Raw genomic sequence first — 60,948 nt, forward strand, 5'->3', positions numbered from 1 at the left:
TAGAATCAGAAATAGAGTCTTTTTGAATGCCATGCAATTCATTTTAAAATACTCTATATATTTCATATTCAACCAGTTTTAACAGAAGAAAAGCAGCAGCATATAGTTTTGCAAATGTGCCCATTTTAGGTCATGTGAGGAACATTTACTGATTATCAGTGATGGGAATAATGGCTCTATAAATAAACTGTGTTACTAACGGTGATACTATTTTTAGTAACTAGTAATCAAATGAATTACTCCATTACTTCCGTTACACGCTGTTGCCATTACTAAAATGTGAGTTATTATAATTGAAAACACTGAAGTGCTTTTCATGCGAGCAGCGTTTTTCTCAACCATTTGACCTCTCTGGCTCTGGGGTGGGTGTGTGTGTTCGGGGCTGGGATGGGACTAGTCATTGGAGAATAACCGTTTTCAAGGTATACTGTGTTTTGGAGTATACTGTGTTTTGGAGTTTTAAAATCGCCAAAATTTTCTGTTATACAGTTCCTACGGTATATCTAAGAATTGTTTTTTAACCTTTCTTTTTTGTTTGTTTTTCAGTACAGCATATCCAAAAATGTCCAGATATCCAAAGATGCCATTTTAAATTGTAAAAAAAAGTGCTATGGAAATTAATGAAGCCTGACATGTTTACTGTTCTAAAATATTTTAAATGTTTATCAAAATATAATATATAGGATGTACTTAATCCGCCATTTTATTATGATCACCGCTTTACTCCCATTCATTAATTCTCTCGTGGTGCATCATGAGTTAGTGTAGCATCCATCAGATGCACACTTCAGAATCTCACCGGAAGTAGTAGGTCATCCGGGTACTTCTTCCATACTGTTTATCGATTTCTATTCACCTTTATTTGTATAGCGCTTATACAATGTAGATTGTGTCAAAGCAGCTTCACATAAAAGGTCACAGTAAATAGGAACAGTGTAGTTCAGTTTGTAGTGTTTAAGTTCAGTTCAGTTGAGCTCAGTTCAGTGTGGTTTAATAATCACTACTGAGAGTCCAAATACTGAAGAGCAAATCCAACGATGCGCAGCTCTATAGATCCTGAACCATGCAAGCCAGTGGCGACAGCGGAGAGGGAAAAAAAACTTCACTAATTGGCGGAAGTGAAGAAAAAAAAAAAAAAACCTTAAGAGAAGCCAGGCTCAGTTGGGCACAATCATTTTAATTTCTTCGCTGGCCAAACGTCTTGTGCAGAGCTGCAGTCTCAGTGGCTTGAATTTGGACATATTACTCAGCTTACATACTATTTTTAGATAGTATAGAAGTATGAAATTTTGGATTCAAAGTCATTGTGTTCAAAGTGGGAAAAAAAGTTTTAGTTTTTTACCCAAACATTTAAAAAGAAAATAATTTAGAGCAGTAATTACAATACCAAGATACAGTCATATTTTTATTCAAGGTTTTCATACCGTTAGAATCTTATACCGGCCCATGTCTAGATGGGACACATAACCAACCAGTGATGATGATTGGTGTGTCTGTGAATGTGGTGTAACTGAAAACGTGATCATTGGCTTAGATAGAGTACATTTCAATGTTTGCCAATCAGTGGCAGAGAAGTGTGGGTGTTCACACAAGCACACGCACAGTCAGTCGCACACACCAACCACCAAGAGTAAGAACAATGGCAAATCCAACAAGTTCAAAGGTAGCTATTGCACACTGGAAATTTAAGCACTAGTTTTCCCTCATTGAGGTGAAAGAATAGAATGTATTGTGCGAATTATGCCCAGGAAAAAAAAAGTATCTCTGTGTCGGTGACAAGTAATTCTAATCTAATGAAGCAACTCACGTCGTCACATGCTACCACAAAATTAGTGGCTACGTAGGTGATAACATATCATGACAACATTAAAATATTGTAGATTAGTGTACAAAGTTTTATATATTTTTTAAAAGTCATTTGGCAAATTAGATTTTTTTAAAGTAGCTCATTTTATCTTTCACTAGCAGGTTGAGGGTGGCTAAGCATATTTCACCCTAGGCCTAATCAATATATTAACTTATCACACAGCATAGGAACATGATCTCAATCTTTTTTGATGATGCAAAGTATATCGCCCATACATAAAAACCAATTCTATTAACACTTTAGCTGATTGTGCAACACCTCTATCTCTACTGGAGGTGTCAGTACGGTTAAAAAACACTATAGTATTACTATTTTCATGTGGGTGTCTGACAACTGAAAATTGATCTGATAGCAGAAATCGCACCTCTGTTATTTTTTACCTTGCACTTTTTTGTTAACATTTAATATTATTTACTTAGGATATGCATTTTCACATGCTGATTCCAATGCCTGGTTATCAAATAGTTAAAAAGACTATAAATTACATATTTTTAAGAATAAAATAAATATTTGTTTCCTTTGGAATAGTGTACTTGCATTGTGATGATATTATATTACATCCTCATAATGACAATAATATTGGCATAATGGCAATATATTTTGGTTCAAAATACCACACAACTAAAAATAAATATCATGCCAGGCCTATTTCACCCAAGTCATCAAACTGACATCTTCAGAGAAGCACTTCCAATCAGATTAAACCAATCAGAGTCTCATCTCCCATTTCTTTTAAGAGTCAATTGCGTCACGTCATAGCACAGGTTGGACTTTATGAGTGGAACTAAATGCTTCACTAGTGAGAAAACAGTTAAACTCTTTAATTTACTCTTTTACTTTCGTTGATAAGTTAACTGCACTCTAGTGAAGACATCCATTAGCCTACATATTTAATTTTGTTTGTTATGCTCAAAGATAGTTTTTATTAAAACTAATTTAAATATGCATATAGTAAATATTACTGCTAATAATAAAAAACATTACACAAAAGCAAATTGTCATGAAAAAATTGAAAACAGATTTGCTATTTAAACAATGTAGTGCAAAACAGGAAAATTAGGCTTGCGTTGATCTGAAAATAGCAACAAATTGCGCCAAACACATCTTGCGCCTTATTGCGCCGGGTGTATGATAGGGTCCTAAGATTACCAATGTGTGCTAGTAGAAAAAAACTTTATAAATTTTGATTTCATTCAGACTTTAACAACCTATTATCCATCACGGCCTTCGTTTCGAATGACTAAAGGTGAATGATTTTCTGGATGAACTATTCCTTCATGATAACAGTGCTGTTTTTGCTAAAAGAAAATACTTATGGAGTGAAAGCTGTTACCTTTAAAAGAAGAAGTTGCAAGGAGGAACTACCAAAAAAAACTGAATATTTTTGTCTTGTACTATGAAATGAAGTAATCCAGGCTGAGGTCAGTGACAATGACCTTTCGGATAAGGACTACGAGGACAACAGAAAAGGACATTTGTGTGGTGAAGTCCTTTTGTCCAGCATTATCTATCAGGCAGTGTGAATAGCTTAATGTCGTTCTTGCGAACGCTGTCTACATATTTCAAGTATCCTTTCTTTTCAGATCCATTCCTCCTGTGTGTATTTATTTGTGAACGGCAGGCAGCAGAAGATAAAGGAAGAAGCCTGCTATAAACAAAAAAAGCAGAGAGGTGATGTGTTCCTACAAATGAAGCAATCGCATCAGTTTTCAGTCTGAGGCTCGTTTGCTCTCATACTCTTGACCTCTGTTGGAATAACACTGTGAATAAACAAACAGGACTCTACATTCACAGCTAGCTTTTTGTAAGTTATTAGATATGCCGGTTTCTTTCATATTACAACATTGGTTTTTGTTTGAGAGTGTGGGTATTTTTTCTTCGCTTTTTTCTTCCCCGGCATTACACGGACAATTGAGTAGTGATCCCATCAGGGTCTCCTGTATTAAAGCATTCATTACAGCTTGTGGGAACATCTCAAGGTGTTAAGCTTACGCTCAACAATACAATAGTTTGTGTATTTCTGTCAAATGTCTATGAAATATCAACCTATTTTATCCGAATAAACAATGCTTTTGTTTGATTTTTATTGCTAGTGTGTGTCACAGGAGAAATTGAACAAGTAACTGTCATCATAAACTAAAATAAAATGAAGTTGCTTTAGATTCATTATAGGGGTTTGTGCACAACAAACTCTTTCAGTTCCAGGGCTGTTTTTACTCAAGATGCTATCAAATGAGACACTTAAAGGGCACCTATGGTAAAAAAATCTACTTTTCAAGCTCTTTGGACAGACATATGTGCATGTTTGGTGTATAGACTGTCATATTGGGGTGATACAAGCACACCTAGTGCTTTTTTTTTTTTTCAATTTAACAACATAAAAAACGGTGGACCAATTGGAGCTGTTTTCAAATCGACCGCTACCTGACGTAGGAGAGCGGTCGCCCCGCCCACCAATATTGATTGACAGGCACGTCATCATATCCTCAGTTTGTTGATTCACGTTCGCCATTTTCAGCGTGAGTCGAAGCAATATCACTAAAGGAACACCCTAGCTCTATTTTTAGATGCAAGGCTCATTTGGCTCAACACAAGATCAATATTCTCCACATTATCGCTCTAATCGGAATTATTGGTTGTATTTTTAGGTAGGTTTGCAAACATGTGTACTTCTCATTGAGTCTACCTTATACTTCAGCCGTTTGCATTTCTCGCGATCCCAGAAGCTCCCTGTGATCTTAACTAGCATGCAGGTGCCGCGGACCGCTGCAGAAACCTATGTTTAGAATTCTAAAATGCGTGGCGCGACGATTCGGGACATGTTCTGCCACAGAGAGTGTCTGGTGTGCCGTGTCGCGGCTTCGAGCGGCGCATCCGGTGCCTCAGTCAAGGTTAATTCAGTGTGCGTGGTTATTAGTTTCTGTGTACAAGCTCGGCACTTGAAACTAGCACACAGTTGGCTGTAAAACTGTACAAAGACACAAATGATTTTGTACTCTCTGCTTGGTCTGTGTCACAGTCGTACATGTACGATCTTCTCTCTCCTTCTCCATCTGCCTGTCAGACTGTTGCAAACGCAGAGCGGGTGAGCTCATGGCCCCGCCCCCTTGTTACGTTGGCGGGAAGCCGAAACTAATCTACATGTGATGCAACACACCCATAAATCAGCGAACTGTGGCCACGCCCCCAACATGACACTTTTTAACACATTATAATAAAAAAATCTGAACTGTGTTTTGAACTGAACCTAAACTGGCACACTCAGAAGAACCATAATATTAATATTAAATCATAAAAAAAGAGGTAAACCATGTTCCCTTTAAGGTAAGTAAAAGCAATGGCAATCATACAAGAGCAAATTCCAAGAAAATGTCAACCTTATCATGAAAAAATTAAGTTTTTACCAGAATAACAAAACCAATTAAAATTTGCTCATTAAAGGTTTATGAAACAGCAAGACACATTTTTGAGATGTTGACAGTCATATGTGTCTCACGCTGCTAAAAACACTATTAGGACACATATATTTAACCAAAAAGTGAAAATTGGTTGTTTTTGTGTTATTTGAAGCTAATTCGTTCTTCCGGTTTGAAAATAAATTTTGAAGCTGCGTCACAGCGATGAGATCCTTGTGTAAATTCCCGCATGGAGTCTGGATGTCTGTACCGGTGGGTACAGCGTGACGTCTTTGAGCTTTTAGCATTAATTCATGAGAAAGACTTGGTTCGAACTAATCAGCGCGCTCTATTGTGAATGACGTGCAACTTCATTAATATGCATGATAGTTTTGAAGACTGTTTTTACCTGTTACAATGTTCAGAAGGCAGAAAGACGCCATGTTGTGTTGTCAACGGTAATTTAAACAAGTAGAAAAAGAACTGTTTAGAGACATGGGTCGTCAGTGTTGTGTTTATAAATGTGCCGCAATGAAGGTTAATTTCCCCGCTATGAGAGCGCAGCTGGATTACAGTGGTCTGCTTACATGCGACATAAATATGTTTGTAAGGAACATTTTGTACCAGAGAGCTTTTCGAATCTGGAAATGGTGAAATCTGGATTTGCCGCTCATCTCCTTTTAAAAAGATGCGGCTCCAGCTGGTGTTGATTGTCCGGTCTCTACAGATTTGATAAGTGTGTGATCAGTGTGCTTTGTTTATGTTTATTCAGATGGCAAAGTTAGTTCGTATCGTCAGCAGTACTCTTACAGTTTTTAAAGACAGACCTTAGTCAAAATGATTTAGTTACTAAGTTTATAGTACGTTAATATCACTACAATATTATGGACTGGAAGACCCGCTGTAAATGCTGCTCTCTGAATGTAAACATTTAAACACCTTAATCAAACTATTATTGTCGTGTAGGATTTTCGCAGCATTTTTTGACAGGATAGTCTATACACACACACGGCTGTGTTTCGGCTGTGAGAAATGCAGAAGGTTTTTTTTCTCCCATAAAGCGTGCGGTTTCAAATTCCATTAAAACAAAACTCTTCCAGCAGTTCATACTCGTATTCGATATCTCATTTGTCACAGGGGCATGCATGATATGTTCTGAATGAAAGTGAAAGTGCCAAACTGCAGTTAAAGTTGACAAAGTAAGAATGAAACACCCAAAATTACATGAAACTCAAAATTACAGGAAAAGTGGATAGCGTGGTGTTGAATTATGTGCTGTAAGGTGTAAAACGGGATAATTCAAAAAGCAACTCATGTAAACACCTTAATCATATTATTGTCCTATTCACAGGCAAATAATAGAAGGCAAATAATTCCATTACTGATGTCCATGTACACGTAGTCACTGTCTATCTCTGCGTCTGTGTTGCTGGTGTGAAAATCAGCTGTAGTTCACCTAATGAAACGCTCTTGTTCATGCAAACCCTTCCTTCATTTGCCACTCGACACTCCCACCTAAACAAAGCTGGACTCACCCACTTTCCTGACTTTTTTCAAACTAGAGGTGTGAAAACACCCTGCTGAGACAGGTGGGGTTTCATGGCCTTTTATATTTATTGTAATGATGTGCTCTCATGGAATTTTTTAAGGAAATTGCTTTTTTTACGCACGAAATATGCCAATGGTAAATTTCATTTTCGTCCAATCACATTTCATGCTTTCAAAAAAGAGGTTATGTTAACAGCAAGCATTCTGCTGTAGGATTGGGGTCTGTAGTATAAATAATTGCACTCACTTTTTCATAAAGTCACTGCCTTTTTAATTTATGGGCTACATATTTAAGACATCATGAAGCTTCAGTCATGTGTCACATTCATATCCTGTGTGATAAATACTATCACAAATAAAATGAAACTTTATATACAAAGCCAAAATATGTCCATGCTAATTATGAACAACTCATCTAAGGTCTTAGCCCTAAATAACCATAATTTTTGCGTTACGGACATGATCATTTTGAGCTCCCTTTAATGCAAGCAAATGACTAGAGCACACTTGTTCCTTATGACGCTGCGTTACAATTACAGACTTACATAATATCCATATGTTATATCAGGAACTGTACATTTCAGTCAAACATAAACCACTACAGTAACATTTCAGAAATATGTTTAATAAAGAGAACATAATGCTTTACATATTGCCATAATCTTGGAGCATAATCTTGGTGTTTTGGCACTGAAGCATATAAATATAAAACACATGTATTGACTGATATATATATATATATATATATATATTTTTTTTTTTTTTTTTTTTTTTTTTTTTTGATGCCTGAACTCCATGGTTAAGGGGTAAGAAAAACACAAGCAGATGTTTCAATATACTAGTGACATATACATTCTCTCAGTATATATGTTTCTTTTTTTTTTACTGCAAATGCCACATCTATTTGGAATCAACCAAAACATTTTAGTTTTTAGTATTCTTTTCACTAACATTGGGACATTGAAATCAAATAAACAAAGAATTGACGAAGTTAGGTGATTATACCTTAACTTACATGTATTACGTTAAACTTATATTTAGGACATTTAGGACAAAGCCTATTAAATATAAATGTATCCCTTATAAAGTCTATTAACTATCATTTTATGATTCAGTTTTAGGCTAGAAGGTAAATTTTCGCCACTTCTGAGTATAATCTATTAATCTGAGAAAGCGTTTCAAGTCTTACCTGTGCCGTTCTGGTGACAGGAAAACATCAACAAAATAGGTAGGCGTCAGACAGATGTCAACAAAAATGTTAACAGTTTTTCTTTAGGTCTATTGTTGATTGTTAAGTGTAAACGTTTTGTTTTACAGGAAATACAGTCGATAACTGAAGCACTATTTGAATGGAATTACAAAAAGCGCGGTGGTACCACGAGAATACCACAGACGCCATGACAGTTTTGTTGTTGGCTATTTGAATAGCGCGGCGACAGCTCTCATTGTTTATTGGGTTAAAACTGACTTCGGTACGTGGGGACAGACCAATCAGAATCAAGCATTTCAGTCGTCATGGCGGTAAGGCGTTATGCTATGGTAGGTTATCAATAATGTTTGTGTGTTGTCTTTAAAAAGAAAAGAACTAACTGAAACCAAAACGATTTGGCTTACATTGATAACCATTAGTGATGTAAATTAACAAAACATGCACACACATCTCTCTACATTTATTAGGTAAGCTATGGGTTTAAGCAAAAAATATTAATTATTTGTTTTATTCTGTGGCCTAATAATCTTATAACATTTCAAATTAAATATATGAAGAAAATGACAATCGGTCAGAATTATGAATGTCTTTGTTTTGTTTACAAATTGCAAAATCTTTATGAAATAATGCTTTTTATAGCTTTTCTAAAGTTAAAACAATCGACTGGTGAATCATTTATATATACAATCTTTATACATTATATATACAATCTTTGTGAATCATTTATAAAGACAGTCTTTGCATGGTCTAATATCTATTAAATTAAAGACTACCACATTTTTTTCATTTAAAGATATTTACTAAACCATATAGGCAATTCCAATGTTTAACAACAATAAAAACAACTACATTGATATTAATTTAAAAAGCAGTCAGATACAGTACCAAAATAATCATACAGTAGGCTATACATAAATATATTTTATGAAACTTCAGCCAAAACTACTTACTGAGGAACAAATAATAGATTAAACAATGAATAAACAACGCAACTGTCATTTACAAACCCCGCTAAAAAATCATTTGTTTTGTTTAACCCCTGCACAAACCTCAGAGCCAACCACAAAATCCAGAAGAACTGGCTGAGGTAAGGTGAATTTTGAATAAAGCGAACACAAATTATTATTACAAACCACATATTTTAAGTTACAGTGCATCTGGAAAGTATTCATAGCGCTTCACTTTTTCCACATTTTCTTATGTTACAGCCTTATTTCAAAATGAATTAATCTTCATTTATTTTGCTCAAAATTCTACACACAATACCCCATAATGACAATGTTGCAAATTTATTAAAAATAAAAAACCTGAAAAATCACATGTACAGAAGTATTCATAGCCTTTGCTGTGAAGCTCTAAATTGAGCTCAGGTTCATTCTGTTTCCACTGATCATTCTTGAGATGTTTCAGCAGCTTAATTGGAGTTCACCTGTGGTAAATTCAGTTGATTGGAGATGATTTTAAAAGGCATACATCTGTCTATATAAGCTCCCACGGTTGACAGTGCATGTCAAAGCACAAACCAAGCATGAAGACAAAGGAATTGTGTGTAGACCTCTGAGACAGGATTGTCTTGAGGCACAAGGCTGGGGAAGGTTACAAAAAAAATTCTGCTGCTCTGAAAGTTCCAATGAGCACAGTGGCCTCCTTCATCCGTAAGTGGAACATATTTGAACCACCAGGACTCTTCCTAGAGCTGGCCGGCCATCTAAGCTGAGTGATCGGGGGAGAAGGGCCTTAGTCAGGGAGGTGATCAATAACCCGATGGTCACTCTGTCTGAGCTCCAGCATTCTTCTGTGGAGAGAGGAGAACCTTACAGAAGGACAACCATCTGTCCAGCAATCCACCAATCAGGCTTGTATGGTAGAGAGGCCAGACGGAAGCCGCTCCCCGCCTTTTTTTGCTAAAAGGCATCTGAAGGACTCTCAGACCATTAGAAACTAAATCCTCTGGTCTGATGAGACTAAAACTGAACTCTTTGGAGTGAATGCCAAGCGTTACGTTTGGAGAAAACCAGGCACCGCTCATTACCAGGCTAATACCATCACTACAGTGAAGCATGGTGGTGGCAGCATCATGCTGTGGGGATGTTTTTCAGTAGCAGGAACTGGAAGACTGAATGACTGAATAAAAACCTGCTTCAGGGTGCTCTTGACCTCGGACTGGGGCGACGGTTCATCTTTTAGCAGGACAATGACCCAAAGCACACCGCCAAAATATCAATGGAGTGGCCCAGCCAGAGCCCAGATCTAAAACCTATTGAACATCGCTGGAGAGATCTGAAAATGGCTGGACACCGTCGCTTCCCATCCAGCCTGATAGAGCTTGAGAGGTACTGCAAAGAGGAATGGGCAAAAAATCTTAAAGACAGGTGTGCCAAGCTTGTGGCATCATATTCAAAGAGACTTAAGGCTGTAATTGCTGCCAAAGGTGCATCACCAAAGTATTGAGCAAAGGCTGTGAATACTGCAGTACATGTGATTATTCAGGTTTTTTATTTGTAATAAATTTGCAACAATTTCAAAAAATCTTTTTTCACATTGTCATTATGGGGGATTATGTGTAGAATTTTGAGGAAATAAATGAATTTAACCAATTTTGGAATAAGACCTTAACATAAACAAATGTGGAAAAAGTGAAGCGCTATCAATACTTTCCGGATGCACTGTAAAACAACTATATTCTTGCTGAAAAATCATGTATGTCTACATTAGCTGTAGTTCTAGTGCTTAATAGTTAATAAATGCTGCATGCTGAGTGTTCCCATGCTAATACTGGTAGAACATTGCATGACTAGAAACACCTTTTAGTCAATCAGATTTAAGGACCAGAAAAAATGTGTATTTGTGTATATATGTGTATATATGTATATGTGTATATATATATATATATATATATATATATATATATATATATATATATATATATATATATATATATATATGTATATATACACACACACACCACGCACACACACAATATATGTATATATATTTTTTTTAATTTGTGTATATATATATATATATATATATATATATATATATATATACACACACACACACACACACATATATATACATATATATATATATATATATATATATATACATATACACAATACTATTAATACTAATAAATACTATTACATAGCACAAAAGCCATATCTACACAGTATATTCTATGCATTAACTAAAATTCCCAAGCCATTAAAATATTCCTTAATGTACATCAAATTGTAGCATTTTTTCAATTAATGTTATTATACAGTTAGCATATTAATGTGGAACAGGGCAAAAAAAAAGTCAGCTTTAATAATATTTCACACAATAGACCATTATAATGCCAAATATTAAACAGCACAAAGAAAAACCCAATGCTTGATTGCAAAAACAACAACAAAAAAAATGAGTGTCTTTTACCGGGCTTTTCTGAAGTGGTGTAACACATCTTACATTGACTGGAACTGATTGCTTCCCTTTCTAATGTGGTCATGGTGTGTTTCAGTTTTACTCCTCACAGACCAAAGCGGAACAAAATTCACCTCCACAGACATCTGTGCTAATAAACAGGTGACACTTTCACAATATTATTATGAAAAAAAATGACACAACCATGACCCCTCATTCAAATGCAACACGTATGAAAATGTGCAGGAAGTTCCTCTTTTTCTCTCTCACGTCTTTTGTGGCTTTAATCGAAACTGTAGGCGGTGTAAAACAGACTAAGATGCCATTACTTCAGATTGCTATTTTCATAATATGAACGAGCAGCGTGTCAAAGATCATGTTATTAGTGATGTTTCACAGCGCTGTAGATCACTTCATCCTGGTCAGGAGGATGGCTCTAAGAATGATTTAATAAAACACAAGACAGAGTGAGATGAATTTCAATGAACCACTAATTTAAAAGCACTGAGCTCACTGCACATTATGCATTTCCATGAGATCACCTGCTTGAGTATAAGTAGATTATAATATTGCTGCCTTAAGGAAATATCTTTATATGCATTAGTTGCATCAGCAATGCACTTACACTCACCGGCCACTTTATTAGGTACACCTGTCTAACTGCTTGCTAACGCAAATCTTTAATCAACCAATCACATAGCAGCAAGTCAATGCATTTAGGCATGTAGACATGGTCAAGACAATCTGCTGCAGTTGAAAACGAGCATCAGAATGGGGAAGAAAGGTGATTTAAGGGACTTTGAACGTGGCATGGTTGTTGGTGCCAGACAGGCTGAGTATTTCAGAAACTGCTGATCTACTGGGATTTTCATGCACAACCATTTCTAGGGTTTACAGAGAATGGTCAGAAAAAGAGAAAATATCCAGTGAGCACCAGTTCTGTGAACGCAAATGCCTTGTTGAGGCCAGAGGTGAGAGGAGAATGACCAGACTGGTTCCAACTGATAGAAAGTCAACAGTAACTCAAATAACCACTCGTTACAAACGAGGTATGCAGAAGAGCATCTCTGAACGCACAACACGTCCAACCTTGAGGCGGATGGGCTACAGCAGCAGAAGACCACACCAGGTGCCACTCCTGTCAGCTAAGAACAGGAAACTGAGGCTACAATTCACACAGGCTCACCAAAATTGCACAATAGAAGATTGGTAAAACGTTGCCTGGTCTGATGAGTCTCCATTTCTGCTGCGTCATTTGGATGATAGGGTCAGATTTGGCATCAACAACATGAAAGCATAGATTCATCCTGACTTGTATCAACGGTTCAGGCTGCTGGTGGTGGTGTAATGGTGTGGAGGATATTTTCTTGGCACACTTTGGGCCCATTAGTACCAATTGAGCATCGTATCAACGCCACAGCCAACCTGAGTATTGTTGCTGACCTTGTCCATCCCTTTATGACCACAATGTACCCATATTTTGATGGCTACTTCCAGCAGGATAACACACCTTGTCATAAAGCGTGAATCATCTCAGACTGATTTCTTGAACATGACAGAGTTCACTGTACTCAAACGGCCTCCACAGTCATCAGACCTCAATCCAATAGAGCACCTTTGGGATGTGGTGGAACGGGAGATTCGCATCATGGATGTGCAGCCGACAAATCTGCAGCAACTGCATGATGCTATCATGTCAATATGGACCAAAATCTCTGAGGAATTTTCCAGTACCTCGTTGAATCAATGCTTTGAAGGATTAAGGCAGTTTTGAAGGCAAAAGTGGGTCCAACCCACTAGTAAGGTGTCCCTAATAAAGTGGCCGGTGAGTGTATGTAATAGCACTTACAATGGAGTTTTGTTCATCATTCTTTGCTTTCTTGAAGACCACCATGTCATATGTCAATGTACCTTCTGTAGGCGCCTAAAAAGAGAAAAATAAAACTTGAAAAGAATGATTAGAAAAGTACAAGTACTGTACGTTTGCCTGATATTGTGTATATGTTAAAGCCTAAAACACATACCACTGAACAGGCGTCTGGCTTTTGTGAGGACAAATCTTAAAAGAGGAAGAATCATATTAAATAGGAAGAATTACTATAACCAGATGCAAAATGCTCCTAACTGCAAAATAATACACAAATGAGCTAAGTGATATTCATGGGGACTAACATATGAGTTTTCACTAAAGTAATGTAATGCGACGGTGCAATAAATCCTGTGAAATTGGATTTGAGGCATTAGCAGTGGAATAGTGCTTAGAATTGAATATATAAGAGTTGGAACTGACTGTGTTTTTGTATAATCCTCCAGATTACCAAAACCAGCATCAGTAGCAGAAGTAGCGGCACCGCAATAGAGAGGAGAAAAACCCAGATCTTGGGCTCCTTTACATTCTTCTGGTTTTCTGTACCATTTGAGGAGTTTTCACCTAGGGAGTTGCTACTAAAAATAAAATTAGATAATGGCTTAAAATGTCACCTAGACCAAATGTAAACAGTAAAAGTGACTTTAAAATGGAAAAATCTTCAAACCAAATCTAATATCTTATACTCTAATATTCTTTGTCATCTGATTTGTTGATTTAGGTTTAGTAGATTAACTTACGAAAAGGGATCAGCATTATCAGAGCTTTTATCACTTTTAGCTGAAATTGGAAGACAAAACAATTGGTTAAACAAGACAAAACAAGTTATTTTTATTTATAAACAAATACTGTTTACCAAACACATACTGCCAAATGTTTAGGACATGCACCCAAATCATTGAATTTATGTGTTCCAGTAACTTTCGTGGCTACAGGTTTATTTCCCAACCCATGCTCATTCTGATTATGTATCCCATCTGAAGAGAGCAAAATACGTCTCAGGAGGTGCGTTTTTTTTTGCAGGTTTTGTTTTTTGCAAATCCTCTAGAGGCCACTGTGCTTTTTTTAGATCTCAAATTTCTCTTACAAGTGCCATTCGCGTCTGCTGTTCTCGCTTAAATCCACCAGAGGCCGCTGTCGACTGACTAACTGACCAACTGGCTGATCCCCCTCCTTCTTCCCTAAACCCAGCCAATAGTGTTTTCAAAGGCAATCCAGAAAAAGAAAAGCCCTTACGGCAGCTTGATTTTTACCACATTTTCAGATTTTACCACATTTTCACCCTGTTATGTACTAGTTTATTTTATTTTTTAGCTTTTGATTTGTCTTACCTGCTTTCTGGAACCATTCTTTACCAGACTCGAACCCTGTCATCCTGGTCAACTCCGCTCTGCGTCTCAAGTCGGCCGAGGTACATATTGAGCTACCGGACAAACTGGTAACAGCGAAAAAGCCGTCCATACGGAGGTAAGCGGTCATCTTAGAATGCCATCATACCATTCCATATCGTTCATTTTAAAGATGAAATGCAGCCATACGTACATCTGGCTACATAATTCGCAGTCTCCAGAAATGTATATAGGGCTGTGTTTTCAGAATGAGCCTATAATGGTATTACCCATTACAAATATTGGTAACACTTTACAACAGTACATAATGATTTGCTAATATTTAACATTACTTTATGATGAACTAATGATGATTTAATGCATGCGGTAATCATGACCCAACTTTAACTACAACATGAGTCACATGAGTTCATGTGTGCATAACGGCTACCTTAATTACTTGTTAGTAGTGCATGTTGTTTGTTAATTCGTGTATTAATTATTACATTAGTTAATGCTTAATTTAACCATCATGAACTTATGAGCTGTTAATCTATAATTATATCATGGCTTAATGTATTAAATAACATTTAAGTGCGAGCTAAATGTCCCCAAAATAAACTCATTAGCTGTTAATGTATAATTATGTCATGACTTTACTTGGAGGGGCACATCATCATTAACCCATTCTTAACAACTCATGAACTCCTTATGCACGTCCGTCTAGTGCGTTTACACTGAATAACAATAGAAAAGTGTTCTGTCAACATCAACATGAACAGTTTAACCACAGGAGTTCATGAGTAGTTAAGGATGAGTTAATGGTGATGTTCCCCTCAAAGTAAAGTCATGACATAATTATACATTAACAGCTCGTGAGTTCATGTTGGTGAGATTTAGCTTAAACTTAAATGTTAATTAATACTTTAATTAACAAGTACTAACAAGTAACTAAGGAAGCCTTTATTCACACATGAACTTAAGGATTTATGTTGTTGTTAAAGTTAGTTCATGATTAGTGCGCACCTTAATCATTAATTCATAATAAAGTCATGCTTAGTTCACATATTAATACATCATTATTCATGTACTGTTATTATAAAGTGTTACCCAAATATTTGTAGTAGAACAGGTTGTTCACAGGAGCTCACTACTAAATATTCCACGGTTAACTTTTAGAGCTACTTTAACAAAGAGGAAGTGGTAAGCCACGTAAAATCATAACGTGGGGTTAGTGCACGCTGAGGTGCACACCAAGACAGTTTTTGCCAACACAGGCTCATTTTGAGAGCGTAGCCCTACAGTATATACATTTCTGGAGATCACAAAACATGTAGCCGAAGGTACAAATGGCTGCATTTCATCTCTTTTTTTAAACTCTTTTTTTCACTTTCATTGAAAAAACCTTCATACATCACATACAGTAAAGCCTAAATCCTTACAAGGAGATATACCATATATCAAAAGTGCTCACAGTGAATTTAACTTACTACAAAAAGGAACTCAAAATCCTACCACTCACCCCACCCATCCAACAGTGATCAAAATATTTGTGGAAGGTTTATAAAAAATAAAATACAAGGCATACATGAATGACATATACAATCATATATGGATATGCATGGGATAACAATTAAAAATTGAAGCAAGGTGTACATGGACACCAAAAGAGACATTATGAAACAATTATAAGATAATTATAAAATAAATAATTAAATAGGATAAATTAACATACAATAGTCTTGTAAAAGTCTATCAGTTTATCTGCAAAAATAATATGAATGGTTCCCAAATCTTCTTAAAAATGGACAATTTGTCATTTAGTGTGAATCTCAGTTATATTTCAGTTATATATAGAATCTCAACATATTTCCAAGTTCTCTAGCTCGCATTTCAAGGATGGGGACAGCATCAGATTTCCACATTTGTAAAATGAGATTTTTTACAATACACATACAAAATACAATTGCTTGTGTTTGATTTCTACTGCAAGAACTGTCATCTGCTCCTAACAGACCAATACTTGGATCAGGTTTCCGATTCGTTGAATACACTTCAGAAAGAAATTTAAATATATTATTCCAGAGTGGTTGTAGTTAACTGCATGACCACAAAGAATGAAATAGAGTTCCTGTTGACACATTGCTTTTATTACAACTTGAAGAGATTGTATTAAATATTTTGTGATGTTTTGATTTAGAGTAATGGAGCCTATGAATGACCTTGGATCAGATGATGTCTTGCATTTCATCTTTAAAACGAATGTTACGTGGCGGTATGATGCAGTCCTTTTTCATGCTTACCAGCTGACCGCTTACCTCCGTGTGGACGGCTTTCCCACTATTACCAGTTTGTCCAGTTAGCTCGACATGTACGTCGGCGGACTTGAGAGGCAGAGGAGTGGACCATGACGACAGGGTTTGAGTCCGGTGGAGAACGGTTCCAGAAAGCAGGTAAGACAAAAACAAAAAGGCAAAAAATTAAATAAATTAGTAAATAACAGGGTGAGAATGTGGTAAAATCTGAAAACGTGGTAAAAAAAAAAATAAATCAGGCGAGGGCTTTCCTTTTTTAGATTGCTTTTTAAAACTGTTGGGTTTTGGGAAGGAGGAGGGTGGGTCAGTCGATCGGTCAGTCAGTCATTCATTCAGTTGATCAATCAGTCAGTAAGTCAACAGCGGCCTCTGGTGGATTTACGCATGAAGAGCAGGCATGAATGGCACTTGCAAGAGAAATTTGAGATCTGAAAAAGTGTACACAGCATCCTCTGGTGGATTGGGTGAAGACAAAAACTGCAAAAAAACATAGCTCTAGGGACGTATTTGCCCTCTCCAGAAATGTATATAGTGGTACGTTTTCAGAATGAGCCTGGGTTGGTTTTCGCTCATGCTTTTGGCAACATTTAACACCTTGTGACTAGTCAAAAGGCGTCAATGGGATCGTGCTCACCAACATGCAAAGCAGCAGACATAGAGTTTCAGCATAATTTTTAAAGAAACATCTCATGCTCGTTTTTGCTCATTCAACTGCTCCACCGATGAGATTGGCACTTTTGCTCACATACCTGGAGCTGCTGAAGTTACACTAAACACAATTTGGAGGCGCTCAACCGCAAAACGATCGAGACAAGCGCAGCTTCACTTTCATTCAATGAAGAAAGTGATGCACTGAGGCAAGATGAATGTGGAGCTGCTTTTTCAATTGGTGTCTGAACACAAAAAGCTGTATGATAAATGCGACAGCAACTACAATAATGTTGGCAGGAGGGAGTTATTAGAGAGAGCAGCAAATAGGATTCGATGGTAAGTTTCATTTGACGTTTCTTTCATGACTAGCAAGTTCATCTAACATCAGAAGGTGATTTTGTGCATTCACTCTGCTCAAATCGCCTGGGTTTGTATGCTGAAAAACATCTGATGATAAGAGCAAAAGCAACCTGGTGTTCAATATTTATGTGGCCTTCAGATTAGCTCAAGAACAGTGAGTAGAGAGCTTCAGGAATGGGTTTCTAAAAGCAGTCAAGCCACACATCACTAAGTACAATGCAAAGAGTGGGATGCAGTGGTGTAAAACACACCAACACTGACTCTAGAACAGTGGCGATGGGTTTTCTGGAGTGACCAATCATACTTCTCTATCTGGCAGTCTAATATGAGTCTGGGTTTGGCAGTTGTCAGAAGAAAGTACTTACAGGCTGCATTGTGCAAAGTGTACATTTTAATGAAGGGTGGATTATGGTATGAAGGTTTTTTTTTTCAAGATTTGAGTTTAGACCCTTTGTTTCATAGAAGGGAACTTAATGCTCAAGCATACCAAAACATTTTGGACAATTTTATGCTTCAGGCTTTGAGGGAACAGTTTTAAAAGGGGATTGCCGGTTCAACATGACTGCACACCAGTGCTCAAAGCAAGGTCTCATGGATGAAGAGTTTGGTGTGGAGGAACTGGACTGGCCTGCACAGATTACTGAACTCAACCCGAATGAACACCTTTGGGTTGAATTGGAGACTGATGTTTTGCTGTGAGAGACTACAAAGACTAGTGATGTCTTGAGAAAAGCTAGAGAAAGTAGTGACCTCATATGTCTGCAGACGTACTGAAGTCATTCGAAGAAAGGGCCCATTCACTTTTTTTTTCTTTTTACTTCTGTAACATTCAGAAATTTTATTTATAATCTTTGTTGTGTTACAGACTTCATGCTGTTTTTTTATATTAATCAGTGTTTTCTATTAAATAAGTGTTGAACTGCCTCTGCTGTTTCATAAAAAACTGTTCCTAGCAATATAATACCACTAGCATTGCCACAGACATTCTTTCAAATTTTGAAGCATTGAAATAAATCAACTATCATTTAATATTGATATACAGTGTGTACACATACAGTATGCCAGTGTATTTGGTGTAAATGGGCATCACATATCTTTTCTATTTGGCTTTATATATATTCACTCACTTTCCTTTAGCTCACTCCCTTCTATATCAAATTATACAAAATATTCATGTTATCTACATAATATAATATAGTATAATATAATATAGTATAATATAATATAGAATAATATAATACAGAATAATATAATATAGAATAATATAATATATAGAATAATATAATATAATATAATATAGAATAATATAATATAATATAGAATAATATAATATAATATAGAATAATATAATATATAGAATAATATAATATAATATAATATAGAATAATATAATATAATATAGAATAGAATAATATAATATAACATAATTTAATATAGAATAATATAATATAATATAATATAATATAATATAATATAGAATAATATAATATAATATAGAATAATATAATATAGAATAATAAAGAATAATATAATATAATATAGTATAATATAATATAGTATAATATAATATAGAATAATATAATATAATATAATATAATATAGAATAATATAATATAATATAATATGGAATAATATAATATAATATAGAATAATATAATATAGAATAATAAAGAATAATATAATATAATATAGAATAATATAATATAATATAATATAAATATAGAATAATATAGAATAATATAATATAATTTAGTATAATATGATATAGAATAATATAATATAGAATAATATAATATAGAATAATATAATATAATATAATATAATATAATATATAGAATAATATAATATAGAATAATATAATATAGAATAATATTATATAAATAATATAATATAATATATAGAATAATATAATATAGAATAATATAATATAATATAATATAATATAATATAATATAATATAATATAATATAATATAATATAATATAATATAATATACACACAAACCTAAACATATTATATACTTAAATGTATAATTCATTGTTTATTATCATACAATATTTATGTGTATAGTTTTATAAAGATAGGACACCATTTTAAAATAGATGCATTACATCTTGTCAGAAGGTAACTACAAATAACTTACATGTATTTATGGTTTTATTTTCTCTCTGATGTACTGTAAGTTGAACAGGAACCTGCAGATCTCCAACAGAGCAGTAATACCATCCAGAATCAGAGAGTCTCAGTCCAGTCATCAGCACAGTGAAGGAGCTTTCACCATCATCACTGATCTGCACTGATGGATTCTGGGATGTGTAAGTCTTCTCCTTTGTGAAACAGCTCCGATCTTCAATTCTGCACCAGCGTTTGGGTTTAAACTTATATCCTGAACTGTAGAAACACCGAACACTGACATTGTCACTTTCATGTCCAGATACACTGCTGTTTATTACAGACACATCAGGAGCTGAAACACACAAAACTTTAAATGAAATATTTTGCTACATCTAAAGTGTCGTTTACACATCATAAAATAAATGCACCCCAGAAAACTTTACCTTTTTGAACAGTTAAATACAAATATTTACTGTCATCTACAAGGTTGTCAATCTCCACAGCACACCAGTAATATCCAGAGTCTGAGGATGCTGAGTTGTTGAGTATCACAGTAAAAATATGGTGATCTGGATAATCAGTTATTGTCCATTTCCCTGTATAGTTTGCACGGGCTACAATTGAGCAACTAAACCATTGATTCCCATTACACCAGTATTTTTTGTTTAGTTTATACTTATTGTCATACAGACAGGGGATTGTAATAGTTTCTCCTTCTATTACAGGCACACGATCTAAAGTCTTCATGCTTAGAGTTCCTGTAAACACACAAACACATGCTTATCAAACACTCCATTTCAGTTACAGCACTAGGACAAAATACATGGCTAAATACAAATACACTAGGACAAAATCAGTAGGTACATAAATAAATAAAGATTATACCTCAAAGAATAGTTTTGGATTAATCTGTTCAATGCATATTACCTTTAATATGTGAAGTTTTAAAAGCTAATTTTGAGAGGAGCACATGATGTGATTAATCCAACACAATCTCGTAACTTTTTGCTTTAGTGGCTAATTCGTATGAATTCGTACGATCTAATTCGTACATTTTCATACGATTTGCTCATCCCCCAATGACGGTTGGGTTTAGGGGTGGGGTTAGGTGCCAAGCCTCCTTTTTAAAATCATACTGATAAAATCGTACTGATACTGAACTCGTACGAATTCGTACGAATTAAGCTACGGTCACACTGGGCTTTGTGTGTGCGAAATTCTGTCGTACGGCGCTGCGAAAAGGGGCGGGATTAAACAAGATGATTAGACATTTAAAAAAGTGAGCGATTGCTCCATGTTTTAAATTTCTGTCCAGGGAGGTCGTGATTTGATCCTCGATTGGTCTCACGCAGTCAAGTGATGCGATTTCACTGGGCTTTTCTTCCCATAAACTTCCATTCATACGCACGCGAAAGCGTCAGACCGGAAACGCAAGGTCATGCGTCGAGTTTTGCATGTTGCTGCGGTGCAAAGTTCAAGCTTGGTGAACTCTGACCTGCGAATTTTCATCACTTGACTGTGTGAGACCAATCGAGGATCAAAACAGGACCTCTCTGGATCGCTCGCTCGTTTTTTTTTAATGTCTAATCATCTTGTTTAATCCCGCCCCTTTTCGCAGCGCCGCACGATAGAATTTCGCACACACAAAGCCCAGTGTGACCGTAGCTTCAAGCTTGGTGAACTCTGACCTGCGAAATCGCATCACTTGACTGCGTGAGATCATCGAGGATCAAAACACGACCTCTCAGGACAGAAATTTAAAACATGGAGCAATCGCTCGCTTTTTTTAATGTCTAATCATCTTGTTTAATCCCGCCCCTTTTCGCAGCGCCACACGACAGAATTTTGCACACACAAAGCCTGGTGTGACCGTAGCTTTAGCCACTAAACTGACAAACGTAAAATACTTACATTTTCTCGTGAGATCAGGCTGGATTAATCACGTCTGGTCTCTCATCCGTAATCAGAGATAATCAAATCAGTTTGATCCAAGCCTACAATAAATAGACTGATTTCACATTTCTGCCTATACTAATAAAGAAGACTCCAGATCCATATCTGTTTTTACATTATTGTGACGGTTGGGGTAGGGGTAGATGTTAATGTACGGAGACCCGGAAGGGACGTGGTGGTGGGGGAAAAAATTGGTGGAAGAAAAAATAAACTGAGTGATAGGAAAACATATTTTTAAGGTTTTTGCGTTCCCTTGCAAAGATGTTTTGCGTCCCCTCGCAAAACTGTTTCTCCACAAACACTTCCTGTTCACTTAATTCATGTAAACCCTCCTGTTTTTGCCAAAATTCTCCCGTATTTTATCATTCTATCCCACTTTCTTTACATTAAAGCTGTGCATCGATCGTGGCCTTTCATATGCAACCTCTTAACCAGTGAATGCATGTAAGGCTGACAGACGCGCTCCATACAATAAACTGATCCCAGATCAGCTTCTGTACACGCCATTTAAAGTGACACCTCTGTTATCAAACAAGTGAGCAGCAAATGAATCTCTCGTTTTGTTTAGTTTGATAACAGAGGTGTCACTGTAACAATGCACAGATCTATAATGAAAACACTCCATTACTTTAGAAACTGTTTGTGCTCATTTAAGAGAAAAGTAGCTGTTTAAAATAAAACATGCAGGACGGAGATGTTTACATATCATTCAGTGTATTTGTGTTTAAACATACACCCGAATCCAAAAGTGTCCTGTACTTTAGCTCTTCTGTAAATGGGGTGTTCTGAAGCTGAAGACAGCCGCCGACTTGCTGCGCCGGTGTGTGTACCCTGATAGAAAACTATGTTTAGAATTCTGAAATGTATGGCACTGCGTAGCGCTGCGTGGCGCGACGCGCTGCCGAGCGGCGCTTCTGGTGTGCGACCTGCTTAAGTCTTTACATGCAAAATTGCTGAACAAGTTGTCATAATATTTCCAATAGACTTTTTTCTAAATCTTTCTACAATTAGTAAATTTCTCCCAGGTGAATCTTGGCTTTGTCTAATGAAGTTGCATCATAAAGGAGATTCCTATGTTCACATTTCTACTTTTGTTTTCTCTTTGTGCTATGCAGTGCTGTCTTTTCCTTTCTGTATCAGAATGACTAGATCTGTCAACAAATTAAAGTACAAAGAGCAACAAATAATAATAAAAAAATGCCACAGTTTACATCAGAACACTTCTCTAGAACACAGTTATATTGACAACATGACTAAGTAACCTTAAGTCTTATCCATACACAATGACACAAAGATTTGTCATTCTGACGGCACTGACATGTTCATTGACACCGAAATTTAGTTTTGTGAGATGAACTAAAGATTTTAAGCAGGAGACTGGCTTTTGCAGGTAATTCATGGTGTTTTGCTGATTGTACACGTTGTTTTGAGAAATGCACTTACTGATATGCAAATTTCAATTCTGATCTGAGAAATGTACAAAAGCGACTGAGAAAAACTAATATTTGTTTTGGAAGTTACGACTACCTTCAGAATTAATGTTTTTAAAATAATACAATTGAATTTCACCTTAATATTAATGATAAAAATGTAATTTGAATGTACAGTCCAAGATCATTCAAAAAAAGAATTGTCAAAACTTAATATTAAACACTTATTATAAAAATAGATTAACTAAGAAGGACAGGTTAGTTTTTTAGCATGCTAGTATGGCAAATGAAACAATACATTTGTGTAAACAACACTGTGTTCAGCATATTTCAATTAATAGCATATTTTTAACACGTTTCACAGGATACATTTAGTCAATTCAGTCATCAGGAATCAGTGTCGCAATGTTGTGGTTAGCTACCAAAACCTTTAACAAAATGCTATAAAATGATTTCTTAAACAATGTGAACATCTGCTAGTCACACAAACCATATGCAGGATATAAAATGAACAATACTAAAAATGAAATATGTTTATGCACCCTTAAAAATAAAGCTTTCAAAAGGGAGGTTTCACAGCAATCACACAAGCTACTTTTGATTCCTCAAACGTTTTAGTAATAATAAAATCACTAAATAATCACCTTTCATAAGTTTAACGCATTATTATTAATAAATGAGTGCTTGTTAACATTAGTTCATGCACTGTGAGTTAACAAAAACTAACAATGAACAACTTCCTTTTCATTAACTAGCTTTAACCTAGATGAATATATGTTACATGTTACAATTAAATCCATTAATTAAGTGATGAACCATTATTCTTAAGGGTTAGCCCTTTATTTATTTAATTAGCATTTTAGATAGATAGATAGATAGATAGATAGATAGATAGATAGATAGATAGATAGATAGATAGATAGATAGATAGATAGATAGATAGATAGATAGATAGATAGATAGATAAAAACAGTTGATAGATAGATAGATAGATAGATAGATAGATAGATAGATAGATAGATAGATAGATAGATAGATAGATAGATAGATAGATAGATAGATAGATAGATAGATAGATAGATAGATAAAAACAGTTGATAGATAGATAGATAGATAGATAGATAGATAGATAGATAGATAGATAGATAGATAGATAGATAGATAGATAGATAGATAGATAGATAGATAGATAGATAGATAGATAGATAGATAGATAAAAACAGTTGATAGATAGATAGATAGATAGATAGATAGATAGATAGATAGATAGATAGATAGATAGATAGATAGATAGATAGATAGATAGATAGATAGATAGATAGATACTGTAGATAGATAGATAGATAGATAGATAGATAGATAGATAGATAGATAGATAGATAGATAGATAGATAGATAGATAGATAGATAGATAGATAGATAGATAAAAACAGTTGATAGATAGATAGATAGATAGATAGATAGATAGATAGATAGATAGATAGATAGATAGATAGATAGATAGATAGATAGATAGATAGATAGATAGATAGATAGATAGATAGATAGATAGATAGATAAAACCAGTTGATAGATAGAAAGATAGATAGATAGATAGATAGATAGATAGATAGATAGATAGATAGATAGATAGATAGATAGATAGATAGATAGATAGATAGATAGATAGATAGATAGATAAAAACAGTTGATAGATAGATAGATAGATAGATAGATAGATAGATAGATAGATAGATAGATAGATAGATAGATAGATAGATAGATAGATAGATAGATAGATAGATAGATAGATAGATAGATAGATAGATAGATAGATAGATAGATAGATAGATAGATAGATAGATAGATAGATAGATAGATAGATAGATAGATAGATAGATAGATAGATAGATAGATAGATAGATAGATAGATAGATAGATAGATAGATAGATAGATAGATAGATAGATAGATAGATAGATAGATAGATAGATAGATAGATAGATAGATAGATAGATAGATAGATAGATTCTTACCTGCAGTGCAAAGTAAAACAGCGATGAGAAGACAAGGATGAGCCATGTGATGGTCGGACGGTAAAAGAGGGAACCTGAAATGAACATTTCACTTCCTTTATCTGAGATTAATCAAACAGAAATGAGCCCTTCCTCTTTCTGTACTTATGTCATGAAAGCTAAAGTTAGCAAACAGACATCCTGCACACACACTTGCTATAATATTGCACATTCTGCTTATCTCCGGATGATCAACACTCAAAACACCACTTTTAAACTGTGCTCAAATATACTGCACATGGGATTTTTGCTCTAATCTATCAAATAGCAAAAATATGAAGCTCACACTGAACAGTTTTGTAAGCAGTAACCTGTTTACCGAACACGCAAACTTGCTACGGGGCCCCCTAGTGGCTACAAATGTTTAACTGCCTTTGATAACGTGGCCCAAATATCTATATAGAGTGAAGCAGTCATGATGGGCATATATTTATGCAAAAATTTATGGAAAAAACTAAAAGTAGTTTACATAAAAAGTTACACATTAAGCTCCAATTATGTCTTTTAAACCGCATTTATACCATCTGCGGTCTGTACCAGTATGTTTTATGTTGCATTATTTCAAGTCAGAAAGCTTTTTCACTTCATATTTTAAAATTCTACAATATATTTGAAACAAATCACCAAATACCCAAAATAATGTTTGTTCGTTTGGTGTTGGTGTCGTCTCGTATCTCATTTGGGGTGTGTGTCAATTCTTTTACCTTGCACTCAAAAAGTGCTCTGGGTTTGTCGCAGTATTGGAGATGAGTCGTCTGCAAAAGTTTTATTAATTTGGACGCCCTCATTCGTTCGTTAGCAAGAACTTTGGCGCAGATAGTAACACTGTGGCTGGGTCAGGGGCTCTTTGCTTCGAGACAGTGGAATAAAACCATAGTTCAGGTAACTATCTTTATATTCCCTGCATTTCATTTCAGTAATGCTAGCGCTGTGACCCGAAATGTTTGGAGCTTCCTCACCTGGGTCCAGTATGCTTGGGTCATTACTATTAGCTACTGAAGGTGAATCAGTGAGACTTTTTTGTGGAGGACACTTAGGCTACAAATTTGTCCAGTTTTTTTTGGTCAGCCAGGGGATAAAATGAACTAAGGCAACATGCTCACTCTCCTAATTGTCCACTGCTAAAATTTTAAAATAAGATGTGACCTCCCACAGAGCTTGCTGAGCCACCCTTGTGAGCTGGGACATCCCTGTTGAGAACTGCTGCCTTACAGATCTTTCAGTCTCTGCTAATGAGCTGCTGATCTGAATCGGGTGTGTTTGGTTAGGGATACATGTAAATTGTGCAGAGTTGGTGGTCCTCCAGGAACGTGGTTGAGAAACAGTGTACAGAATGATTGAAATTCTGTTGTTGCCTCTAATATGAAACCACTGTAGATTCAGCCTACACTCAAAAAAAAGTATGTTTGCTGTTTGTTCAAACTACTTATTTAAAATCAGCTGAAATAAAAAAAATTTCAGGGGGGAAGGGGAGGGGGCTCAGGGACTGATGTTTATAAAGTGTTTAATCTTTAAAATAAATCATTGTAATAGCTGAATAAAAGAAACAAACAATACTCATTACACATATCCTTGAAATTATGTTAAACAAATGCTCATAATAAGCCAGTAAACCGATAAATACACATTTACAGTCGAATAACACTGACAATATTTAATGCAGATAAAGCATTTATGATTTAATGAAATACAACAACGTCATAGGCGGACCGTGTGTAAGGCTGGGGAAGAATTAGCCTCCCCCTGGCCAGAGACCACGGAGATAGCAGCAAAGAAAAAAACTGCATTGAAAACATGTAACGGGTGTAAGGCAGAATATGATGTTGATGATTAACAGAACACTTTAGTTTTTGTAAGTTTTTGTAAATTTAAAGCCCCCTACACACAAAAATGGAACTGTCCAACTCCGCACTTTGCCCTAATGAGCGCTGTTTATTACTGGAGTTGACAGCAACTCTGAAAACGAAACCAAAAGTGCTGGCCAGCGGACTTTTCTGATATGCTGGTCAATGACGTAAGTAATAAAATGACAAATGAATATTACGAGAGAGGTATTATAATATATTATTCTGGTTTCATTTGTTTTCCACATTAAATGAAATGCCTTATTTTGGTAGTTTGGAAGTCGATCGGAGTACTCGTTTTACATTTCAAAGGTCTGAAAAATATAACAGGACATTATATGTTGATCTTATTTACAGTGTTGGGGGAAAGGTAATAGGCAGTCATTACAATCTAAAGTCACTAAAAAAATTAGCTAAATGTGTTACTTAATTACTTATCAGTTTTAAGGAAAGTAATGTGAAAGTATGTGTTATTTATTTATATTCGTTTAAAGAGTAGTTTTAGGCTTATTACACTGCTTATTTGCAGTTCTCCAGCATAAACTTAATTTTTATTAAATGAGCATGATTCAGTATACTTGTACTTTACTTTATTTCATCAAATGTAGGCCTACAGATTATTTGGTTGCATTCGAAACTTCCTTTTGAAACTACATTCTTCACCCGTCATCATTACTGATCTGTTTGTCCTACCTACTGGCGGATAATGATTTTGCATTTTCTACAGGGGTGGCTACGCAGCATAATTTCACGAAGTCAAGATTTTAATAATGTTTTAATTTGTATTTTAAAATAATATAAATTAATTTAAACAAACAATTAATCATGCAAGTTAATGGCTACTGGATCACCATTACTCCGCAATGGTTGCCTCTAATTTAATTGCAATAACTTTACCACAGCCTGTGATGATGCAAATAAACACCTAGTTTATGTTGTCATATTTTCATGTTTTTTTGTTGTTGTTGTTTCTAGTTCAATAAAAAAAATTCAGTATCCGAATCACAGTTTTAAAATGCTTATATTTTAGGGGTGGGCGGTACACCGGTGTCATAGTCATCACCGGTGTGACATTGCGCCACGACATGGATTTTCTAATACCGTCAATACCGTAATAAATTAATTATGCGCCTTGAACGGCTGCATTTACATCAATAATAGCTAATTCTAAATAATTAGGCATTCAATTTTCTTCAAACGTTCAGTTGTGGTCTGAATACATGTCCTTATACTACAGGGCTCGAAACTGCAACCATTTTGGTCGCATGAGCACCCGAAATTTAATCTATGCGCCCTCATAATATATTTGGGAGCATTTGCGTGTCTGAATATAATGGTTGTAGTGCAATCTGATTTGATTTTCTCTAAAAACTTGCTGAATCGCTCTACCCTGCTGCTGTATTGGTTTGTATTAGCTGTCAGTCACTCAACGCTTCCCGCTGTCAGATAACAGGGAGCTTTTGTTACTGCAGGAAATGTAAACGGCTGAAGAGTGAAAAGTGCACAGGTTTGCAAACCTCACCTAAAGTTATAATAATAATAATGGCGCAGATGACAGCGATCATGACATGAGGTAAATGTTGATCCGCCAGCTGAGATCAATCGAGTGTTTTCGGAGAAAGTGCCTGAATCTCGATGCGTTGCATTCACCGCGTGTTCAGCGCAAATGTCCGCTAAATATAAAATCTAACACTATACACATCATCGCCAAAGAAACTCACCTTTACTAAGTTTACACTGAAACTACGGCTCATAACAAAGAGCGGAATTGCACTGGTGGACATCACGAGAATCCTGCTCTGTCTGCTCATAAATTGGTGCGGCTGACTCGTCCGCTTTATTCCACCAACACAGAGAAATGAAGATCAGCTCATAACGAGACTGAGCATTTACAATGACCCAAACCAAAACTTTTAAAGAGTGATAGAAGTGAGACTTTCTTTTGTCCGTTCTTCCTTGAAATGTATATTTGCTATTGAAAGTAATGCCATGATATTATACTGTCACCGTTCAAAAGATGAAAAATACCGTGATATTAATTTTAGGTCATATCGCCCACCCCTAGTTATATTTATATATTTATTGCTGAATTACAAGTTCAGTTTTCGATTGGCTTCGTGACAAAGTGAATGATTTCGGATTCTTGACACATTTTTGCAATTTATTTATTTATTTTTGCAAAAGGGTTGGATGCTCAAAAATGTCAATTGTTAAATCAATTACTATATTACCAGAAGTCATTTGTTGAATATAATAGACGGTTGTTAATAGGCGTAGCTTTTGTTGAAACCTCTTCTTGGTCAGTCGCAAATCTTTTTAAATGCATTAAAGGGCAGCACATATCTTAGCCTTACGCTGGAGTTTGTTCACCCTTCGCCAATGAACAACGTCCTACTAGACTGCAAAATAAACAGCTTTAACAATAATTTAATTTTAGTACAATAGTCTTTTGTACAAAACTAACAAATAATGTGGACAACACTGATATTCAAAATCCTTATATATGCGCTAACAATTAAACACTAACCAAAAGACCATCAACAAACCATAATCTGTCAAGTTAAACAAAGTCTTTCAAATTTCGCTGATTAAAGTATAAACAATAGCTTGTGCCCTTCATCAGTCAGGAGCTAAAAGTGGGGAAAACCTTTTTGACTGCTTTTGAATTCGTTCGAGATCACCTTAAAGTTCAGATTTTTCCTTCTGTAGCACTAATCACTTCACCAAAGACTTCTTCAATGTTTACACTCCAATGCCTACCACCCTCTACTGGATGGAGGTAGAAGTGTCAGCAAATGAACGATTTAAAGGGCACCTATTGTACCCCCATTTCAAGATTTAAGAGAAGTCTTTTGTGTCTCCAGAATGTGTAAATTTCAGCCCAAAACACCCATTACATTATTATACCTTTCAGATGTGTGTAGTTTTCAGTTCTGAGCATCCTGTAGCTGTTTTTGTGGCCTGTGACTTTAATGCTAGTTCTCCCCACCCACCGTTCCCACGTGCCTGTCCGAGTGTGCCTCAGTCTCTGCCTCGGGTGCGTCAGATTAACAGCACAATGACAGATATGAAGGAAGCAGATCTTACGTAACATTGGTGAGAAATACTAGTAAGTACTTTTCCAATGATTATTTGATGTATTTGTTGTAGAGTTAATTCAAGACGTTTGTTGGGTCACACACAATGTCATTACAAAGTTCAGGCCCAACACACAGACACAGCAGACACAAACACACGGTGCACGCTTTATCTTTGCATGCAAATGTGACAGGATACACATTAATATCCACTGCTGTGTGAATATCCGTTATGTTAATGTACAAAACAAACCTGATGTAACGTCCACAAACTGGGATTGAAGCGTCTTCCTTTATAATTGTGCTGACATACGGCTGTGGTGATAAAGATAGTAAAATCGCTGTAATTCCAACCCAATCTCACGGCAATTCATAACTTTTTGATTTAGTGGCTAATTCGTACGAATTCATACGATCTAATTCGTACAATATAGTACAATTTGCTCATCCTCCAATGACGGTTGGGTTTAGGGGTGGGGTTAGGTGCCACGCCTCCTTTTTAAAATCGTACAATTTCGTACGAGTGAACTCGTACGAATTCGTACGAATTAGCCACTAAACTGTCAAAACGTAAAATACTTATGTTTTCTCGTGAGATCAGGCTGGTAATTCATTACAAACATGCACTGTTTTACAAAAAAAAAACTGTGTTAAACTTGTAAAATTCACTCCCCTGCTGAAAAATCCATCTTAAACCAGCCTAGGCTTGGTTTAGCTGGTTTTAGTTGGTTGACCAGCCTGGTTTTAGAGGGGTTTTGGCCATTTCCAGGCTGGTTTCCAGCCATTTCCAGCCATGTCTTAGCTGGTCAGGCAGGAAAATGACCAGCTAAAACCAGCTTGACTAGTCTGGGTTAAGCTGGACATAGCTGGTTTTGGCTGGGCTCCCAGCCTGGCTAGGCTGGTCAAGCTGGTTTTAGCTGGTCATCTCCCAGCCTGACCAGCTAAGACCAGGCTTGAAATGGCTGGAAACCAGCCTAAAAATGACCAAACACCCTCTAAACCCAGCCTGATCGACCAGCTAAAACCAGCCAACCAGCCTAGGCTGGTTTAAGCAGTTTTTTTCAGTAAGGACTCTTGATCACATTTGATGATGATGATTGATGATCACAGAGAGCTGAACAGATCTTTTAATCCAGGTTGCTTTGCGCACGTCTTGACTTGTTGATATGATTATACGCATTACTACTGAGACATGTTAATACGCAGCTGTCAATCAATTTGGATTGTGTATTTCAATCAATTTGAAAATGGATATTGAATCTGCCAGTTTACTAGTTAAAAAATTGGAATCAGAATAATTTATGTAAAAACATGATCGGTGCATCACTACTTTACAATATTTTCTTTTGTGTTTAATAGATGAAAGAAGCTCAGATGGGTTTTCTAACAGTGAAGGTAGAGTAAATCATGGCATAATTTTAATATTTGGTGAACTATCCCTTTAAGAGTTTTACTGAAGCATAAGTCTATAGATTTTGGGATTTGTTAGGCAATGGACAAAAGACTCTTGCTAACTGTTAACCAAAGATGTTCAATACACTGGTAATGATTTCTGTAAATTACACAGTATTTAACTGTAATTTGAACTGTATTTTACCATGGGACAGCTATGCAGTATGTTACTGTATTTTAAAAGTGCACCGTGAAAATAACTGTATATTTTACAGTAAATATATACATACAATTCTGTGAACACATATAGAGTACAGCAAGATAAATGGTGCTGTAAATGTAAGTACAGTATTTTTGCTGTAATTGATTTACAGCTTGGTGAACTGCTGTCAGTGGAAAATTGTTAATGGTGTATTTTCTAGCTAAAAGGATTCTGTATCATTTTGAATAAGTGTTTTTGGATACTATATAGGGTTTTGGTATCTTTTTTTTTATTAATATGCATGACCCTGCAGCATTTGATTGGCCACAATGTTTCCTACTAAGATTACAACAAAATTGTCATACCCTGAAGAGGCATGTATCTTTTGTTAGTTTAAGGTGTACATTGTGAAATTTGTCATGCATGTTTGTAATGAGGCAACAAACACATGTAAACTACAGAACATGAGTGTTTATGCATTGCGTCATATCACTCAGCTCTTACAGTGATTTTTCTTGAGAGATCTGTTTATGAGGAGGTTAATAATAATTCCTGCCTTTGTTTTTATATATCTTAAACATAGAAATTACAACTCTTAGCACATCTCTCTCGGTCCCTTTTGTCGAGTATAGTTGTGATTTAGCCTAAATTTCATCCTCAACGTAACTCAGGAGCAAACTCTGGTGGCATAAATATATCTTACTCACTCATATAAACCTCTCTAACACTTCAGTAAAAAATCTGTCAATAATAAGAATCTACCTAAATTGATTTTAATATATTTGGACTAATTAAGTATGATTATTTTAGCACATGTGTATTTCAGAAGACATCATGCTGTATGTATGTGTGTGAGTGTGTGAGAAAGAGAGTGAGAGAGCAGGCCGTGACACAAGTAGAGCTAATTAATATGCACAACCATGCCAAATATGATCAATACAACACTTTTTTTAATCTAGGGGTAATTCCTGTGCTTAAAAGTGATCATATCCAGCCATTTCTGGATACATTTTGAACTAACCTAAGCCACATATTATACAGAAACAAAAAAATGACCATATTGAATGAATGAACTATGTTTGGCGCCTTTATTTATAAAGTCAACAGTTGTGTGATTCCTGATGTTTTGAAATGTGTTCAGATTTTATAGGTTGTCTTAGTCTATTCCAGCCTTTAGAGCAATTTTCTAAGTTGTCACACTGTGATTGCTGCAGAGATTAATAAAGAGAGCCTGATGTATCTGCAGCAGTATCATTATTTACTACTTGAGAAACAAGAAAGAAACTAAACAGGACAAACACATCGCCCTTTACAAAAAGACACTTCATTTCTGTTGAGCTTTTTCTATTGAAATACCAGCACAATCGCACGGCAATTCGTAACTTTTTGATTTAGTGGCTAATTCGTACAAATTAGTACGATTTGCTCATCCCCCAATGACAGTTGGGTTTAGGGGTGGGGTTAGGTGCCACGCCTCCTTTTTAAAATCATACAATTTCATACGACTAAACTCGTACAAATTCATACGTATTAGCCACTAAACTGACAAAACGTAAAATACTTACGTTTTCTCGTGAGATCAGGCTGGATATACAGATATTTTAAGCTCAGTCTATTGGTTAAACATGATGCAACTCAAGAGTTCACACTTAGCTGATGATTGATTATAAGCAAGTTTGGCATGCTGTCACGGGAGAGAGCCCTGAGCCCAAAAGGTCTCTGAGCCCTGGGCTCCCTCCCATTTGCTGGGCGAAAGAGGAGCTTTGAGCTCAGGTTGATCTCGACAACTTCCCCTTTGATAAGAGATGATGACTAAAATGATTGTTAGGAAGAGATATGCAGCTGGATCAGAGTTTTACTGTAGTGCTGAATTTAGATTGATCAATTCACTTGTAGAGCATGTTTTTTTTTTTGTAATGTGGGAGGAAACCGGAGAACCTGGGGAAAACCCACGCGATCACGGGAAGAACATGCAAACTGCACACAGAAACGACAGCCGGCCTGATAAAGGACTAGATCCGGTGACGTTCTTGCTCTAAGGCAAGGGAATGAAGGGAAAGGTGGAGAAGTAGGGGTGGAAGGGGGGTCGAATCAAAGATGACTGTAGTGAGAAACCCTGGCTCTTTATAATGGGTTAGGAATCGTCTGATTGGTGGATAACACATAGCTAATGCAAGACCAGTCGTGTTCAATCATAAGCACGTGATCCTCTCGAAATTAGTTTATAAATAAACTTCACAAAGTGTAAAGCTTTTAATCAAACACCATTATTTTCTTCTACTTCTGGGACAAACAGAAAGACCCTGTGTGCCACCTGAAACAAAGTACAAGTGCAAACCATCAGCAGACAAATATGAGAACTAAATATGTTTCTGTATCGCTTATATTTATACATCTTAAGCACCTGAAGCGTTTCAAGTTTTGATGTTGCTAAAGCATCTTGATAATGAAAACACTCACATGTTCTCCTCAATCACAGATTGGCTGGCAACGTACATTTCTGTCAAAAGTTAAAAAATAACAAGCTTGTTAGATTTTGACTTTAATATGGAAGCAAAACCTTTAGAATTATTGACAGAGAATTACCTGCTTTTGTCTTTGTTACAGTGAGCTGAACAGGAACCTGCAGATCTCCAACAGAGCAGTAATACCATCCAGAATCAGAGAGTCTCAGTCCAGTCATCAGCACAGTGAAGGAGCTTTCACCATCATCACTGATCTGCACTGGTGGATTCTGGGAAGTGTCAGTCTTCTCCTCTGCGAAACACTTCTGATCTTTCATTCTGCACCACTGTTTGGTTTCATTCTGATATGCAGAACTGTAGAAACACTGGACTCTGACATTACCACCTTCATGTCCAAACACACTGCTGTTCATCACAGACACATCAGGAGCTGAAACACAGATACATTCTGAATTATGCAATTTTGTTACATCAAAACTTCTGAGAGTTAAGAAGCCACACACAAATGAATACCGCTAATAAGCCTTCTTTACCTTCTTGTACTGTTAAATACAAAGATTTTCTGTCACTCTCTGAAGCACACCAGTAATATCCAGAGTTGGAGGACTTTGCTTTGTTGAGTGTCACAGTAAAACTATTGTCAGCTGGAAAATCAGTTATTGTCCACTTGCCAGTATGGTTTGCACGTGCTATAGTTTTGCAGGTAAGCCAAGCTTTCCCTTTACACCAGTTCTTTGAGTGTAGTTCATCCTTATTTTCATACAGACAGGGGATTGTTATGGTTCCTCCATTACTCACAGTAACACGATCTAAAGTCTTCATGCACAGAGTTCCTGAAAACAACACAAACAAATATTTAAACATTACTCATAGGTAGAGTGGGAGAAATAAGTATTCAACATGTCGCCTCTTTTCTCAGAAACACATTTCTGAAGGTACTGCTGGCTTAAAAGGTTAATAACAACCAAATAAACCCATACTGTATATGCAAAGAAAACAAAACTAATTCGTTTACAATTTAAGTTCTGTGTAATAAAATGAAATGACACAGGGAAAATGTATTGAAAGGCAGCGAAAACCCAGACAGCAGCTGAAATCTCTCAGTAGTTCTTCAGCAACCCTCTGCCCTTCATCATTGTAAATGAATATCAGCTGCTTCAGTCCAACATCTAGATTAGGAGGATGATGAAGATGAAACCAGAGTGGACATTTCAGCAAGACAATGATACAAATACAGCTAAGGAAACTCTCAAATGCTTTCAGAGAAAGAAAATAAAGCTGTAGAATGGCCCAGCCAATCACCTGACTTGAATCCAATAGAAAATACAAAATAAAGATCAGATTTTAAGGCGAGCCGCACATAACCATCAAGATTTTGACACTCTGTTGAAGTCTGTGTGAAAAACTCACACCTGAGCAACGCATGTGACTTCATTCTCCACATGAGAGGTGTCTTTAAGTTACCATCACTAAAAAACCTTTCATATAAAGTCTTATTTATATTTCAGTAGTTCAGTACTTTCTCCTTGTGTCATTTCATTGTTATTACACAACTCATTTATCAGATTTTATTTTTTGTTTTATTTGTTTGTATTGTTTAGGTTTTCAGCAAAATCTGGTTCAATTCTTCAGAAATATTATTCCCAGAAAAAAACATGACATGTTCAATAGAAAACATTTTGAAAAAATAATTGACGCTTTTATTACCTCTCTGTTGGACTATTGTAACTAGATTTTAGGATCAATCAGACAACTCTATACCGCCTACAGTTAGTTCAAAAAGCTGCTGCACAGCTTTTAATGAGTACCAAAGTATATGACCCCATCACACCAGTCTTTTAGACACAGACACATCAGACACAGTCACACTATTTCTTTGCACTGGTTGCCTGTGCACTATTGTGCATCATTTTAAAATTCTTCTCTTGGTTTTTAAATCACTAAATGGCTTGGCACCTTCTTATCTGTCAGATCTGTTGACTGAACATCAGCCTGGTTGGTCTCTTCAGCCATCAAACCAGAGATTATTTTGCATTCCTAAATTAAGGCTGAAATGCCGGGGCGATCGTGCCTTCGCAGTAGCTGGTCCTAGATTGTGGAATGCTCTGCCCCTTTGTATTAGATCTATATCATCTCTGTCTGTTTTTATATCTAGCTTGAAAACGCACCTCTTTGACATTTGGCATTTGATCAGTGAGAATTGTTTTTTATAGCTGTAAGTTTATATCTTTCTCTTTGTGATTTGTCTTGAGCAGCACATTGGTCAACCTTTGGTTGTGTTTAATAGTGCTATATAAATAAAATTGACATTAATATAATTATTTCCCCCACTGTATGTTTATAGGTATCTTTACTCTTTTCTTGTTAAAATATTCTATTACTATATTGTTTAAAGTGCTTAAAAAATGGGTGTAGTTTGTTTCAAAATGAATATGAACATATCTAAAAAGATGGTATCTTTCTTGAAAGTCAGCATGCTGATTATGAAACTTTTTTCCCCAGTTAAAAATTTATGTCGCAATTTTGTGGTACTGAAAAAGGAAAGAAAGAAAGATAAAAAGGTGTCTGTTAAAATATGAAATTAAATATATTTCCTTTATGTACTAATTATATGTAAAGTTGAAATCAGAATTATTAGCTCCCCTGTTTATTTTTTTCCCCAATTTCTGTTTAACGGAGAGAAGATTTTTTCAACACATTTCTAAACATAATAGTTTTAATAACTCATTTCTAATAACTGATTTATTTTATCTTTGCCATGATGACAGTAAATAATATTTGACTAGATATTTTTCAAGACACTTCTATACAGCTTAAAGTGACATTTAAAGGCTTAACTAGGTTAATTAGGTTAACTAGGCAGGTTAGGGTAATTATTCAAGTTATTGTATAATGATGGTTTGTTCTGTAGACTCTCGGGGAAAAAATTGCTTAAAAGGGCTAATAATTTTGTCCCTAAAATGGTTTTAAAAAAATAAAAACTGCTTTTATTCTAGCCGAAATAAAACAAATAAGACTTTCTCCAGAAGAAAAAATATTATCAGACATACTGTGAAAATTTCTTTGCTCTGTTAAACATCATTTGGGAAATATTTAAAAAAGAATAAACAATTCAAAGGGGGGCTAATAATTCTGACTTCAACTGTATATAAACAAAATTATATGGAATAATTTCAATGTGACATGCATCTAACTGACCCTGCAGTGTCTTCAAATGAACAAAAGCAAAAAGAAAGAACTTCAGCTACAGAAAGCACAAAATAATAATTTAGCATATACAAAAACAAGCTTAAACATGTATCTAAATGTTTGTCTGTAACTTACCTGAAGTATTTAGTAAAACACCAAAGAGAATCAGAAATGGAGCCATGTGATGATGGTCGGAGTGAGCAAAAGGCAGATGCTGAAATGAACATTGCACTTCCTCACTGAGAGGTTTATCAGATAGAAATGAGCTGCTACTTCTTATCAAAGACAGATCCTGTCAGTGCATAACTCATTATGTATAAGGTCTTGCAAAATATCAATAAATAAAAGTGCTGATTTTCTCTAGCAGTAATATTTCTAGGACCAATAAGTCTGTTTTTGTATGAGTAGTTTCACAACTGTCTTCCACCAGCTCTGTTTTTTTTTGTTGTTTTTGTATATGTGAACACAGCAATCACACTCAGATCTGGCAACAAAACAATCGACTGAGAATGATTCCAGCTTGGAAACATTTTCATGTGGTAAGAAAACTATTCAAAGGATCAATGAAATAAGTTTTACAGCACTGCATAATGAGTTATACAGTGTGTGGAAAAAAGCTATGTTTGTTTTTCTAATGCTTTTCAGAAGGAATATATGTTAACCTAGAGCAAAGTCAATGTAAAATGCTTACAATTGCCAATATATATATATATATATATATATATATATATATATATATATATATATATATATATATATATATATATATATATATATATATATATACATTAAAAAAAATTATATATATATATATATATATATATATATATATATATATATATATATATATATATATATATATATATATATATAGAACAATGGTCAAAAAAAATCTTTAAAAAAAGAGAATATAATAAACACATGCAGACCAATAAGATAAGTTTACATCAACCCAAGCTCATTCTGAAAACGTACCTCCATGGACGTTTCTGGAGACCGCGAAATACGTCCCAGCGGTATGTTTTTCTGCAGTTTTTGTTTTCGCGAATCCGCCAGAGGTCGCCGTGTACGCACAGGATCTCAAATTTCCCTCGCGAGTGCCATTCGCGCCTAATGTTCTCGCGTAAACCCACCACAGGCCGCTGTCGACTCACTTTTGGACAGACTTTCTGACTGACTGAGCGAACGATCGGCTGACCCACCCTCCCCCCTTCCCTAAACCCAACAAATTTTATCGATTGACCCGCCCACCCACTTCCCTAAACCCAACCAACATGTTTCAAAAGCAATCCAAAAAAATAAAAGCCCTCGTCTGACTTTTTTTTTTTTTTTACCACATCCTCACCCTGCTACTCACTTGTTTGTTTTATATTTTGGATTCTGTTTTTGTCTTACCTGCTTTCTGGAACCGCTCTTCACCGGACTCGAACCTCCGTCTTCGTGGTCAACTCCTCTCTGCATCTCAAATCCGCCGACGGACGCACTAACGGGACAAACTGATTGCAGCTGGAATGCCGCCATACGGAGGAAATCGGTCAGCTGGTAAGCACGAAAAGGAACGGCGTCACACCGCCTCGTAGCGTTCGTAGCCATACGTACCTCCGTCTACGTAATTCGCTGTCTCCAAAAACGTCCGCAGGGCTACATTTTCACAATGAGCCTGTGTTGGTTTACATGCATGCACTGAAAAAATGGTTCATTGCAAATTGTTGCAAACAATTTATATGAGCTGAATTAAATCAAAATTAAGTTGAACATTACTAAATTGAATTTGTTTGAATTCAGCCCATTTGAATCATTTACAATCACTTACCTTAAAAAATAAGTAAATACAATGAATCATTTTTTTCAGCGTGCAGCAAACGTTGGTCCATCTAGAAATACAAGCATACTGAATTAAAATGAAATTATCATTATTATTATAACCTTTATTTTACTAGGAAAGACACATTGAGATTAAAGATTTCTTTTACAAGAGTGTCCTGGCCAGGATTAGGCAGTATACATGGCATATGGGTCTAACAGAGAACAAACAAAAAACAATTAACAGTTAACATGAATTGCACACTGGCAAACAAACTATTCAAAACATCAACAAGCTAAATTATTTATACTTTCTAAATAGTTTATACTCTTTTTTTTTTTTTTTAAAGCAAAACGTAGAAATTGAAACACTGTAACAGTCTGAATCCATTTCAGAACAAAGCAAACAATCTACATGTGTGAAGACTATTGATATTCAGGAATATTATTGATTTAACAGCAACGAGGCTATTGGACATGGACAAAATACTGAATAATGATGTTAACTTTACAACACTGATACTGTTAAATAACTGAATTGTAGCAAACTCGACATTTTACACAATAATTGAACATTCAGGATAGAGGCAGAATGGAAACAAATGTAGAAATATAAACTTTTTAAAATGTTTTTTTTTTTTTAATACAATATCAGTTCAAGGGAAAGTTGTCATGCAGTTTTATATATAGTGGGGGAAATAAGTACTGAACACGTCATGCTTGTTCTTAGGAGTTATATTTCTAAAGGAGCTGTTAACAAGCAATTGAGCCAGGTTTTGATAAAAACCTAAACAACACAAAAACCTGAAAAATGTATTATGTGTAAGAACAATGGAATAACTCAAGGAGAAACTACTGAACTACTAAACGTATTTAATACTTTATACTGTATGAAAGGCTGTTTTGATAATGGCAGCTTATATCTTGATGATTCTGTATGTCTCGTCTATCAAATCTAACCTGATCTTCATTTTATATTTTATATTGGATTTAAGTCAGATGATTGGCTGGGCCATTCTACAGCTTGATTTTCTTTCTCTGAAAGCATTTCCAAGTTTCCTTGGTGTGTTTTGGATCATTGTTTTGCTAAAATGTCCAGCCTGGTTTCATCTTCATCATCCTGATAATATAGATGTTGGACTAAAGCAGCTGATATTCATTTACACTGACAAAAGGCAGAGGATTGCTGAAGAACTAAGAGATTTCAGCTGCTGTCTGAGCTTTCACTGCCTTTCTACACCTCCCTTTCTTCATGTGTTCAATACTTTTCCATGGTGTCATTTAATTTTATTTACACATTACTTCATTTGTAAACTAATTCATTTCATTTTTTTTGCATATATGGATTTCTTAGGTTGTTACTAACATTCAGTGAAAATTTCAAGTCAACATCACCATTAGAAACATGTTTTCTGAGAAAAGATGCAATGTGTTTAATACGTATTTTCCCCCACTCTATATTAAGTGTTATAAATTGTAATAACATTTGTGGGTCCAAATAACAATTTCATATTTTGTTGTGTTACATTCTTTGATGTTGCAATATTGCTCTATCAAATGGCAATAAAAGGACAACTTCCCTACCTGCAGGGACTTGTGCTTGGAGATCTGTGACCCTTTCCTTTGGATGAGAATAGATGGAATTTAACAAGAAAAATATAGAACAAACGCAACACCCATTATTAAAACCAAACACAATCTCAACCTAAAAGTTCCTTTTAACAAGTTTATACCAAGGGCAAGCGTTTGTCTGAGAACTATGGTACTTTTTTCAGTGTTGAAGGACAAACCGATATTTGGTTCCAGGCTTACAGGAAGAGCCAAAACACAATATCACTAAACCTTCCTTCAGAAGCTCTTTGAAATGAAATAAAAGCCCAAGAGAACAAAAGGAAATATTTCTCTCCCACTGAAAGCAAATATACAGCATTACTTTCTTTTTCCCTCTCACTAAATCCCTTCACAACCTCCTTCAATCATAGGGTTTTTATACGGTTTCTCATTAACCTGATACATGAGCCTCCGCTAATTAGCTCAACCCACATCATTAGCTCATCTGAGGACTGTAAATACCAAACAGCTCCACAAGAGGGAAACAGAAAACCTGCAACTTAAATCTGTAGAAACTACAACTGAGTGCAATAATACTGACAAATAATGCCAGAGAGCAGAATTATGAATATATTTTAATGTACAGTAAGTGTTGTCGCAGTTACTTCCACTTATTTTAGCTACCTAAAAACATGCTGTAATGATGCTCGTGTGTGATGATGTATGTTATGATATTATAATATTATGTTATCATATTATTCTAATTATAATGCAGTTGAAACGGAGTAAAGAAGTGTGTTAAATTAACGCTTAAATGGGGACAGCGCCATCTACAGTGTGTGTGGTGTATTAAGCGTGCAGAGACCGCCCTCAGCAGAGTTAATGAAGCATCGCTGTGGGTAAGTCGAACGTTTCTCTCAGTTATAAAATGACAATTTATAAGTGTCTAAAGCACATCAATATCTGCTTTATTATGAGTGAATGCTTTAATGAATATGTTAGGACACTGTTGAGTTGTGTTTGCCGTCGAGTGTGTTGCTCAATCTTGAGTTATAACGTGTTTATATAACGAGGCCTGATTGTAATCAATTTGTGTGTCGTCTTGTGTTTTACAGAGAAATGGTTATTTTCTTTATGAACCAGGTTTTATTTACACACGCTGTCTGTCTCCATTGTACAGGTATGTTGTTAAATGTTATTAAATGTTTGTTATTCTTTTTTATTATTATTCAAAATGAGTTGCTAAAATTCTCCACCAGGTGGGGATGTTTCCCTTCTTTTTGAGTTTAATTGTATTGCTCTGTAATACTCAATAATTGTACATTCAGTATTCTTATTCATTGATTTGTCATTTAATTCAGAGCAGAGTTAAGGAACCATTGCTGTAAAAATTGTTATTTTCTTTATTTACACATGCTGTCTTTCTCTATTGTACAGTAAAAAGTCAGCCTAGGCAAGACCGTCACACACTCATAAACACAATGCAACCCGTTTTACCATCTGAGCTTTGCTATTGTCACGTCTGGCATAGGCAGGAAATGAACAGAGGTGAGGATCCAGATGCAGCCAATAAATATTTATTTCACCAAACTCAACTAAAACAAAACAACAAACAAAACAAGCAGACATCATGGAAGTGACTTAAAACGAATGAAGGGCTAACAGAACAGTCTATAAATACACAAGGAAACGATTAACTAAACAAGCTGACGAGGAGGAGGGTACAATTAACTCAAAGATTAACAAGATAATAAGGGTAAACTAAGGTGACAGGGAGTGACATGAAAACACTCAACTGAAATATACAAAAAAAGAAACTAGAATGTTACAGCCAGAGATGGGAAGTTACGAAGTACAAATACTTTGTCACTGTACTTAAGTAGATTTGTCTGGTATCTATTGAAGCCCGTTCCCACCACTGAATGATAAAAAAAATTTAGTAAAAAAAAAAAGTCGCAATTCTGAGTTATGAAATTAGAATTCTGAGTTATTAAGTCACAATTCTGAGTTATTAAGTCGCAATTCTGAATTATAAAGTCGCAATTCTGAGTTATAAAGTCAGAATTCTGAGTTATAAAGTCACAATTCTGAGTTATAAAGTCAGAATTTTGAGTTATAAAGTCGCAATTCTGAGTTATAAAGTCGCAATTCTGAGTTATAAAGTCACAATTCTGAGTTATAAAGTTGCAATTCTGAGTTATAAAGTCATAATTTTGAGTTATAATGTCGCAAATCTGAGTTATGAAGTTAGAATTCTGAGTTAAGTCGCAATTCAGAGTTATAAAGTCGCAATTCTGAGTTATAAAGTCACAATTCTGAGTTATAAAGTTGCAATTCTGAGTTATAAAGTCATAATTTTGAGTTATAATGTCGCAAATCTGAGTTATGAAGTTAGAATTCTGAGTTAAGTCGCAATTCAGAGTTATTAAGTTGCAATTCTGAGTTATAAAGTCAGAATTCTGAGTTATAAAGTCCGAATTTTGAGTTATAAAGTCGCAATTCTGAGTTATAAAGTCACAATTCTGAGTTATAAAGTCGCAATTCTGAGTTATAAAGTCACAATTCTGAGTTATAAAGTCACAATTCTGAGTTATAAAGTTCCAATTCTGAGTTATAAAGTCACAATTCTGAGTTATAAAGTCACAATTCTGAGTTATAAAGTTGCAATTCTGAGTTTTAAAGTCATAATTTTGAGTTATAATGTCGCAATTCTGAGTTATGAAGTCAGAATTCTGAGTTAAGTCGCAATTCAGAGTTATTAAGTTGCAATTCTGAGTTATAAAGTCAGAATTCTGAGTTATAAAGTCAGAATTTTGAGTTATAAAGTCGCAATTCAGAGTTATTAAGTTGCAATTCTGAGTTATAAAGTCAGAATTCTGAGTTATAAAGTCAGAATTTTGAGTTATAAAGTCGCAATTCTGAGTTATAAAGTCGCAATTCTGAGTTATAAAGTCACAATTCTGAGTTATAAAGTCGCAATTCTGAGTTATAAAGTCACAATTCTGAGTTATAAAGTCACAATTCTGAGTTATAAAGTCGCAATTCTGAGTTATAAAGTCACAATTCTGAGTTATAAAGTCACAATTCTGAGTTATAAAGTTGCAATTCTGAGTTATAAAGTCACAATTCTGAGTTATAAAGTCACAATTCTGAGTTATAAAGTCACAATTCTGAGTTATAAAGTTGCAATTCTGAGTTATAAAGTCATAATTTTGAGTTATAAAGTCGCAATTCTGAGTTATAAAGTTGCAATTCTGAGTTATAAAGTCGCAATTCTGAGTTATAAAGTCGCAATTCTGAGTTATAAAGTTGCAATTCTGAGTTATAAAGTCGCAATTCTGAGTTATAAAGTCACAATTCTGAGTTATAAAGTCACAATTCTGAGTTATAAAGTTGCAATTCTGAGTTATAAAGTCACAATTCTGAGTTATAAAGTTGCAATTCTGAGTTATAAAGTCACAATTCTGAGTTATAAAGTTGCAATTCTGAGTTATAAAGTCACAATTCTGAGTTATAAAGTCATAATTTTGAGTTATAAAGTCAGAATTCTGAGTTATGAAGTCAGAATTCTGAGTTAAGTCGCAATTCAGAGTTATTAAGTCGCAATTCTGAGTTATAAAGTCGCAATTCTGAATTATAAAGTCGCAATTCTGAGTTATAAAGTCAGAATTTTGAGTTAAAAAGTTGCAATTCTGAGTTATAAAGTCACAATTCTGAGTTATAAAGTCACAATTCTGAGTTATAAAGTCGCAATTCTGAGTTATAAAGTCGCAATTCTGAGTTATAAAGTCGCAATTCTGAGTTATAAAGTCACAATTCTGAGTTATAAAGTCAGAATTTTGAGTTATAAAGTCGCAATTCTGAGTTATAAAGTCACAATTCTGAGTTATAAAGTTGCAATTCTGAGTTATAAAGTCACAATTCTGAGTTATAAAGTTGCAATTCTGAGTTATAAAGTCACAATTCTGAGTTATAAAGTTGCAATTCTGAGTTATAAAGTCATAATTTTGAGTTATAAAGTCAGAATTCTGAGTTATGAAGTCAGAATTCTGAGTTAAGTCGCAATTCAGAGTTATTAAGTCGCAATTCTGAGTTATAAAGTCGCAATTCTGAATTATAAAGTCGCAATTCTGAGTTATAAAGTCAGAATTTTGAGTTATAAAGTTGCAATTCTGAGTTATAAAGTCACAATTCTGAGTTATAAAGTCGCAATTCTGAGTTATAAAGTCGCAATTCTGAGTTATAAAGTCACAATTCTGAGTTATAAAGTCAGAATTTTGAGTTATAAAGTTGCAATTCTGAGTTATAAAGTCACAATTCTGAGTTATAAATTCAGAATTTTGAGTTATAAAGTCGCAATTCTGAGTTATAAAGTCACAATTCTGAGTTATAAAGTCGCAATTCTGAGTTATAAAGTCACAATTCTGAGTTATAAAGTCACAATTCTGAGTTATAAAGTTGCAATTCTGAGTTATAAAGTCACAATTCTGAGTTATAAAGTTGCAATTCTGAGTTTTAAAGTCATAATTTTGAGTTATAATGTCGCAATTCTGAGTTATGAAGTCAGAATTCTGAGTTAAGTCGCAATTCAGAGTTATTAAGTTGCAATTCTGAGTTATAAAGTCAGAATTCTGAGTTATAAAGTCAGAATTTTGAGTTATAAAGTCGCAATTCAGAGTTATTAAGTTGCAATTCTGAGTTATAAAGTCAGAATTCTGAGTTATAAAGTCAGAATTTTGAGTTATAAAGTCGCAATTCTGAGTTATAAAGTCGCAATTCTGAGTTATAAAGTCACAATTCTGAGTTATAAAGTCGCAATTCTGAGTTATAAAGTCACAATTCTGAGTTATAAAGTCACAATTCTGAGTTATAAAGTCGCAATTCTGAGTTATAAAGTCACAATTCTGAGTTATAAAGTCACAATTCTGAGTTATAAAGTTGCAATTCTGAGTTATAAAGTCACAATTCTGAGTTATAAAGTCACAATTCTGAGTTATAAAGTCACAATTCTGAGTTATAAAGTTGCAATTCTGAGTTATAAAGTCATAATTTTGAGTTATAAAGTCGCAATTCTGAGTTATAAAGTTGCAATTCTGAGTTATAAAGTCGCAATTCTGAGTTATAAAGTCGCAATTCTGAGTTATAAAGTTGCAATTCTGAGTTATAAAGTCGCAATTCTGAGTTATAAAGTCACAATTCTGAGTTATAAAGTCACAATTCTGAGTTATAAAGTCACAATTCTGAGTTATAAAGTTGCAATTCTGAGTTATAAAGTCACAATTCTGAGTTATAAAGTTGCAATTCTGAGTTATAAAGTCATAATTTTGAGTTATAAAGTCAGAATTCTGAGTTATGAAGTCAGAATTCTGAGTTAAGTCGCAATTCAGAGTTATTAAGTCGCAATTCTGAGTTATAAAGTCGCAATTCTGAATTATAAAGTCGCAATTCTGAGTTATAAAGTCAGAATTTTGAGTTATAAAGTTGCAATTCTGAGTTATAAAGTCACAATTCTGAGTTATAAAGTCGCAATTCTGAGTTATAAAGTCGCAATTCTGAGTTATAAAGTCACAATTCTGAGTTATAAAGTCAGAATTTTGAGTTATAAAGTTGCAATTCTGAGTTATAAAGTCACAATTCTGAGTTATAAAGTCGCAATTCTGAGTTATAAAGTCACAATTCTGAGTTATAAAGTTGCAATTCTGAGTTATAAAGTCACAATTCTGAGTTATAAAGTCACAATTCTGAGTTATAAAGTCACAATTCTGAGTTATAAAGTTGCAATTCTGAGTTATAAAGTCATAATTTTGAGTTATAAAGTCAGAATTCTGAGTTATGAAGTCAGAATTCTGAGTTAAGTCGCAATTCAGAGTTATTAAGTCGCAATTCTGAGTTATAAAGTCGCAATTCTGAATTATAAAGTCGCAATTCTGAGTTATAAAGTCAGAATTTTGAGTTATAAAGTTGCAATTCTGAGTTATAAAGTCACAATTCTGAGTTATAAAGTCACAATTCTGAGTTATAAAGTCACAATTCTGAGTTATAAAGTCGCAATTCTGAGTTATAAAGTCGCAATTCTGAGTTATAAAGTCAGAATTTTGAGTTATAAAGTTGCAATTCTGAGTTATAAAGTCACAATTCTGAGTTATAAAGTCAGAATTTTGAGTTATAAAGTTGCAATTCTGAGTTATAAAGTCACAATTCTGAGTTATAAAGTCGCAATTCTGAGTTATAAAGTCAGAATTTTGAGTTATAATGTCGCAATTTTGAGTTATAAAGTCAGAATTTTGAGTTATAAAGTCACAATTTTGAGTTATAAAGTCAGAATTTTGAGTTATAAAGTCACAATTTTGAGTTATAAAGTCAGAATTTTGAGTTATAAAGTCACAATTCTGAGTTATAAAGTCACAATTCTGAGTTATAAAGTCACAATTCTGAGTTATAAAGTCACAATTTTGAGTTATAAAGTCACAATTCTGAGCTACTAAGTTACAAATGAGTTACTGAGTTAATATCAGAATTGCGAGTTACAAATGGGTTTCCTGTTATGGCCATAAATGGAGTTTTAAAGACACATGCACATTAGCTCATAATCACAACATAAAAGCTATATCTGACTTTTTTTTGTTAATCATGATTTCAAAAAGGAAATATATAGTTGAACTAGACTGTCTATTTATTCGTATGGATTTGTTCTTTATTACCATTTGGTCTAAATAGCAATTATAAAGCATTTAACAGAGCGCCTGAAACTAGCTATAGGTTGTGTGATTCCTCCAAAAGTCTAAAATAAGCATTTCTATATTATTTATCTATTATATGTGTAACAATTATATGATTTACATTTTGTCGCAGCTGTTATTTGTTTCATATTGCTAGAGTGCCCTCGAGTAGTGTACTTGGGAGCTGCAGACATATCGACATTATAAAGGGCTAAAACTTAAAGGGTTATATTAGTTTATATTTCAGTTCAGTAAAAGTGTCAACCAAATACTGTATATGCCTGGCCTTTATTGGTAAACTGGGCTGCGAATCCATACCACATCACAAGCAGAGAACCTAAAGAAAGAGTCTTTAACACTTCATTTATGGCCAATCGCCATAACAGGAAACTCCTTTAAAACTCGCAATTCTGACTTCATTCTTCAACTCAGAATTGCGACTTTATAACTCAGAATTGCGACTTTATAACTCAAAATTCTGACTTTATAACTCAGAATTGTGACTTTATAACTCAGAATTGCGACTTTATAACTCAGAATTGCGACTTTATAACTCAAAATTCTGACTTTATAACTCAGAATTGTGACTTTATAACTCAGATTTGCGACTTTATATCTCAAAATTGTGACTTTATAACTCAGAATTGCGACTATGGTAAATCAGCGCTGTTTATAAACGTGCTCAGCGGCGCTTGAATGTTAGCGGGAATTGGACGTTTTTAAAACTTCAGTACCAGGACAACACTATTACAGACAACATGAGGGTGTGCTACAGAGGATTGCAGAGTTTTATCGCTCACCGGGTTACATAGGCTGAAGCAAGAAAGCGTCCCCACGGTGTTTAACTGGTCCTATGAACTTAAGCCTAGGAGGACACTTGAGCATATTACTCTTAAAGAGCTTGTGATGTTGTTTGATGCTAAATTGTTTAAATTAAACTTACTGACTGATATTAAAGTGATGTTTACACCATTTCTGCATTTTGAAATCTCGGCAACAGCTGGAGGTTTATAGTCCACAGCATGTTACTGCAACGTTTACAGTGCTGGTCCTATACTTCCGGGTTTCTTCCCACCACAGCCTCGCTTTGGTTCTTTAAAATGGTGACCGCGTGAAATAAGCATATACATGCAGAAAAAGAGCACCAAAGAATTTATTGTGAGATTTATGCTTTTGTTTACTTTATTATTAAAGAACATTTTAATTATTCATGTACCAAAGTCTAGCAAAACTGCATTTATGTAGACCTAGACTCTAAAACTGTGGGGTCAAACTATGTTTGGCATAACAGTTAGCATAAATGTAATTCGTGTTCATATAGCTGTATTGTATTATTAGACAACATTTGAGTGTGTGTTTTTTCTGGTACCTTGGCTCTTTTACTTTAACCTAAATAGAAAGCCGTTCCTGCTACTGAATTAGGAAAAAAAAGGTTATTGCAACATTTTATCTAAGAATTGTGTCATACAAGCTCACAATTCTGATATATGAACCCACAACTCTGAGAAATAAAGTCAGAACTGTGAGTTCTAGTAGTTTCCTGTTGTGGAGACCTTAAGTGGTGTTAAAGATGCATGTGTGGATGATTTGCATTAGCCCATATAATAAAGAAATAATATAGAAATCTAGTGTTTGGGCTTTTGGAGGAATCCCAGTACATAAAGCATACAATCAGACTTTCCTGTTTCCAGTGTATCCTGCTATCAAATAAAAAGAAATATATAGTTGAACTAGGCTATTGTCTATTTATTAATATGGATTTTTCTTTTTTAATTTTGACATTAGCACCATGTAGCCTAAAATGAATTGTAAAGCATTACACAGATCATCTGAAAACTAAACTTATTGTGTTATTCCTCCAAAAGCTTAAGTTTCTACATTATAGGCTGATGTGTAACACAGTTATTTTATTGTTGTTGACGTCTCCAGAAATTAGCAGCTGCTATTAATTTCATGTTGTAATGGTGCCCTCATGTGGTTTGCTTTGGAGCTGCAGATTTGACATAGACGATGCCATACATCGGTTGCCATGAGACAGTGTCTATAACTTCATAACTCATAATTCTGATCTTTTTTTTCTTTCACAATTGAGAGTTTATACCACACAATTGCAACATAATTTCTCAGAATTCTGAGTTCTTAGATAAAAAGTGCAATTCTTAGATTAAAAGTTGCAATAACCTTTGTTTTATTTTTTATTTAGTGTTGGGTTTGTATGGAACTAACTTCAGTTGCAGACCAGCAAAAACAGAGAGCACTGAGTTTAAAATGTAAGTCTCCTAATATTATTTTAATGAATTGTAAAAAAAAATTTACTTGCAATCACTCCAACAAAAAAACAACAACAAAAAAATAAAAAAACGGCTCATTCTGTACCCTTATATACATTTCTGGAGAGAGCAAAATACATCCCAGGAGCTATGTTTTTTGCTGTTTCTGTCTTCGCGATTCCCCCAGAGGCCGCTGTGTACGCTTTGTCAGATCTCAAATATCTCTCGCGGGTGCCATTCACACATGCTGTTCTCACGTAAATCCACTAGGGGCCACTGTCGACTGACTGATTTACCCTTCCCCTTCCCTAAACCCAACCAATAGTGTTTTAAAAAGCATCAACATACTCGCCCACCCACTCAACTCTAAAAATGGGTTTGTAATCACAGTGGAGCCACTTTAAGTGTTATATACCTATTTATCTAAACTCAACTGACAGTGTTTTTAAAAGCAATCCAGAAAAAGAAAAGCCATCACCTGATTTTTACCACGTTTTCAGATTTACCACATTCTCACCCTGTTATTTACAGTGCTTGTTTATTTTATTTTTTGGCTACTGTTTTTGTTTTACCCTCTTTCTGGAACTGTTCTTCACCGGACTCAAAACCCTGTTGTCATGGTCAACTCCTCTCAGCATCTCAAGTCCGCCGACAAGTCGAGCTACCGGACAAACTGGTAACAGCAGGAAAGCCGTCCAGCGGTCAGCTGGTACGCGAGAAAAGGAAAGGTGTCATACCGCCACGTAGCGTTTGTTTTAAATATGAAATGCAGCCATATGTAGCTGTGGCTACATAATTCACGATCTCCAGAAATGTATATAGAGATACATTTTCAGAATGGGCCTATGTTGGAAATAAACAGCCCTTTTTGCCTCCATATAATGAATTATAGTTGCATCTCAAAACAAATGTTGTAGCAAAAAAAAAATTATTTAACTTTCTAAATAATGTCTTATCTATTATTATATTGTTGTTTAAATCATCACTCAGGCCAGAGGATTTTTCAAAATTAAATTTTTTAAACAAATGTTTGGATTGGTCCATTTTTTCCCTAAATATATGTTGTAAAATAAAACAAGTATTTTAGTTGGTATTTATAGGCATACCCTTGCAAAAATAATTATTTGTGTTTATTAATTTACTAATACAATGGTTAAACTGTGATGTCTGATCATTTTTGTTTGTTTGTTTTGTTATTGTTTGGTAATTTTGCAAAATTAAACTGGTCAAATTTCTTTAGAGTAATTTGGATTTATGATTAGGGATGAAAAGAAATATTACAGAAGTTTTCATCTTCTGAATTGCTGATGTGTCGCCTTAAATTAATTCTGCATAATGCTTGAAATAGAAACAGAAACAAATATATGTAATAAGGTTACAGTATTCAATTAATTTTAATTGCCAGCTGACATACTGAAAAAAGTTGACATACTGAAAATCTGACATATATCAAAAAAGCAACAACATTGAAGTATTTACATATTTCATCTATGCAATAATCCTTATGCACTAAACACTACAAGAATGCAAAACTGAGACACATTTATGATGACCTTTTACTAAATTACAATTCTTGCCTTTCATTTTTCTAACTGCTTTAATAAAAACTATTAGTTTACTTTAGTTGTGCATGATTCATTTAAAATAATGGGGCATAATCATAGGGGAACCAGTTTAGGTGTTACATAGCACCTATTTATCTAGAGGTGGTGCTATGTACACTGTAAAAAAACTATTAATTAATAAATAATAATTTTTGGGGGATTTAAAAAATGTTTTCTGTTAATTTATGGTTGTGAATTGCATTATGGGATGTTGAACTCTGCTCTGTTGACTTCTGATGTAAAAAATTTAACTCTACAGTTTAACAAACTTTTATTGACATTTCAGAAATAATTTACTGAATAAAAAAGTAATATATAGAGAAATAAGTCTGTAAAATAACAGAAAATGTTTTTGTAGCATAATATACAAATGGTCCAAGAGAACATATCACTTTTACACAAAATATTCATAAAACCTTTAGTTGGTTAAAAGTTGCAAATATTTTTTACAGTCTAGAGCAGGGGTCACCAAACTTGTTCCTGGAGGGCCGGTGTCCTGCAGATTTTAGCTCCAACTCTAATCAAACACACCTTAACAAGCTAATCAAGGTCTTACTAGGTATACTTGAAACATCCAGGCAGGTGTGTTAAGGCAAGTTGGAGCTAAACTCTGCAGGGACACTGGCCCTCCAGGACCGAGATTGGTGACCCCTGGTCTAGAACTTTTAGTACCACAGAGAATTGCTGAAGATATTATTAACTCACAGTTTAGCAGTTTTTTGCCATAACGCTGTAGATCACATCAACTTCTGGATCCTTTGATGATAAACACGGTGAAAAAAACATCAGGTGAGATGAGGTGTCTGCACAACACTATTTGATTGCAAAACACATACTTTCTGCCCCAAAAGTTCACCGCTGCAAGTCACATAATGGAAATACAAAATAAATAATGATCAATTACAAATTTCTCTTTTGAATGGACTATATGCACAGCTAGTGTTTTTCAGCCAACTATGAACTTCCGGTGAAAGCTTTATGTGACTATTTTTAATTTCATAAGGTTGCTTTACAGCATCGATGTTGTAATGTAATTAAAATTTGGTTGTTAAAGCGTGAAAAGAGACTTAAGACCTTTTAAACGCAGGCGCCGTCATTAGCAGCAGGCTAGAATCTCCATTGAAAACATTTAACATTTGTCATGTCAACATTTAATGCAGTGCTTCTTCTTTGGTTTGATACCCACTTTCGCTGTTTTTTTTAAGAATTCAGATCTTAAACGTGCCAATTTTGTATGGGATGACAGTTAACTGAAAACCCTAGGGCTGTCGGATTGAAATTAAAAGTCCATGTGCATATACCCCAGTGGGGAGATGGACAATTCCAGCCAAAACTGCTGACACACACACTTTCTATCAGTGCGTAATTTGAGCCGGATCTTGTTCTGCAAAATGTCAGATATTTGTGTTTTGCGTTCCACTATTTATTTTAATTGATCCAGCATTAACTTGTGCGTGGTGAATACCTGTGTGTGTGTTTTTTAAACCATAAGTAAATCTGATAATGAGCCTGATTAAAAGTGATCTCGAGTAGATAGAACTGCATCCCTGGATCGGGATAGCGAGAGACAGAAGCAAAGCGAGGCAATTCAGTCAGAAAACATGACAGAAGAGGTAACTGAGGGCTCTCCTTGAAGATAAGACTGTAGCTGCGTCCCAAATCGCATACTTATGCACTATGCTATGCCATTTTGTAGTATAAACTGTGCAAGTAGTGCGTTCACACTAAAAACTCAAAAAATAATAAGTGTACTTTAATTACCTTAATGATGCACTTATTCAACCAGTAAAATGAAGTGTGTGATGTTGGACACTTCACACACTTAACCGCTGCTGCTTTGCTCACGTAGTGGAAGGAATGGAGTTTACGGGCACAGATGTTAGATTACTTTATTTATTTTGGATTGTGAAAGCAGTATTCTCCTACGAGATGAATTATACCACCTCCCGATGGTGAATGCGGTTATACTCCTGGCAAGTAGTTTGGTCATTCATTTCGCTAATTTGGCAAGCGTCATCTGGGAAACGATTTCAAATTCTGCTTAGTAAAAAAAACATTGTTCCATTTGGGACGAAGCTACATTTATAAACTATGCTGTTGAGTGAAGAGGCATTCAAGCATATTTAATTTTTTTTAAAAATCCTGATTATAATGAACTGATAATGAATCTGATCAAAAGAGCTCAAGAAGATAGAACTGCATCCTGGATCAGGATAGCGGGAGACAGAAGCATAGCGAGGCAAATCAGCCAGAAAATCATCGATTAAATAAATGAACTCACCTGGATTCTTTCTCATCATGCAGATTACTATGGCAAAAAGAGCAACATGCAGTAAAAGTATAAGTGTTGCTACAATCCACAGGAGCAGAATCACATCATACCTGTGGTGATGGAGAGATGTTTGTTAACATCATAAACAATTAGAACATGTTCATCTGTGAATGGTTTGCATCTAATTTAGAGATTTAATTCAAGCAAATGCACACTGAAATACTTAAATACTTGTTTTGTTCATCCTTGTTGTTTTTTCCAGTGTTAGTCTCTAAATCTCTGGAACTAAATACAACATTACTATAGTAAGATGAAACAGTTTAATATCAGTTATTATTGTAAGTGTTGAATAATAATATTCACACTTACACGTGTGCTTCAAGTCTTGAATAAGTAGTCAAAGCTGCTGCGAAAAGCAGAAATTGATAAAAAAGTTATGTTATTGTTGTCATCAAAGAAACTCTATAGAAGAACCCACCTGATAAAAAAACAACAACAATAAAAAGCAGCTAAATAAAATAGAAATTTGAGTTTCTATTATATTCTGATTATATCCAGTTTTCCACCATGTTTCCCCAAAAACCCCTGAAGATGTCATACATATATGTCTGAAATATCTAGTCTATATAAAACAAAAAATTCTGAGCTAAAACTCATAGGGCTCTATTTTAATGATCTAGGCGCAAAGTCTAAAGCGCATGGCGCAAAAGGATTAAAGATGTGTTTCAATCCACTTTTGCTATTTAAAGGTTGGAAAAATATGGACTGTGCCTCGGTGGATGGTCTAACAAGGTTGTGCTTATTCTCTTAATGAGTTATGGGTGTGTTTTGAGCATAACCTGCATTAAACCAATCAGAGTTTCATCTCACATTCCCTTTAAAAGTTAAACGTTAGAGATAACAAGTAAACCAAGTCCCGAACCAGGACTGACAAAAATCCCAAAAGTTTTGCGCGAGCAGAGAGAAGAACCAGTGAGTGAGCGGAGAGAACTGATCGCGCACATGCGCTGTAGGCATGACCTCGCTCGCGAGAGCGTACATTGTGCGCATAGATGATGATGTGCACGTGCAAGGCTTGTTTTCTCGCGGTGGATCAGTTGAGCTGTAGTTTCCTCGCGTGTGGGCTTGTAATCTGCTGGAAGTTCACTTCTCCTCGCTAGTAAACTTCACCACTGCGCTCGATTAATATTGGCATTGATTTGCCGCTATACAAATGAATTTGCTACTTAAACATGTGGCAGAAAACTGGAAAATTACTGTTGCGCTGGTCTGTAAATAGCAACAAATCACGCCAAACACGTCTTGCGCCTTACTGCGTATGATAGGCCCCATGATGTATGAGATAAAAGTTGATCTTTTTACAATTATTTATTAAACACAATCCTCACACACAGTAAAATATTACCGAGCTGTTAATCCCATTATCATTGTTTGGGTGTAATTCAGAATTTTTTAAAAATTCCTCAATTTCTGATTAATTCAGATTAACTGCTGCTTACTGTTTATTGTCTGCATATTTGTAAGAGTTGTGTTGGCAGATAATTGTGTTGTGCTCCTGCAAAACAATGAAAATTTTCAATTACAAAATGAAGAACTACAAATTGGCCACAGTTATGAACTACAAATCCTGTCATGCACCTCACACACACCTGTTCCTGGTCCCTCACACACAGTGCTGAGTCAATGTTTTTTTTTTTTTTACACCCTGTTAAAACATTTTAATGTGTTTGATTAAAATGTTTAAACTTACCTTTCTGTCTCAGTGGTAGTTACTGGAAAAAAAGAGCAACAAGAGTATTTTAGAGCAAAAATCATAACATTTACTGCTGAACTTTTTGTTTGTGATCTTACCTTTGGGTTCAGGTTTAGTGACAGTGAGCTGAACAGGAACTTGCAGATCTCCAACAGAGCAGAAATACCATCCAGAATCGGAGAGTTTCAATACAGTCACCAGCACAGTCAAGGAGCTTTCACCATCATCACGGATCTGCACTGATGAATTCTGGGATGTATCAGATCTCTCCACTGCGTAACAGTTCTTATCTTTAACTCTGCACCACTGTTTCAGCGCATTCCTGTATATATCACTGTAGAAACACTGGACGATGACATCATCACCTTCATGTCCAGATACACTGCTGCTCTTCACAAACACACCATGAGCTGAAACAGTCAAGAAGACAACATTTTACAGCAAAGAAATAAAGAACTGATAACTGTCACTCAAAACACCTCTAATTCAGGGTTTATTTCAGTGCCAATATAATCATCACAATACCTCAATACAAAGACTCAAGTGTTGTTTCAGACTGGCAAAATTAAAGACAGGCTTTCAGTTTAATTAATTAAGTCAATGTATGTTTGCCTACATTAAAACTGCTTGAATCTACTCCTGAACAAATGAGTTTTGATAATGAATTAAAGCCACGTGATAACCATCCATTTACTAAACAAATGTTTCCTATAAGAGGCCTCTTAATTCAGTGAATCAAAACATGAATCATTTAATGCAGTGTCTGATTCACTTGAGAAATTCCTCCTAGAAACAAATTATTATTAGAAATCAGCAGGCCCGGCGCCAGGATGTCATAACTGAGGGGGCATTTTAATCACATAGGGTGGCACTAGACCTGGTGACTGATTTTGGTCCCTCTTGTTCCTTTTATTTAGACTATTTATTCACATTTATTATTACTTTGCATTGCTGCCTAAGTTACTGACTTAAGGCAGTAATATACTTTTTTATAGTAATAATATTGCAATTACTGATTTTTTTCAGTGAAGGTAATGCAACGATACCGTTTATTAACGCAGACAGATCATGGCTTCAGCACCAAACGAGTGCTTTAAATCAATCATTTTATTGTCCTCATTTCTTTCCGTTTTATTTCAAATAATAGGCCTATAAATGTTTAAAGTTTTAGGTAAAGACGTCAAACTATGCCCACACATGCAAGCTAACCCCCGTTTAGTTTATTGAATACTATTCGTATAACCGGTAAATAAATATAGTGAAATCAGCTTAACCGAGTCATCACGCTTCACGTAGCCTATTACCCAACCAATATCAGCATTAGGAAAAAGTTAATTGTTACAATCTAATGTCATTAAAAAATTTATTTAGATACATTTTGAAGCATTAGTGTAGCCAGAAAAATACCTAAAAAAAGATACATACATTTTTCATCATTGTAAAGGTAAAAATAAAAATTGATGTTAGGCTATCATAAGTGAGTTTTTTTCTGTGATATTGTCTGGTTGGCATTTGTAAAAACGCCATCATAAACCATTAGGCCTACCCGTCATTTTATTTATTTATTAAGCCTATTTTAATTACTTGTTTTCAGATTATTTTCATTTTTAGGGCCATGAGTTTACAAGTCAAAACAAAATCGATATGCTAACTGTATTTTAGCTCTTAAAATAGGCCTACAGTATATTTTCTGGTGTTTAATTTTGCAAGAGCAAATATCAGTATAGCCTAAATTACATATTTTTAAAGATTATTTTTCAACCTACATGCAGCACATGTGAGAGGTGGATCCGCAGCAAATCCACTTACTCACACACTATATACCTATTCGCAGGTAACCCATACCTTCGCAGGTCGTCATCTTTAAACGCAAAAGGCATTTTTAAGTGTCCTAACTTGACTGCTGCTGCATAATGGGATGTTTCCTTACAAAACTGTAAAAGTGTGCTTTAGCCATGTCAAAATGAAAGCAAACACTCAAAAGGGTTCTGAGTTGTCCGTTTTAGCTTAATTTGAATAATATTAATAATAATGAATATAATAAATTAAAAAATTAAATATAGTGTAGATTACTGTGGGACTGTGCGGTGAACTAAACATTTTATTATTAGGCTACATATTCCCTAGCTGAAAAACCAATGTAAAAATGACTGGCAGTTGCATTTTTGCTAAAATTAATTTAACAGAAAATTTCTTCTGCGTTTCCTCCCTTTAGAGCTCAAGAGAGTTGTGTTTAAAGAATTAGTTCACCAGAACATGTAATAAATTACGCTGCTCGCCTTCATGTCATCCACTAGTCCATTTTTTTCATGTGTGAGTTGGGTGCGCCGCCGTGTGCTCATTTTAAAGGCTATATACGGGCGCACCTGACCTGATGCGGGGACCAGATCTCTGGACTATAGGCCTAGCTTTAATCTCACAATTTTCATAATATAATTGCTATTTCATATTATAAAATATCAAAATGTGTGTTCTGAAGGTTGGAATGATGGAAGAATTAGTAATTAATGCCAGAAAGAATTTTTAGTTTTGAATGAACAATCCTTTATAAAAACTGGGGGGGGCACAAATTCTTTCTGAGGGGGCAATGCCCCCTTTGCCTCCCCGTAGCGCCTGGCCTGAATCAGAGTCAGATTGATTAGAGATTATTTAACAGAAGAACAGACATGACATTTCAACAATTAAATATACGGTAGACCTACAGTACTTGTCTTTGGGCCACATGCAAAATCACTTGTCTTTTGATTGTCTTTTTTAGTTCAATAAACACAATCACAATATTAATGTCACAATCACCCGTGATCCACGCTTGTAGATCGTTGGGAATCATTCACTTTCACTCAGGACTACAAATCTGTATGGACTACAAATCCTGTAATGCACCACACACACACACCTGTTCCGGTTTTTCTGCTGATTGCTAACACACAGCTGAAGCTGTTCAGAATTGATTACATGGACTTTAAAAGCAGCACAGACACACACACACCCGTTGCTGAGTGTTGTTATACTGTTACGGTGAACATTACGACGCGTTTCTCTTGCCTTGTACCGATCTTTGCTTTGTTTATTGTTTACGCTGTTTGCTACAGGGACTGACCATTAGCCTGTTATCTGACCACGACTCTGAATTAGTCATTGTGAAATGAAGCTTTCTGAACCAGTCAACTGTTCAACTCAATTGTATCAGAAAAGGGTTTGTTACTTGTTACTTCAAATCAGAGCTCGGTGAGGACCTCTGCTGGTTAAAGTGTGGGAAAGCACTGTGTTGCAAAAACGCCAAACGTTCACAACTGACCAACACATTCATGTAGTAATACAACAATAGTAATATAAACTAATTACTCAATTACTGTATTTTTTTTACATTTAAGGTATGTTACATTACAACATCGATGACAAAATCCAAGGTATTCAAAAGTATTAACATTTAATTATTCCAACCGATACCCACACCATCGTTTTGAGCTTGGATTGAACCAGTGATCCCTGCATGGGAGGTGAATGCTTTAAGGAGAAGGCTATGAGAATGAGACTTTTGAGCTATATTCGTCAGCTGGCCTCCGTTACACACTATACTACAATATGCAGTGGTATTCCTTAAAAATTGTTGTAAAAAATACGCTAATACACTTTAGTATGGTTCAAAAACTTTTTACTATAAATTACTATTGTATTTTAGTTTAATTGCTGGTGTGTGGGACCAGTGCAGTGCGTTGAAACAGTAGAAATGTATGTAATCTTGCCTAACCTCTTACTATACACTTTACTAACCCATGAGGGTGTTTAAACCTTTGAATCAAAATTTGAAGCAGTCACGTGGGTATAGGCGAAAATGAAGCTTCGAACCTCACTGATTACGGCTAAATGAATCAAACTCCAGTACACTGCGAGATGTATCATTTTTTGATACATGCTTCAAAGCTTGGGTGCACAACGTCACATCACTACTCTGGATTCACTGTATACATGTGTTTGCCCGTGTTGACTGTTGCTTCCCTGACCATCACTGCATTTGAATCCGCACCTCCTTTGTCAGCATCCCTTCATGTTACAATTAACACATTATTTGTATGTCAGAAAAAGAAGCAGGGTGTCCATACCTGATTGTATTTTCAGATACACATAATAACCAGCATCTACAGAGCCAGCGATCTCCACAGCGCACCAGTAATATCCAGAATCTGATGGCTGCAGATTCTTCCATTCCACTGTAAAGACACTCTGCGCTGAATAATCAGTGATGGAAAACTTTGTTCCTGTTTCATTTGCATATGCTAATATACTGCAAAAGCTCCAAACTGACCCCTGACACCAGTATTTGCGGTTTTCTATATATATTTCTTCATATTGACATGGAATAACGCCTGGTGATCCAGATTTCACTGCTATATTCAGATTATTAATCCAAGCGGTATCTGTAGACAAGATTAAGTGTAGAAAAATAACTAAATAAACTACATTGCACACTGAAACAAATGCATACTTAAGAATAGCATTTACAGTAGTAAATTAAACAATTATAACACTTTAAGTGAACAACAAACCATCTAACAGTTTAATAATGATGATATTCAGAGAGAATTATAGTAGTTTACCTGAGATATGAAGTAAAACCCCAGTGAGAATGAGAATGTGAGTCATTGCTGCTGTGCAGTGTGTGTGTTCCTCTGTGTGCAGGTGGGTATGAGTTGCTGTTTCAGAGGAAGAGCAAAAATACCACAAGAAAAAACACAAGTTTGAACAACTGAGCAAAGGTTATTCTTCAGCCCACAACATCAAACATGATGCCGTCACTCACCAAAATACCACCTTTCACTTCTGAGTTATAGGCTAACTCAGGTTGTGAGTAGGTTCATTGATGTGTAATGCAGTAGTGAATCATCTGAATCAGCAGAATCTCTTGTTTATTGTTTATTTGATAATCTATTAATAACATTTTGCTAAAAACTACAAAAATGAGGAAATATCAAAGTTGAGCTGATGGGAGGATCGCAGCTGTTTTACTGAACTCAGAAACCTAACAAATATCCTAATATTACTATAAAAATCTTGAGTATCCAAACCATTTATTTTATTAATTCCTAATGTGGTGAATTTTGGGTGAAGTGGATATAAAAGCAGAACAAATTCTACACACAACACCACATAATGACAATGTGATTTTATTTTAATTGTTGCTAATTTTTTAAACATTAAAAAGCTGAAAAATCACATGTACAGAAGTATTCATAGCCTTTGCTGTGAAGCTCTAAATTGAGCTCAGGTACATTCTGTTTCCACTGATCATTCTTGAGATGTTTCAGC

General features: G+C 35.1%; 4 protein-coding genes across 4 annotated transcripts in view; 1 reads left to right on the forward strand and 3 right to left on the reverse strand.

The window, feature by feature from the left end:
* The window catches only part of lrrc24 (leucine rich repeat containing 24), a 54,797-nt gene extending 54,412 nt beyond the window's left edge, over positions 1-385 (forward strand). Inside the window, exon 5 of the mRNA XM_056445412.1 lies at positions 1-385. This exon is cut by the window's left edge and continues 1,613 nt beyond it. The gene's annotated coding sequence lies outside the window, so the exon portion shown is untranslated.
* Positions 386-11,237: 10,852 nt separating this feature from the next.
* Positions 11,238-25,523, reverse strand: LOC130213669 (polymeric immunoglobulin receptor-like). The gene is made up of 8 exons (XM_056445423.1): positions 25,462-25,523; positions 20,508-20,822; positions 20,093-20,416; positions 14,036-14,075; positions 13,719-13,873; positions 13,453-13,487; positions 13,278-13,352; positions 11,238-11,864 (listed from the first exon to the last, which is right to left on the reverse strand). The coding sequence occupies exons 1-8, from the start codon at positions 25,505-25,507 to the stop codon at positions 11,811-11,813; spliced, it is 1,044 nt and encodes a 347-aa protein (XP_056301398.1). The 5' UTR covers positions 25,508-25,523; the 3' UTR covers positions 11,238-11,810.
* Positions 25,524-34,471: 8,948 nt separating this feature from the next.
* LOC130238622 (polymeric immunoglobulin receptor-like) lies at positions 34,472-36,493 on the reverse strand. The gene is made up of 5 exons (XM_056469700.1): positions 36,437-36,493; positions 36,312-36,315; positions 35,014-35,313; positions 34,602-34,910; positions 34,472-34,515 (listed from the first exon to the last, which is right to left on the reverse strand). Exons 1-5 carry the CDS (start codon positions 36,491-36,493, stop codon positions 34,472-34,474), a joined length of 714 nt encoding a protein of 237 aa, XP_056325675.1.
* A 3,168-nt stretch (positions 36,494-39,661) lies between these two features.
* Positions 39,662-60,285, reverse strand: LOC130238630 (CMRF35-like molecule 9). Its single transcript, XM_056469712.1, has 7 exons — positions 60,240-60,285; positions 59,745-60,059; positions 55,740-56,051; positions 54,258-54,294; positions 54,120-54,173; positions 53,898-53,998; positions 39,662-39,687 (listed from the first exon to the last, which is right to left on the reverse strand). The coding sequence occupies exons 1-7, from the start codon at positions 60,283-60,285 to the stop codon at positions 39,662-39,664; spliced, it is 891 nt and encodes a 296-aa protein (XP_056325687.1).
* Positions 60,286-60,948: the final 663 nt, after the last annotated feature.

The sequence above is a fragment of the Danio aesculapii genome, chromosome 2 (genome assembly GCF_903798145.1).
Source record: "Danio aesculapii chromosome 2, fDanAes4.1, whole genome shotgun sequence".
NCBI classification, from domain to species: Eukaryota; Metazoa; Chordata; class Actinopteri; order Cypriniformes; family Danionidae; genus Danio; species Danio aesculapii.

Coding starts and splice junctions, on each gene's coding strand:
- LOC130213669 (XM_056445423.1), bottom strand. CDS start 25,507: ATGGCTCATCCTTGTCTTCTCATCGCTGTTTTACTTTGCACTGCAG. Junction 14,076..20,092: donor AAATAAAACCATAAATACAT/GTAAGTTATTTG, acceptor TTCCAATTTCAG/CTAAAAGTGATAAAAGCTCT. Junction 13,488..13,718: donor GAGGATTATACAAAAACACA/GTCAGTTCCAAC, acceptor TCCTCTTTTAAG/ATTTGTCCTCACAAAAGCCA.
- LOC130238622 (XM_056469700.1), bottom strand. CDS start 36,493: ATGGCTGAAGAGACCAACCAGGCTGATGTTCAGTCAACAGATCTGACA. Junction 34,911..35,013: donor GTATTTAACAGTACAAGAAG/GTAAAGAAGGCT, acceptor TCTGTGTTTCAG/CTCCTGATGTGTCTGTGATG. Junction 34,516..34,601: donor TGTAACAAAGACAAAAGCAG/GTAATTCTCTGT, acceptor AACTTTTGACAG/AAATGTACGTTGCCAGCCAA.
- LOC130238630 (XM_056469712.1), bottom strand. CDS start 60,285: ATGACTCACATTCTCATTCTCACTGGGGTTTTACTTCATATCTCAG. Junction 54,174..54,257: donor TCAAGACTTGAAGCACACGT/GTAAGTGTGAAT, acceptor TGTTGTATTTAG/TTCCAGAGATTTAGAGACTA. Junction 53,999..54,119: donor AACAAGGATGAACAAAACAA/GTATTTAAGTAT, acceptor CCATCACCACAG/GTATGATGTGATTCTGCTCC.